We start from the raw sequence: 70,090 nt of genomic DNA on the forward strand, positions 1-70,090 counted from the left end.
TTTATTTTATTTTATTTTATTTTATTTTATTTTATTTCATTTTATTTCATTTTATTTTATGTTATGTTATTTACTTTATTTTACTTTATTTTATTTTATTATTTTTTACTCCCACCCCCCTTCTGGGAGACACCCAGATTTGCAGGGAAGCAGGGACATCTCGTGGCCACGCCATGAACACCTCCCCTTCCTCCGGGCTCTCGTCCTGCCCGTGCTGGGGGTCGCAGGATTGCACCCTGGGGACCCCCCCTGCACCCCGGTACCACCCCAAAAACCCCCAAACAGCCCAAGGGAACCCCACAGCCTCTTCTTTGGGTTGGGAGGAGGCACGGGAGGTGGAGGAGCACCTTCTTCTCCTGACGCCCGAATAATGAAAAGGGAAAGGGTCGTATCCAGTTCTTTATTACGGATTTGGGGTTGGCACCACATGGAGGGGTTGCTCCAGAGCCTGGGGGCCTGGCGTGGCCCATGGAGGTGCAGAGAGGACACATCTCACCCCTACCCGTGGCGTGAAGGGGGCTGTAGTAATGCCAGCGGTGGCATCAGCGTGGGGGGGACATTGTGCAGCCGCCTCGTACCGCACTCCCAGCTGTGTTCCCCTCTTTTTGGAGGCAGAGGGGTGGCAGCTAGGGGGGCTGAGAGCCCCCCATGTGGGTCAGGAAGGAGGCAGCAGAAGGTCACAGCAGAGTCCCTCAATGGGAGCAATCCTCCAAGGCCGAGGAGGAAGGAGCTGCACCAGCTCCTCTTCAGTCTCGGTGACAGCAACAGAGCTGGCAGCAGCCACCTCCCCTCACCTCCCTCTTCCTTCCCCATCTCCAAACGCATCGTGGCAGCACACGGGAGAAAGGGAAAGGCCTGACGAGAGCCACCGTGGGGCTGTGTGGGATGGTGGCTTTCCCCCAGCCCTGTCCCCAGGTGCTGGTGGGACCGTGGCCTACATCTGCGGCTCCGGCTCGTACTGCTTCTCCGTGGCCGTGTAAAAGTCCTCGAGGACCGACTGCAGGTACTCAAAGGTTGGGCGCTCCTCGGGCTTGTTTCTCCAGCACTTCAGGATGATGTTGTAGAGCTCGGCAGGACACATATCCGGGCAGGGCATGCGGTAGCCCCGCTCCAGGTTGCGAATCACCTCGGGGTTGGTCATCCCTAGAGGGGAATGCAATCCAGAAGGGGTTATTCAGCACCGTGGGGATGCAGGGGCAAGGGTAAACCACAATTCTGGGCACTATCCATGGTTGTATTCCCCCATCCATCCCTCTGAACCCTCCCCAACTCCCCTCTGTGGGTTTTGTTTTTTTTTGGGAATACCCCCTCTACATGTCTCTGGGCATGAAGCATCACTAGATGCTATGAAGCTGCTGCATGCTCCTCCCTTACTCACAGCGCACCGTACCTGGGTAAGGGATCCTGCCGTAGGTTATGATTTCGGTCAGGAGGATCCCAAAAGACCACACGTCAGATTTGATGGTGAAAACTCCAAAGTTAATGGCCTCCGGTGCCGTCCATTTGATCGGGAACTTGGCCCCTGTCCGGAGGAAGAAAAAAGAAAATCAGGAGGTGCTCATGGGCATTAGCAAGTGACTCCCCCAAATTTGAAGCCATTGTTTGCACCAGGGAGATGTCATGGGACTTATTGAAGGTGCTATGGAGTTAAGGAGAAATGGCCAGAGGAAGGTCATTGCTGCCTGTCTCCTGCTTTCACTAAAAGGTCATTTTTCCAGGCACCACTTTGCCTCTCTCAGTTCTATTTTCTAGTGCCATCAGAGCTATTTCACTTCTAAAGACTTTTTGATACACGTGTGCTTATAAACGTGCATAGGTACTGATACACAGAAGCCAAGTATTGAAAAAAAAAATAAATTAGGTAGCTGCCAACATGCATATTAAAAAAAATACAAAAAAAAACACCCTCTAGCTACACTATTATGTGTACCCTCTAGGTACACTATTGTGCTAACCTGCCGTGTGGAACCAGCGTGTTCCTGCAGCACAAGGGATGTGCCTGTGCTACCTGAAGTCAGTGCTTACCACAGCATGATTAGAGGCCAATGACAGCGGGATTTTTTTCTGTATTAAATTGCTCACTTCTAGGGGTCTATTTATAGCAAAAGTGCACAAATGATGCAGACATAGGCTCTCTGGTTTTCAAATCTGCGTATGTATTCTACAAACAGAAAACATCCTGTTTGGTTCTGTCCACCAAGACCTTTTTTCAGCAACTACAGCCAGCAACGACCACACGATTGCAATTTCAGTTTTGCCGAGGCTAAATAAAAAAAAAAAAAACAAACCAAACCAACCTTGAGGCATAGGAACTGAACGTGTTAAATACTGCAGGGAAAAACACATTTTTATTTGTATATACCCTCGCAGGGCTGAAAGCCCAAAGGCAGTGTGTGAAATAAGTGCCTTTGTTCTCGCATGTCATACTTTTGACAAGCAGACTGATGAGTTTAGGAAATGCAATCTATTAAGTGAAAATTGTTCAAAGAAGATAGAGGGGCAGTTGTTATTCAAGATTAAAGCTAGCTGGAAAAATGCTGATAAGAATTGTTTTCCACTGGAAATGTAGATCTTCTGAGTATGTTAACAGAATTATACTGATTTCACCAAAACTTCTGTTAAGGACAAAAACTCCCCTAAATAACTGCAACAATCTCAGTGTCCCTTCATGACATTTCACAAATTATGTTTGTGAGATGTTTCCATTTTGAAATAATTTTATATATTGAAATGGGCATAATTTGTATCATAAAGTATATTGAGAATAGCAAGTTGAATCAGAATTTTCCTATTGTAAAAGAAAAAAAAAATCTATTCAATTCCCTTTCCTCAAAATATTCCATATGGTTCCATATGGGGCACCTTAGTTTCATCCCAATTCTGGAAGAAGGTGGGTTTCCAGAATTTCATTTTTTTTCTGGTAAGTGCCACACCAGATTTAATTGTTTGGTTTTCACCATTTCTTCTATTTCCATCGTGCTCTGTAAGGCCCCTTTCCACTCTGAATGGCATTCTGTCATAACTGAACCTTGAAGTACGGGGAAAAAAAGCCACAACCAGAGGAATTTGACTTAACCCTGCTGCCAGAAGGCTGTAGACAGATTTCTGCACCAATCAAACCAGTTGCCACCTCTCATGGCCACGCTCTCCTGTCCACTGCCAGTTCAGACATCCAGCAGCCCCAGCAAGGGGTTTGGCTTTGCAGGTGGAGCCATAAGGACATTTCGTGTTAGTACAGGGAATATTGGGTTTCTCTGTTTGTTTTAGATGTTTTGGGTGTGCTGTTCCCTCGGGAAACACCTCCCAGGCTTCAAACCCCATCCCACACTTTGTAAGCTGTCATTGTTATTCAAGAGACGTGATCTGCTTTGGGCTCTGCTTGCCTGGGACGTCTGGAAATTTCCCCGAGGTCCAGATACATGGCTCCAGCTCCCCTCTGTGGTCCCGCGTGTGCAGTGACTGAATTACACTGCTATTTCCTTCCCTTCGGGCTGACTCACTGTTAACATGTAGGTACAGGCTGTGTTTCACTACTGGAGGTCAACATTTCTCTAGGAACACAACCTGAGATTCAGCAGGACTGCCCCAAACAGTGCCAAAAGACGTTTTTTCTTTTTTTTTTTTTTAATCCCTTTTCCCTCTGCAAACTTCACTTGCTGTTTAATGTCCCCAAGTGCTGCTGCCTCTTGTGGGAGCCCATTTTTGGCTCTCGTGCTTGCTCTGCCTGCTTCCTGGGTGCTGACAGCAGCAGAAAGGGGGCTCTGGTCTCACGCCAGTGACGGCAGTGCCCTGTGCCTGGTCCCAGCTCAGCCCTCGGGTGCCCCATGTCTTGGCAGATCTGCATGGCAGGAGGGCTGGAGATAAGGGAAATGTGTCGGTGAGGCAATGCTGGGAACACCACTCACCTTCTTGTGCCAAATATTCGTCCTCGATGATCCTGGCCAGGCCAAAATCAGCAATTTTGCAGCAGAGCGTCTCCGAGACGAGGATGTTGGCGGCTCTCAGGTCACGGTGGATGGAATTCATTCGCTCGATGTATGCCATCCCCTCTGCCACCTAGGAGAGGAGGAAAGAGCCCATCTTCATCAGCACCTTCCCATGACATCTTAGCCTGGCTGCATCTCAGCCCCGTTTATAAACACACAGCAAATTTGTAGGGTTGTCCACATGCCTCCATGTGCATGGACCTCCATCCATGGATGGACGGATGGACAGACAGATCAATAAACAAGTAGATAAAGAAGTCGACAGACCCATCCATCCATAAATAGATATCGCCCCTGCACATGTGTTTATATGCAGCTCTACCAGCACGCGGCTGGCATCCCAAAGCTTGAAGCAGCCAAGTCGAGCCGAGCAGAAGCGTCACTCTCTGTTTTGCTCAGAGGCTGTGGCTTTGAGCTGTGTCTGCAGCTAGGTGTGGAAAGTTGAAGCAAACCTGAAGCCACATCACTGGATTCCCAGTTTCTGCCACAAGACTCTCCCCACTTGTTATTCATAAATACTACATATTAAAAAAGTGAATTAAAAAACAAACAAAGAAACAAAGAAACAACGAAAAAAAAAACAACCAACAACTCAAAGAGCTTGCCTCTCCCTCTGTCACAGTACCAAAGTCCAGATAAGGGACAACCAGATAATCTTCAGTAACCTCTCTTTTCCCTAGCTGGTCTGCTTTAGTGTGGGGAAGAGACCCCTGGAGGTCCTTCCACAACACAGATGAGACTGATGTTTGCTTTCCCTGGGCTGGATCCAGACTAGGAGCCAGGGACACCACGTAGTATCCCTCTGATACCTACAGGATGCAGTAGAGCAGAAGACCCATATATATATATAGGAATATGAGTGAGATAAAGGGTAAGCCCCTGGGCAAATCCCTTGTCCTAGGCAAATCCTGTGTCCTGGGCACATGCTGCCTTCTTCAAGCACCTCCAAAATTTACTTTGGGAGGTTCCTGCTCCTGAGATCCTGAGCAGGGAGCACGTAGGGGAGGTGATGAGTACCTATAAGTGCTGGCAGCAATCTTTTATTGCTGGGTGATGTAGCACAGGGGGATTGCAAAACTGCAGAGCTGTTCTATTGGCCAGGTCCAGATTTGGGCGAGGTGTTTATCAGGAGGGTGAGTGGATGCACGCAACCCCTTCTAATAATGGTTAGCATCTATTTAAACCTCTAAACGCCTGTGGGTGAAGGCAGAGCGATTTTCCACTCCATACAGATTCACATCAGCATCTCTGCTTACATGTGGTTTCAAACAGGATACTAACACATACTTTCCAGTGCTGCATTTCTAACCTGTGTCAACACCCCTTCAGTGCAAGTGCTGTTTGCTGCAGTGGAAAATGGAAGAATTGATGTAATTTCCTGTCCTGATGTTAATGAGATAGCACCCGGCGATGGGCTGGTTCCAGCCCAGAGAGCTTTCGAGCTTTCACCCCTGAGACTGACCACAGGATCGAGTGCATCAGCCCAGAGCTTTCTAATTTTAGCTCCAACAGATGCAATTGGATCCAAAATCGCTCTCAGAAGGGCTGGGCGCCTGTTGGGTCGTGATGTCACCCCAACACTGCAGATGAACAGAGATTGCAAAATATCTCTGCCTCCTCCTCTTCCTCCCAGGGCTGCCGAGTGCGTGTCTGAATCCTGCTGGGATCCTCCTGCAGCCACCATGTTGTCAGACCTACACAACCCTGGTGCTTGGGATAAAACGAGGCCATTGCCCCAGCCCCAGATGCTGCCACCCTCCTGCCTGGAAACGCTTTGCTGTTCCATGTGCTAAACATTGCAAGTTATAAATGTTGTGTTAAAGAGCTGCATAAAGACTTGTAGCTTCTGCTGTTGGTGTCTCACACCAGCATATGGTGCCGGCTGGCAGCTTTGCTGTGGAGCTGTTTGGGTCACGTCTGCAAGAGCAGATTGCTCAGGTTGTGGTGCTTTCCTCTTCCATAGAAATGCATCGAGCCACGTTCTGTGGTGTAAATCTCCCATCAACCTAAGGGCTGTGTAGTACCAAGGCATTTGGACCATTCTCTTTATCACCAGGTATTTAAAATAAATCACTGGATGTATCTTTTGAGAGAAGGAATGAAAGAATGAAAAATTGAGGGAGGGAGGGAGGGTGGGAAAGACAGAAGGAAGGAAGGAGAGAGGGAAGGAAAGGAAAGGAAAGGAAAGGAAAGGAAAGGAAAGGAAAGGAAAGGAAAGGAAAGGAAAGGAAAGGAAAGGAAAGGAAAGGAAAGGAAAGGAAAGGAAAGGAAAGGAAAGGAAAGGAAAGGAAAGGAAAGGAAAGGAAAGGAAAGGAAAGGAAAGGAAAGGAAAGGAAAGGAAAGGAAAGGTACTAAATAATAATGCTGCAGTTGGGTCTATAACTAACTATTAACATTTACAGCCTGGAGATGCTTAGAAGGACACAATCCTATAAAGGCAAAGGTTTCTTCTTATAAATAACATTATTTCCTGATTTGAGGGACACAATATTCTTTATGCCTAATTGTCAAGAGGAAAGAACTGTTGAAAGCCAGTGTGTCTCTATATAGAAAGTCTCTTTGTTGAGCTTTCTCATCCTTTTGGTAAAAAGAGAAGCAGACTTTTTCCTGCTCAGTAAGCCAGAAAAACAAAACGAAACAAAACAAAACAAAATAACCCTCCAGCACTGTACTAAGTTCCCCAGAGGCTGCCCTAAGGAGAGCAGAGCATTGCAGAGCTGACTTGGACATGAACCCAAGTGCTGAGAGAGAAACCCTCAGACAGCACACCAGGAGGTGCTGTTTTTCTCCGTGACACTCGATGCTGACACAGACTTCAAACTTGCAAGAATTTCACCGAGAGAACAACAAATCGTGGCCTCGAGTCCGTTTCCAGAGGCTGTTCACTAACCTGAGCAGACATATCAATGAGTTTTGGGAGATTCAGCTGGCTTCCTTCCTCTGTCTTCAAGTAATCCAGCAAACACCCTGCAGAAAAGGAGAGACTGCTATGATGCTTCCAAATAAGCCTATACATTTGATTTTCTGCAACAAATCTGCCTGCATCTTAAAGAAAATCTGGGGGATGACAGTGGGTGTCCCCTGGAGCACTTTCTATTAGGAAAGTTCCCCAAAGCAGCCCAATTCCCCCCTCTATTAACGCACACGCCCTTTTGCAAAGTGCTGGACATTCTTCACCCCAAGCCTCATGGACAGAGGGGCAAAAGAAAGGAGAATTTCACCATGAAGAGAGTAAAAATTTGGAAAGGTCAAGATCAGAACTTTAAATGCTCTTCAAACGGAGCATCACCATCTTGTGAAGTGGCTTATGAGATTTGTGAGCACATATTTAACCACCCTGAAAGTCCCTTCTAGGAAAAGGATTCTGCATAGGAGTCCCACTCAGCTTATTGACCTGATTTTGCAGAAACCCAACAAAAATGTTACACGAGGCTCCTTACCATTGGCCATGTACTCTGTCACGATGTAGATTGGCTGCTTCGTGACTACCGCATATAGCCGGACCAGCTTGTTATGCTGGAGCCTCTTCATCAGGTTTGCCTCTGCCAAGAAGGCGTCAGGATCCATGCTGCCCTCCTTCATGGTCTTCACAGCCACCTTGATGTTGTTCTTGTAGTAGCCTGCAGGGAGATAATGATGCACTGAGGAATTTCGGCAGCCCTACGGGCTCTGTCAGGCCATGAAATAAGAAGCAGAAGAACTGGTGGATTCGGGAACAGAAAAGTGAGTGAGTTGTAAACCTCAGCACAGTGAGATCTGAGCAACCAGAAAGCATAAGAGGGGAAAGGAGAGGCATACATGTTCATAAATCGATGTGGTTCTGTCAAGAGTCATTCCTGCTCTAGGTGAAGGAGGCTCATGAGTTGACCCCATCCTCTCACAGCCCTCCCAGGGCCCTTCCTGGGTGAAATCCCCAGGGCCATCAACTGGTTAGGTTTTAAAATAATCCAAATACTCCAGAAAACCAGGACTCTGCAGCCAGGAGGTCAGCTCAGCCTGGTGCTGGCCACAATCTCAAGCACCACGGCAACAGGCAACCCCAAAAGGGACAGCAGAGGAAGCTGAGCTCGCCCCACTTCCTCTCCCACTGGTTAGAAATGGGCAGGGACATGTGAGGGATTTGGGTCTGGGTTAGAAAGTAGAAGAGAGAAGCAGAGAAAGTAGGGCAGCATCACCCGGGTAAATTATGATCTCAGACTGTTGTCTGGGGTTTCCAGAGAGAATGAGAGCATGTCCTGGGAAGTGAGTACAGAGTTAGCTGGAGACTCCTCACACACATCTAGCCTATAAAACCCATGCTGGACCACAGAACCATGCAAAAAAACTGTCTGGTGCTTCCAGGAGTACAGAACCTACTGCTACAGGTGTACCCATAAAGCATATGTTCATGCTTTAGGATCCCCATGCCCAAACCAGCCCTGTCTTATGGAATGAGGGTTTTCTGTCTCCTCTGTTTATTTATTTCCTTCATGGAACAGGGGGCACTGTACTTACCCATCCACACTTCCCCAAACTGCCCGCTGCCGAGCTTCTTCACAAGTTTCAGAGACTCCCGCGGGATCTCCCACTCATCCTGTGCCCAGGGCCTCTGGGGAACCAAGGATATGCAGGGAGCTGTGAGCCTCTGGCACAGGCCGTCTACCTTCTCTGTGGGAGGAGAAACCACAGGAGAGGTCAATGGGCAGTTTGACACAAAACTTTCAGCCCCAAATTAACTTGTTTTGCTGCAACAGGAAGAAGTCAGCTCATGGGACACCTCCACAACCACACCATGCTTCAGCCACGGGGGTTGAGACAGACCCCGGGCCCATTAGGGAAGGAAAAAACTCACGGCTGTAATGATGGATTAGCTCTGGCAGGCTGGCGAACGTCGTCCTGGGGGAGATGTAATAACCCCCGCCATCCAAGGAGCGGATCCTGTAGTGTTTGATGATGTCCCCGTGGGCAGAGTCGCTGTCTCTCACGGACAAGGAATAGGCACCTGGAAAGTGAGAAGAAGAGGGAACTATAAAGCCAAGCAGCACCTGACTCCAGGACCAGATACCTCCTCTTTTCTGAGCTCCAGACACTTCTCCCAGCCCTTGCTGGTGCCTCCTCAAGGCAGCTCTCATTAGGCTCTTGCCAAGGCAAGTGGAGAGGACAAAGGTTCACCAGAGCTTTACCGGGCTTGTTGAGGCTTGGTTGAGTAAGACCTGTTCTTGCAGTGTCCGACAGCCCCAAGAAAACCACTTCTAATCAAAAACACATCTCCAGCCAGAGCAACCAGAGTCTCCTTAGGTCATCGTAGTCTTGCCACAGCTCCACGTCTCCCATCTGAGCTTTTCTCACCTGGACAAACACGGAATTGCAGACCCACCGGTCTGTAGCACATCCAGAATTTCAGTTCATGGGAGACAGAAGGCCAAGACTGACAAGAAGGTCCCTTCTCAGTGTTACCCAAGATCCCTGTGTCCCTATTTTCTCCTATAGCCCCCATGCCAAAGGGTTCAGCTGGTAGGCACATCAGCATCGTGTGGTTCAGCCAAATTGTTTGGCCATAAGCTTGTGTCTGTGGCTAACCCACAGCTAGATTCATATCTCGTTGCAGGTGCTTTTTGACCTCTGGGGAGCTGCTCAGCCATCTCCCGCTCTGATCTGCTATTTTTTCCTTATAATGGGTTTATAATCCAAACCATGGATTTTTTATTATTTTCTATTTTTGTCGGTGCCAAAAAGAAAAGCACAGTATGTTGCTACAGTGCAGGAACTTCAAGCCTCTGTCAGGGTAAATTTCAGTAGATGTAAGTAATGTTGTTTTATTATTTTTTTTTGCCTTTGTCTGGATCATATTTCCGGAGTAAGTTGTTATAAGCCTGCTGGGCTGTTAAAAGTCCAATACGTCACCCGGGTTGATAGGCTGCCTTTTTTAATGTTTGAAAAGGCAAAGCTATATATGTTAAAAAGTACATATCTGTCATGCAGGATCATAAGCAGAAGTGGGGCATTCCACAGCGACTCCGAAACCCTAATCCTCCGTGCGAGGGGAAAGTTTACTAACACGTAATGCTCACTGACTGGTGTTTCTCCATTACCAGGCCAGTTCTCACTGCAGTTTCCTGCAGTGTGTCTGGAAAACATTCCTTGTACTGATAATTTGAAAAAAAAAAAAAGTAACAATAGAAAATCATCTCTGTGGACGTTTGGTGTATTGCAGTTGATTATGGATCTTGGCAAGCAGGATTTGGGACAGGCTAAAAGTTTTCCAAGTGCTAGCAGTTGTTTTGGGGTGAATCCCTTTCTGCAGAGACCAAACCATGAAATATGGTCGCACGATCTTCATGGAGGACCTGCTGGTTTAAATGCAGAGCAAGGGAACCCCGAGTCTGGAAGCACACGGCGTTGGCATGATGGGGTCCTGCAGTGTCCTCAATGAGGTGACAAAAAACGCCAGGGAAGGGCAAAATGGCTCATTTTTACAGTCTGTGCCTCATTGACCAAAGGTTACAATGACATAGCTAAGGGAGAGATCTTTGGATCCTGTTGGGTGCAGAGAAATGTCCACACTTCTGTAGGGTTTGTGTCCACAATGCTCAACACAAGTCCTGCTAGAGTGGATTAACTACATGTGTTATTATTATTATTATTATTATTATTTCTCATATTTCTATTATTATTTCTATTATTATTGTTGGTGATGATGAAGTTCTTTTAATTTCAAAGTGACTGAAGTAATATACAAGCTCTAGCTCCTCAAAGTGGTGCTTGCAGGGCATGAATCCAGATGAGCACATTGCAGAACCCAAATGAGCACATTGCACGCACCAACGTGGCTCAGGGTGCCTGTGGGTTTTTGGCAAGGGAAGGGCTGCTGGAGGACGGAGCCAGGCGTGGTGTGAACCCAGCTGCACTGCTGACAGAGCGCTGCAGAAGGCAGCTCAGGATTTAATGACAAACACATGTGAAGATAGGTGCCCTGGGGGCTGACAGTCATCAGAGGAGACCCAGTCTGTTTGGTGCTGAGATTGCACCCAAAATGTTCTGCTCTCCTGCAGGACCTGCTCCCCAGACCCCACCGACCCTTTAAACCCTCCTGCATCTTTCAGAGCAGCGATGTGCAGCATGCAGAAGTGACAGGGGCTCCAGGCATCCTCCAGGCCAATCCATCAGCTGCCTGCTACCAGTGTTAATCCTTATCCTGCCATTAAAGCTAATGACTGCATTTCACCCCAAGCCAGAGTTCGCTTTGCTGGAACGGGTGCCATGGAGCTTTCCCTGTCATTCACCCTGGTCGGTTACTGTTCTCCTGGGAGCAGCAGCGTAAAGGCACAGCACAAGGGCTGAAAAGCATCATTTCTCTCTTCTCTCAATGACAGCAGCAAATTTTAAGAATTAAATGGAGCTGGGTGGATGGCAGGATCCTAATCTCCACTGATGGCAATGAGGATGGCCAAAAGGAGTTCTTGCTGCTTAGCCACAAGGATATTCTTTGTCCTACAGTCCTGCATCACCTCCCAGGCCAAACCTGGGGTGGCACACAGATCAGTGTTCTGGTGTCTGGGTCCCACTTCCACATGCCGTGTGTGACATCTCCAGTTCCTACAGGTCTCCTAGGGCTCTGAGCCCTTCCCTGGGGAAGCCCAGGAGATCAGCTGGGTGCCACAGATGAATTCATCAAGGTCCCTCCTGCCGGGAGCAGATGCAGCAGCCTTGCTGCGAGCCTCAGCACAGCTGTGTGCCTGCCTTCCCACGGCTCTCAGAGCGATCACGATCCCCTTCAGGGGAAGGTTTGTTTATTTCCAGCAGCTTCAGCAAGGCTAACTATCCACTGAAGATTTCACCGCTGATCTGCTTCCCACACTTGACAAGGAGCTGTCATCCTGGGATGCAAAATGTTGACTGAAAGAGAAGCCCTTGGGCTTGCAGAATTTCTGTATGTTTATCCATAAGCAAAATGAGCCAGCGGCACTGTGAGGATGGGATGTGGATAGGTACTGCTCTAAGGCAGGGTGCAGGATGCATCCCTCTGAGGCTGAGTCCATAATGTGTATTATTATCCTTAGCTCGAGCCAGTGCTCAGCTCTGGAGGTCAAATGTTGCTCACGTTGTGTAAAGGGAATGAAAATGATTGAGGAAAATAAGGGAGAACCTGCGGGGTTTGAAAGGCTGGGTTCATTCCACATCATTGCTCTGGACATTTCGTGGTGGGTCACGGGGAGCTTTACTTCAGTGAACTGAGCATCAGAGCACATTTGGAGATGTGGGGCTTCTTCTTTTTCCCTTCTCCTCACAGAGGAGGAAACTGTGGTTGAGACTGATCAAGTGGTGTCACTGTGGCCTTTCAAGCAGCCTAGGGCATGGCAGGATTTTGTTAGAAGCTGGATGCATAGGGTGATTCAGAGAAGGATGGGGTGTTTGAAGGAATAACAGACATATTTTGAGACAGAATATCAAAAAAAGGCACATGTGAAACATTTCAGAGCAGAAGCTGACCTCTTGCGATTTGGGATCAAGAGGGGATTTCACGGGGCTGAAATACACTACATCTGCTAACGCAGATATCACACACCTCCAGCCAAGTTTGCTTCTTGCCAGCAGAAATGGGATGTTAAAGACCAGTCTAGCCTGGTTATTTCTCCTTGAGCCTCAGGACTCCACCAGCACTGTCCAAGCTCCGTGCAGCCTGGACCCACTCACACCCCGGAGAGTTTTTGGGGCACGATTTCATCCTGCGTTTGCAGATCATGGCAAGCAGAAACACCAAACAATTGTCCTGAGAAAATGCAGGGGAAAGTCCGATCCCAGCCACGTGTAACATTTCACAGGGGAGAAACCAAAGCACAGCGAGACTAAAGAGCGACCCTGAACTCCAAAAGGAGCCTTTTCAGAGCACAACCACGGGACCATCACGAGCATCATTTCCTCCATGCTCAAAGCACGCCTGCTGGCCCAGAGGATGCAAGGAGAGCAAAGAAGGGAAGAATCAATGTGAAATCCCCACGGCAGCACCTAAACCAGCTTCCAGTGTCTACAAATTTACAGCGCAGAACGAAGTTGCAATTACACGGTTAAGCATTAGTTAATAACTATATCCACTGCCTAAGAGAGGTTGCCACAATGCTCTGCCTTTTCCATCCTCACTGGGTCACGTCCTCAAAAGCCAGCCATGTCCACAGGGAAGGAAAGTGGATGATGTCCACCTCTCCTGCTCCAGCCAGTCTCCCTCCAAACAATTAGCCGTGGTGTGCATTGATTCCCTGTGCTTCAGGCTATCAGGAAAAAAAAAGTCTTTCTTCTGGAAAATGTTTCTCTCAAAAACCTCTCCAAAATTCCACTTTCTGCTGCAAATAGCAGAAATGCTTCCCCAAGGGTGTGCAGAAGAATCACTATTTACCAAAAAAAGCAACATTTCCTCGGGGAAAAAGGGAAAAGAAACCCCCTACACATTGTTTTGGAAACTATTTGCTGCTCATCTGTGTTCCTGTATCTCTGCCACGAGCTGCGGTGACAGGAGCCACCCTCACCACAGCCTGAACTACATGTACAGGCGGCATCATGAGAAAATCTTTGCTGTCAGAGTTCCCACCTCACTTCTACAGCCCTGCCGAGCCTGGCAAACATGATTTTGCCCAGCTGGGTCCAGGAAGCTGCACGCAAACACTGGCACAGCTGAACCCTGCAGCTCAGGTCTGAAAAGTTCTCCCAGCCGTGGCAATGCCCAGGAGCTCCACTTGCTCTGCAGATCTCACTCACCTTTGCTGGTCTCACTCTCTCTGACAAGGAACGAGCCAACTTTGTTACCAGAAGACAACAGCAGCCGTTCAGCATCTTTTCTGCTCAGAGTTTTAAAATACCACCTGGGAGACAGAGGAGGGAAAATTATGGTTGAACGGGAAAAGCTCTAGAAAAAAAAAATCTTTCCAGTTCTTTTTTTTTCCATTTTTTCTTTTTACCATCACACTCTGAAACTGAGGGTTATTTTTATCAGAAAACAGCTTTTTATCTGCTGGAAAGTGGTAGTAACAAGCTGTTTTTGATAGATTAACACCAGATTTCTATCACTTTGGGCTTATCAATTCAGGCAGAGAAGAGAGCAGAGTTTGCTCAGTTCCCCATATGAGTGATGCAAGCCCAGCCAGAGCATGGTCCCTGAGGCACTCTTGGACCCACAGCTCACCTGGTAAATGAGGAAGCCCAAGAAAATTATATTTGGAGCAGACACACGGGCTGGAGTCTGAGCATTGTGTGCCCACAGCCACTAAAAAAACACCTTTGGATACAAAGAACATTTATGTCTCGACCAAGTTCCTGCTTGCTGTGAAATACTTGCTGAATTCAGTGATGGTTGGGTTCCTGCAAAAGGAGATTGGAAAGAGGGATCCCAAGAGAAGTCAGCAGGTCTGCTCCTTTATAACTGAATGCCATCAAGGAGGATAAAACATGGGATAAAATCCTTCTTCTGCTTGTATAATAAGCATGAAACCCCCTTGGGACTCAAATCTTTCTTTGCAGGGTGCCAGATATGAGGCCTGCACCTCGGTTAACACAACAACCAGTGACAGGATGGTGTTTCAGAAAGGAAAGCTCTGCATCAGTGTTCACCCCTCATAAGCTTATGCACTTACTTTTCTTCTTCCAAGCTGTCCACTTGTGCGACGAAGTTGCTGGGGATGTAGCCTTTCTTCCCGGTGCTGAGGGATTTTGCTAGCCACCACTCCCCCTCGCTAAAAAAAAATAAAATATGAGTGTCCAGAGGAGGTTTCTCAACAAGCTAAGGGTGCAAGGTCAACATAGTTTCTGGGGTTTCATGCATTGCTAGGAGGACAGTGCTAATTAGATAAAACGTTAATTTTATTCTACAGGTCCCTCTCAATCTCCTAGGACCACCGCTCGGCTGAAGGTTGGTGAGAAAGACAACATTTGGTCTTTCGGGGATTTATGGAGGTGACAGCCTCTTTGTATTGATGCAGAAGAAGCACAGCCCCAAACCTCTGCTGAGAACCCCATGAGAGAAGGGGAATCTGGGTCTTTGTGGGTTTATTTTGCCTCTTGTTTCAGGGTATGGAGGCTCCACCATTCTGCTCCTTCCATTATCTGCCAGACACCGTGTCACCCGTGGAGGCCACCTCAGAGGGCAGCCAAGGATGGAGCAGCCCTCCAAGGCCAAGTGGGACCAAAGCTCACCCCTGCCCAGTTCTGGACTGGGCAGATGGACCGTCAGCCTCTTTTCTCGTGAGTTTTACAAGATGAAATGAAACCATTCACCTCTCTGGCTTGATTCTGTCCTTTCCCCAGAATACGCCCAACCCACATCCTTTGCAAAAGCACGATCAGCACAAAATATGAAACAGGCTAAGTTAAGCTGCTGCTTATGCTACTTCTGAGCCCATACACACTGACAATGAGGAAGGTCCCAGTAGCAGCCAGGTGTGGACACTACCTGACCCCAAATTATCTGTGACCCAAGGGAAGTGGGAAGTGTCACCTTCCCCGTCCCTAAATTTGTGTCTGACCCCAAGTTTCCCCCTCTTTCCCAGCCTGATCATGCTCCTTGAACCCCTTTCTTCTAGCAGCTCCCTTACTTGGAGAGGACTTGGAGTTTCTCCCCCTTGACCAGCTCCAGGTCCCGGTCACTTGAGGCAGCAAAGTCGTACAGCGCAATCACAATGACGTTTTCTAAAGAGAAAAAAAAAGAAGCAGCACATTGAATCCAGCTTGTTTCTGGGGGATAATGCACACTCAGGTGTATCGTGGGGCATTTCACCCCCCCCGGGTCTCCCAAAAGCCAAGCTTTCTGCCAACCCAGCTTTCCTGCCAACCACAGCTCCTGCTCGGGGACTAGCACTGATTCACCGAAGTGTTTCCTGTGTGTGTATTTTTAAAGCACTCCAGATCCCCATATCCACAAAACCCTGAGTGTCAACAATGAGAAAATGTTTGTGTGGAATAAGAAGGGTCATAAATCATCCATCGGTGTTTGGCCTCGGTTTTACAGGACGGGAAATGAAAACTGCTGTGGCAACGCTTCCCAGGGTGGCTCTGGGAGTTGGCTCAACAAGAGGAGGTTTTCTTGACTGAAGGAGGTACGGAGACATCTCAGTTCCTGTTAGAGGAGCCCACTGCTAGGGCCTAGCTCTGCCTCCAGATGCTCTGGGCTCAGCCTGTATCTTGCCATCCCTTTCACGTGCTGTTCCCTGCAGATGTGACACCACATGGAAGCTGTGCTGCTGTTTTCAACTTCAGCGCCCAGCTGCTTTTTGGCTCAGCTGTGATTCCCAGGGGAGCAGGATGCAGGATCTCCTTCCCCGACACAAATGCATTTTTGATTTCCTCTCTCCAGACCTCAGACCTGATGCTCTGTGTCTCCCATTTCTCCTGCAACCCAGCTGGACCGAGGCTGTGAGCAGATTTAAGTCCCCATCCCCTACCCTAACACCTTACTTTGACTCCATCCATGTCTGCCCAGCCTAAAATTTGGCACAGCAAAACAAATGTATGCACTGTATTACACACAAACCATGCTGTGCATGGCAAAAGCAGCCACTGGGTACACATGTGAAGGGCAGATCTCTGTGGCTGGAGGCTCGGGGAGCTGAATTGCTACGTTTGCATGCCTGGGTTGTGCCAGTGCTGCTCGCGGAGAGGTTGTGCAACCATCCACGTGTGCTCGGCGTGCTTGCAGCCGCTGAAGCGAAACGAGCAGATATTTTGGGGCAGATCAAAGCCTATGAAGAGGATTGGCACGCAAACACAAGCACTGAACTAACACACAGCAGAAAAGGAAAAAGGAAAAAGGAAAAAGGAAAAAGGAAAAAGGAAAAAGGAAAAAGGAAAAAGGAAAAAGGAAAAAGGAAAAAGGAAAAAGGAAAGGAAAGGAAAGGAAAGGAAAGGAAAGGAAAGGAAAGGAAAGGAAAGGAAAGGAAAGGAAAGGAAAGGAAAGGAAAGGAAAGGAAAGGAAAGGAAAGGAAAGGAAAGGAAAGGAAAGGAAAGGAAAGGAAAGGAAAAAAGGAAAGGAAAAGAAAAAAGGAAAGGAAAAAAAAGGAAAAAAAGAAAAAGAGAAAAAGGAAAAGAAAAAGGAAAAGGAAAAGGAAAAGGAAAAGGAGAAGGAAAAGGAAAAGGAAAAGGAAAAGGAAAAGGAAAAGGAAAAGGAAAAGGAAAAGGAAAAGGAAAAGGAAAAGAAAAAAAAAAAGAAAAAAAAAGAAAAAGAAAAAGAAAAAGAAAAAGAAAAAGAAAAAGAAAAAGAAAAAGAAAAAGAAAAAGAAAAAGAAAAAGAAAAAGAAAAAGAAAAAGAAAAAGAAAAAGAAAAAAAAAGAAAAAGAGGAGATCTGTGGAAAGCCTTTAGCTTGTATGCAGCCTAATTAATGCACCAAGAGCCATGGAGGGTCTATATATAGCATTTTTCAAAACAGACTGTCAAGCCACAGTCTCTGTGTGACCTTTTCAAATAATGCCACCAGCAAGAGAGCCAGACTGGCCCTTTGTCATCGCAAGATAACGTGTCTCTGGGGCAACTTGGGTTCTGTGTCCGTGCAGACTGGCTGCTGCTCTGCTGGTGATTTATTGGTGAGGAGGGATGAGAAGGGGTCAGCATGAGAGGGGAGAGGAGGAAAGGAACAGGGCTCTGTAAGCCAAAGCCACAAGCAGCTCACATCAGGCTTGCAAGGAGGAACTTGGGGATGCAAGAGAAGTTTCAGCAGAGCCTCACTCTGTGCTACGTGTGGGGAAAAGGATGGTTGGCCACAAGGGAGAATGCTTTGAAGTCTTAAAATAGCTTGCACGGATGGGGGCTTCCCCTTGAGGGATCTCAAGGCATGAGCAGTGCCTCCATCTCTCGCTGCCTCCTTGACAAGGCGGGTGTTATAGCACAGCTTCTCTGACACGAGAGGTTTCTGGGCATGTGCCTGCTGCTAGGTGTCCCCAGCCAGCGTGCTTGTGCATGCACACTGTCCAGCTCCTCTTGAAAGTGAAAAAAAACAGCAGCTTCACTTTTGCATTAAAAAATAGAAGCAAATGGGTAGACATGGTCAAGCATTGAGTGGCTGTGTGCTCAAAAAAAAAATAGAGAAAGAAAAAGAAACAGAAAAAAAAAAAAACACAGAAAGATAAAGAGAGAAAGAGAAAGAAACAGAGAAAGATAAAGAAATAGAGAAAGAAATAGAGAAAGAAAAAGAGAAAGAAAAAAAAAAACAGAAAGATAAAGAAATAGAGAAAGAAAAAGGAAATGAAAAAAAGGAAAAGGGAAAAGGGAAAAGGGAAAAGGGAAAAGGAAAAGGAAAAGGAAAAGGAAAAGGAAAAGGAAAAGGAAAAGGAAAAGGAAAAGGAAAAGGAAAAGGAAAAGGAAAAGGAAAAGGAAAAGGAAAAGGAAAAGGAAAAGGAAAAGGAAAAGAAATTTGGGTCTTGAAACAACTGCCATAAATACTAATAAACAGAACCAAAATGAACCAAAAAAAAATAAAAAAGAAGAAATGGAATAAAAAGAGTAAAATTTGCAAGGACAAAAAGGTTTTCTATGCCGAAAAAATAATATGACTCCTTCTTATCCCCCTCTCAACATTCATTTGAGAAACACTGCATGCTTAAGTGAGCCAGAAGAAAAGCGCTCCCTCTGCTTCAGCCAGCAGGACTTGCCGTCTCATGATGAAAGAGGCTCTCTCCCTCCCTCCCTCAGCCTGTCACCCCGCTGAGAAACAGCCTCGATAATACTTTTTTGGCCCATTTGGTCAGGTTAGGTCATGAGCGGCTCCGCGCGGCAGCAGGCTGCTGGGCGCGAGTGCTTTGGAGATAGAGCTAGCAGCCCGGGGACTTTGATGGCGAGCCAAAACACATCTTGGCTCAGAGCTGCTGTCAGGAAAGCGAGATACCAGCTCAGTTTGCGTAGGCTGAGTGCCAGTTTGATGGCTTAATGGAAAGGGTTCAAGCAGGCTTCCCACCACTGTCCCGTCATGAATGGAAAGACTTTGCAACCACCCCACAGTGATGGAGCCATGCGAAGGTTGTGCCAGCATCCCTCCGAGGGCCACGAATTGGTTTAGAGCCGTGCTAGGGTGGTTGTACGGTAAAAGACGACCTGCAGGACATGTGTTGCCCCACTGGCTGCACTCAGCTGTGAGTTAAAGCTGCCAGCAACGGGTCCAGCTTCCCGTTTCAGCAAGGGAAGGGCTGGTTCACCAAGGGAAATGCGTGCCAGGAAAGCGAGACTTCTAAACACGCAGCTGCTGGTGGCATACTAAGGGCAATGCCATTAAGTCCTGTTGGTGAGGATGCAGAAGACTGTGGGATGGGGATATTGCGTTGCCCAGCAGGTCCAGGTCTGATGGCAATGCCCCCTGAGACACCCAGGCTTGAAATGGAAGAGAGATTTCTGCCAGATGTGTTCCTGCCTTGTGCATCCATGTGCCTTGTGTTTTGACACAGTGAATTATTATTTTTTTTCAGATAATTTCTGTTTTCCACATAAGATCATATCTTATGATTGAAACTCAGAACTTTTTTTTTATCAGGAAATGTGAACATTTGGGGTAATTCACTCTCATCTTCCTTCTCTCCCTTGCTTTTGATTTGCAATGCCTATTTTTATATAAAAAATTCTCATTTCTCATTGAAAAGTCAGCCTTTTCAGCAGAAGCATCTCTTCCTTGTTCCAGCTAAATGCACAACCATGTTCCTGACAGCATCCCTTTCAAACTCAAATCCACATTCAGGGAACAACAATAAAAACGACTTAGAGCTTTGATGCTAATCTCGAGGTGCATGAAAAGACACCATTTCCAGAGCACGTTTGGCTCCCACCCTCTGAAAATCCGACCTGTTCACACCGTGGTTAGTCAAAGCAAGTGAGGAGGTTGCAGTTCCTCAATCAGAAGAAATGCCTTCACGTAGGGGCTGATCCTTCACAGAGTGGAGGAAGGATGCAGCACTGAGCTTAAAGGCATCACGAGTGCATAGGGACCCATGGAAAAATGAATGAGAGACTCGCACAGTGGAATAACTCACAAGTGAAGGGTGGATTGGCGATGCTGCCAACACCACGGTTGAGAAGAGAGTTATGCACATCTTGCCTGTTTTTGTGCTCCTTCCATTAAGCCAAGTAATGACAGGAGGAATTAAGCTTTTGTTAACAATAACTAAATAAATTATTTCTGAGACAGCAGCGTGAAAGCTTCAAACTGTGATACAAGTTGCCTAATGCCAAGACCAGAAGAAAAAAAAAAAATAAAAAAAAAAATAGACATAATGAAAGGAGTGCAAAAAAATGCAAAAAGAAAGGAAAGGGGGGAAAGAGGAAAAGGAAAAAGAAAAAAAAAAAAAAAAAGAGGAAAGGAATTTGAGTATTACATCTCAAGCATATATAATCAGTAATTTTGCCTTGAACTGGAAGTGCTCCCATAAGATATAATTTAGCTCTTTGCTTTTTTTTTTAATATGATTGAATAGTCTGGATTTTGTGCTTCTTTTATCAATTCACTTGAATTATCCTCTTTCACCAGAATATCTCAAATGCCTTGCATGGTTCCTATCAGCCCATGCTGCTATATAGAACAGAGGCAGACATAGCATCATTTCTAGAAACTTAGGCACTGGCTGAGAAAAACGAGAAGTTCCCAAACCATCAGTGTGAGTATTCCTCCAAAACTGGAACCAAACCCAACGGACCACGATATTTTTGAGATCTGCAAACGGCTAACGCGGTACTTAAAGCATTTATCATCTTTCCACTTCTGCCTTCTGGCATGAAGCAGAAGTAAAAGACGCCTCCAAAGACAGCTTCTGCTGTGTTTCCAGCCAGAGTGAAAACATTGACAAAAAAAAAAAAAAAGAAAAACTGGTGATGTCTGCTCGGTTGTGGAGGTATGAAAACAAACTAACTTGGCGACGTGCTATGAAAACGATTTTGCCAAAGAAAGCATGGCTTCTGGAAAAGTGGTCCTTGCACAGAGAGGCACACAGATTCATGTGGATAAAGAGCTAAGCCTCACCCAATGCCTGTGTCAGTGCAGGCATAAGGCTGAAAAACACCGAACTGGCTCAAAACAAAACATTTTAGGGTTCCCGTTTTCCCGTTCTGATTTCTGTAAGAAACGTCAAAAGCAGAGGTGTCCACAAGACCGTGAGGGCCAGGTCTGTTCTTCCACCCATCTTACCTGTTTGCCACCCCACTTTTTCCTTTCCTCATGCCCCATCTCCCTTTCTCCTACTCTTTCACCCACACGAGAAACATTTGTGTGTTGCCTACTGCTTTCTTCCAAGCTTCCTCTATTTTTTGCCCTCTCTGATCCTCTCTCTATCTTTAATCTGCAAAACTTCTTTGACACAAATAGCTACAACTGCTGTCAGAGGCCAGGCAGAGGTAGCAAAGGGCTTCCTGCTAAAAGGCAATCATCTACCAAACGCCATCTGTGATTTGCAGATAATTGCAGAGGTGGTTGAAGTCAATAACCGGTCTCCAGGCAGGGGCTCCAAGCATCCTTATTTTATACTTTTCTTTCTTCTCGTTCTCTTTGTAGTCTACCTAGGCTCTCTGATGCCTGCTATTTCCTCTGAAATATTCAGCTGGCTGGATATCGCATCCACAAGTTCCCATGCTGCAGACGGGGCAGCAGACAGAGAAATCTCATGCAGCTGATGCCTCAGATCTTGCTTTGCTCAGCCAGCAAAGGAGTGTATTTCTCTTAATTTCTTTGATGAGTAGGGGAAACTGGCAGCGACAAATATTTAGTGATTTAACTGAATGTTCCGAAACGTACTGATAAACTCCCTGCCTGGCGATGCTGAAAATACAGAAACCGCACGCCTGTGACATGACAGCTCATTCTCAAGACCTGCTGTTGGGGGACCACCACCTTGCAAAACCCCACGGGAAGACGAAAGAAGCTGTAATTGAGCTCAGCATCTTACCTTGTACAGAGGCTTGGTTTAGATGAGGGATGTTGATAAATTGTCTGCCCTTTGATGGAAACAGAAAAAGAAGTTTGTTAGCTTTGCTGTGTTTGCAGGAAGGCCTGCTCTCAGCTTCACAGATGAGTGGGAGTCTGATCCAGAGCCCACTGCAGTCAGTCAACAGGCCCTGCATCTGGCTCCCTGTATGTCGTGATTGTTTTAGCACATTTTGCTGTGATGTGTTCATAGCTGGCTTCACTGTCGGCTTGAATAAACCTTGGCTCCCCTCTGAATAAAAACGTAAATCTGCTACCCACTCATTTTGAGCCTGGTCTGTCTAACTCTGATTTCAGCTCTAGGATCAATGGGGGATGAGATCTGAATGGCCCCATTGAGAAACAACAGTCGCAATATTATTCAAAGCAGAAAAGCTGGGGCGTTCTTTGCCGTGGTTGCCCTATGGCTCGCAGAACACCCTTTCCTCAGGGACACGTTCATAAAAAGAGGCAGTGATTCAACTAGAAAATTAATCAGCAGCAAGGTACCCCACATTTGAAACGTTGACCTGGTCCCTAGTTTCTTTTTGGCCCAGCCCCTTGGAATGATTTAGGGTTAGTTTGGCCAGAGACCACTCCTAATCAGCAGCTGGGGTGCAACCACCTTGCTTTGGAGGCTGGGACTTTAGAAGTATGGAAATGCCCCGGTGGGCTCTGTTGGCCTTTACCCATCTTTAGACTTGTGATCAGTCCCAGGTACAGTGCCTAATGATTGAAGTGGGTCTGAGACCACTGCCAGGGATATTTATATGTGTGCAAAAGGGGTGAACTACACACACTGAATTAAAAAATATTTAGTGCTTCCTGTCCGCCTTACCCTTTGGATCCCACTTAGCAGCACTGTAGGGAGGGAGAGCTGCTCAGCCACTGCCCTTTATAATTTAACTGAAAGAAATATGGACTTTCCCTGACATGTGGGAGCTTAGTGCTCGTGGCAAAAAAACGAGTGTCAGAAGGTGATTGATGATCCTGCATTTGCACTGATAGCAGCTTCCCTCCAGTGAACTGGGAAGAAGGGAATTTAGGAAAAGAACATCCTCTTGGTCAAAGTGACATTTTCTGTCATGAAAACTGAACTTCATCATGATGGGAGAACTCAGAACTGAAACCAAAGGAGTAAAAAAACCCCACCATCTGTCATCAAAATCAATGATAGACATCCTCCCCCCTCACCCTCCCTTTCTCAGAGCTCAAGACCTGAGATGGTTTTCAGGCTTTCACATGCCCATTGCAGATAGAGTTTCTCTTGTGCTGGCTGCAGTGCTGACAAGGACAGGGAAAGAGAAAATATTTTCATGCCCTCTGTACAGCAACAAGCATCTAGATTATCTCTTTTCCCATGTTTATATACAGAGTTTATTATTTGAGATCCCCTAAATGCCTGTGTCCGTGCACGCACAGGCTGTATGAATCCAAAGGGAGCAGCAGGTGCTCAGCATTTCTGATTCTCACAGATTAGCTGTAGACCCTCTTTTTGAGCCTGTTGTCCGCCCTGATGGTAAAGTTTCCATTGTGGTTTGCAACTTTGAATCTTAGCGTGAATCTGACCCATCTTCGTGCCATTTGCAGATCAGCAAGACGAGCCTGGTTTGCAGAGTGCTGAAGGCAGCAGCCCTGTCTGAGATATGGGGCCAGCTTGGAGGATCACAGTGGCACACAGGGCTGATGAAGGCCCGTGGAGAGGTCCCTGGTGGAGCAGGCTGTCCCCCTGCACCCATGGGTTCCACATGGAGCAGATCTCCACGCTGCAGCCCCCCCATGGGTGGAGGAGCCCCCGGTGGAGCAGGTGGATGTGGCCTGGAGGAGGCTGCGGCCCATGGAGAACCCCCGCAAGAGCAGGCCTCGGGCCGGAGCTGCAGCCCGTGAAGAGGAGCCCACACAGGAGCAGGGGGTCTGGGGGTGCTGCCGCCCATGGGGGACCTGTGCTGGGGCAGTTTGGGACTGGGGGATGGACCTCAGTCCCCGTTCCCCCATTCCCCTGCGCCGCTCGGGGGGAGGAGGGAGAAGAATGTAGTTTTAGAGGGAAGGTGTTTTTAGTTTGCTTTCAGTTTCTCAGTGCCCTAGACTGTTAGTAATAGACAATAAATTACATTAATCTCCCTATGCTGTGTCTGTTTTGCCCGTCATGATAATTGCTAAGTGATCTCCCCATCCTTATCTCAACCCTTTTCATCATGTTTTCTCCCCTTTTTGCTTTGAGGAGGTAGAATGAGAGAGCGGTTGTGGTGGAGGTCAGCTGCCCAGCTGGGTAAAACCACCACACCAGCCCAAGCAAATAATAATAATAATAACCACCACACAGCTTTTCAGAGCACCATTGTCACAAACCCACGCAGAAATCTAATTTGTGGCTATAACAGATGTCCGGAAAGAAAATGGCATCCTTGAGGCCCCCAAAAGGTCACAAAACTGCAAACTTACCTTGGGTGGGGCAGGAGGAGGTTTACTCTTGTGTTTTGAATTGCTTCCAGAAGTGCATTTCTCGTTGGACGTCAGCTGGTTTTTGCTCCCAAGCAAGCCCATCCTGCAAGAAAGACCAATAATTATTTTATAATTAAATTGTTCTTGCGGAAAGATGCGGACAGCAAGGGAGAAAACAATCATCTAATCCATGAAGAACAAAGTGGAGAAGATGAAAATGTAGAGCAAAATGGGACAGTGGAAGGGTGAGTCTAATAACATCCCATCTAGAGACCTCCTACTAGCCCAGATCTTGTAAACCCTGTAATTTCTGTTCCCACACAAGCCTGGTCCTTCACACTTTGCAGATGAGTTTCAGATAAAACACAAAAAGGCACAAATGACTTTTCTAGCTGAGTCTCCTCTCCAACACACAGACCCCCAACTGACTTGCTCCACAGCCAGGTGATGCTCCATGAATGCTCTGCAGAAGGCGATGCTGGAGATCCTGGCGGATATCACTGTGCTGAGCTGTTCAGGTGTACCAGTGCCTGTTGAGTGCCACATAGTCCCCAGACCAAGACCAAGCCATAGCCATGCTGTTTAGTGTGGGCCTCCTGTACCTCCTGGATTATGTTTTCCAGGTACAGGTAGGTTGGAAAAAACATATCCCTGGCACCTTAAGGAACACTAGACAAAAATGAATCAAACCCTTTCCATAGACTACCCTCTGGTCCACACTAGGGTTTCTATACTCATTCTTGAGGGCTGGTTTAATTTGCAGCCCTAAAATATAATTTCAGGTCTGGTGAATAATCCAAGCATAATAGTGAGTCTGGGTAGCCAAAATAGCCAAACCACAACAACCTCAGCCTTCTCAGCCCCCTGAAAATGTAGGGAGCAGCTGAAGCCAGCATTACTGAAAAGCTATTGCCATGGATATGTAAGGTATCTACACCATCCAGCACCAAAATCTGCCCCAGCCTCAGCTTTGAACAAAAGGCATAGAAAGATATGGGCTAAATGTTAAAAAAAAAATCCCAAATTGTAAATACTTTTGTCTGATCAAAGACAATTTGGCTCCCGTTCTTTCTAAAACACCTCATGGTCTGCAATGAATATGGAGGACTGGAGGTCCTGGGAATAATGTGGATAGTCAATTCCCCCAAACGTCATGGTAGTCAGAATCCAACAGATTTGTTCAAAAAGACTTCTGGAAAGCAGATTTGTAGGAAAAAAAATAATCCATTTATTATTATTATTATTATTATTATTATTTTTACTTTCAAGCATGTTTCTTATTTCAAAATCTAAGTTTCTAACAGAGACATCCCAATATTTTAAGGTGTCATTTTTTCAAACTGCCTCCTCTCTTCTGCCTAGGCTGAAGTCAGCAAAATGGAAGGATTTATTAAAATGTTTCAGGATAACCCCATATACAAACTTTTCTCCAATGAAAAGCTTTTCAGCATCCATCCTTCTCTCATTTTTTCTCAGACCTGAGTTTTCAGATGGCCCATCCACCTGTACATAGGCCTCAGCATCGCTGTGGGCACGGACTCGGTGCGGTTGGAGGGGAGGTTTGGCCCACTGAGTCAGCCACAGCATTTCCTGCAGCGAGACACATAACTTCAGCAGCCTCTCCTCCTGGTTGTAACCAGATCTTGCTCTGCTTAGATCTGGTTGTCATGCAATGGCTCATGTGTTGTGAAGTGAGCTTTTCCTTCCCTTCCACTTTGCAAACCGCTGGAAGATGTCTGTGTGCATTTCTGCACACAGCATTTCTGATTCTGAATGGTGTTTTTTAGCAGGATAATAAATTAGGGTGGCTCAAGTTCCCTTTTCACCTAGGGAACTGCAAAGGATTGTTTCAAGTCAAGGATGGGTGTGAGGGAAAGGTTCTGCACCCAGAGGTGGTCGGGCACTGGGACAGGCTCCCCAGGGCAGTGGTCACAGCACTGAGCTGCTGGACTTAAAGAAGCATTTGGACAACACTCTCAGACACAGGGTCTGGTTTTGGGTGCTGCTGTGTGGAGCCAGGAGCTGGACACAATGGTCCTTGGGGGTTCATTTCAACTCAGGACCTTCTGTGATTCATGTGGTCCAAGATTCTGTTGGACATGGATCTGTGGTCCTTGTTACTATTTCTCCGGAGCATCTCAGGGTCCTTGGGATACTCTGGTCCCGAATGGGAAATGCAGACATGGCAATTGGCATCTTTTCTATGGACTTAGGGGATGTGAGATATAGCATAAGTCTGCAATAGGCTTCAAATGCCGGTCATGTTGACCCGATTATTTTATAAGAGAATTGATGGACCGTCTGCAGAATGGTGACTGCACATTTTGGGGTCTTGAGTCACTCTCAAGGATGACTCTATCATCCTTGGCATGTGAGGGCAAGGAGAAACATCAACTACAGCAGGTCCAACCAGGTGTTGAACGGGCTTATGGCCATCCCAGCTCCTCTGGCAGGGTTAGAGGGAAGCAGGGACCTCCAGATCTCCACACGATGTATCTGTGTCCAAGGGAGCACCAGGGACACCTTGGTGTCCCACCACACTAAGACTGGAAACACTTCTCTGCAAACACCTCTCTGCGTGTTCACATAAACCGAGCTTTCTCCACATATGCAAGTGCAAAGCGACTCCGGACATGTCAGTGCAAGGCAACAAAGCGAAGCAAACAACATGTCCCAGCTCAGGCGGGAAATGGAACCAGCAAGAACTCTCCTGCAAAGGTCACCTGCTCCCACCCACGCCTTCATCTCCACAGCACACAGGCTTTAGCACTGCTCTAGGTATTTATGATCCCTATGAAATCCAGCATTCATGCTCTCCACGCCTTCAGCAGCCAGTGCAACCGTCCTTCATGCCAGCAGGTCTTAGACAAAACCCTAAAATAATGCTGCAGACAAATGCTGAATGGTGCAGCACGCTTCTGGTAAGCTACCAACCCACTGCTGGCAATGTTTTCTTTTTTAAAAAAAATATTATTATTTTTTTTTTTTTAAAAAGATGGCTGAGATGAATGCGCATTGTTCACAGTGTTTCTGCTTTAGATTATTGGTTTTTAAATCAGAATCACAAAAATAGATTTGAGAAAAGTAACCGATAGGTCTCACAGTCTATTTTTTCCTCACAGTGGAAAAGAGCGCCGGTAAGAAAACAGTAACTCAGAAAAGCATAAAAATATCCTTTCATCAATTTACTACTTTGCCCATCTAAAAATGTTTATTTTTAATGACTGAAAGCGGGGAAACCCTTCTTTCGAATATAATCTGTGAGTATAGATAAGAAAAATGTGGTTTTGTTCATCACATCAATAATATTTAACCAAAATGTTCTCCATGTGTTCATTCCTTTTTAGACTCATTTTCTCAAGTTTACTCAAGTTCAAAATCAAGAAAATATATTTTAATAATGTATATTTTGAAGGCAACTAGAAATCGTAATGGAACAAAGACAGCTGAGGCAATGCAAAAATTTCCGGATGTTTGAAAAGTTTTAGCAAAAAAGAGTCTGGTTTGGATGCCAGTAAGTTTTGGGTAAAAATAATTTCTGCAGAAGTTTTTCTGAGAGAGTCTAAAGATTTTTGGCTGAGAAAGTCAGCAGAAATGAGGACGGTGAGCTCTGCGTAACGTACAGCTCCAAACATGTGTGGGGCACACACGCAGGTCACAGACACAGGGGTTACTTGTATAGGACCTCCAAAAACTTCTGTGTGCCCTGGAGAACCAAAGGCAATTTCGGTTGTCTTCAGAGGTGATATTTTCGTTAGTGAGAGCTGGATGAGATGGATGCAAGCACAGATGTTCCTGCAGCAATGGTCCAACGGAGGAGTCTTCTGAAGATCCCACCACATGGCCCTGCGCAAGCAATATTTCTACTGATATTTGGAGAAGGATGTAAGTTTTATCGTTCACCCATCTCTGAAAGGGGTTGGAGAAGTTGCACCAGAGGAGCAAACCACCAAGCTGTGCCTGCAACCCCCACGAGACCCAGGACACGAGTCTTTGCTGACCACAGCATTTGGTGGGCGGCCTTGTGTCAATGCTTGTCCCATTTTGAGTGCTCGGGGGAGCTAAAGCAAAGAGGATGGTGTCAGATTGGTGCTGCTGGACGCACTTAGGCTTTATGTTGTAGCAAATCAGAGAGCAGGATGGAGGTACCTGTGCTAAGCCAGGCGCTGCAAGCATGAGCTTATTTCCCCATCTCCTCTTTACGGTAAGCAACCCTGCATCACGGGCATGCCGTCGACTGCGGTTGGCTGCTTTTCACTGCCCAAGCAAGAGAGCTCCAAATTGCTGCTGATGTGAAGGCTGTAATGCCTTCTGCACCAGGGATGTGGATGACACACATGAACGGCCTTGGGATCGCATGGGTGGGCGTGGGGGAAAAACGAGGCAGAACCTAGCAGAAAAGCAGAAGTCGCGGCTCTTCATTTGCCTCACCCCCATGAAAGTGTGCCATGGAAAAAGAGCTTAAGGCTTGAGTAAGCCAATAGTGTTTCGCTGTGAGGGCAGCTCCAAAAACCCCCAAGACCAGAGGAAGCACAAAATCACCCCTTTTCCATTCAAATGCTAGGGTGGATCCAGCAGGGTTTTCATAGTTGACCAATATTAGATATTTCTCCTCATTTTAAAACTTACGAATATCTTTCTTAAGAAAAAGCATTTTAATAGAAATAGCATTAAAAACAAAACAAAACAAAACCAACCAAACAAAAAAACCCCACCATATTCTGAAAATGCAGACCGTTATGTTTTAAATGCTGAAGCTTTTTCATGTGTGTCTTCCCCTTACCCGAAAGAATTACTGAAATCAATTCACTTTGGATACAATAACCTAATAATGCCAGATTTGCAATTTTACATCAGTGAGGAGCAAAAAAAAGTCCAGTTGAAAGATTTCCCCCAGGTCTAGGCACATCCCAGATGCATTAAATTCTCCAGAAGCTTTCTTCTCCCTCAACAAAATATTTCATTACATTTCCAAGCCAGGCACCCTTGGGTTGTGTTGCAAGACAGAACCAGAGAATTACTGAAGAACTTGATTAGATCAGCAGTGAAGAAGACATCCCTACCTAAGCATTTTCTTCTGTTTTCCAGTTTTGCTGGGTTTTGGCCGAGTTCTTTTTAATTTCATTTTTAAGTCTGTGAATGATTAGCGGCTTCGTTGCTAGGAGGTGGTTAGAAGGCAGAAATGAACAAGAAATGTGCTGTGCTATAAACAGCAACAGCCCTGCAGAAGATCTGTCTCAGGCAGAAGGTGGAGAGTGAGGCCACTGTCCTCTAGAAGGGCACAGCAGGTAAAGTCCCCTTGGACAACCCTTCCTGCAAGAAGGAGGGCATGAAGACCTCCTGCAATGCACACAGTGCTGGTCTCCTGCTGACAGCACGGTGACCCTTATGGCCCAAAACTGCTGCTCACAAGAAGTGACCAGGCTGTGCATGGAGGAATTAGAGCAATGAAGTCCCTGTGAAGAGCTGGAGAGAATCACGGAATTATTAGGAATGGAGAAGCCCTCCAAGATCATCTGGTCCAACCATCCCCCTTCCACCAGTGTCACCCACTAAACCACGTCCCTGAGCACCACGTCCAACCTTTCCTTGAACACCCCCACCATGGAGCCAGAGGCATCATTGCTTTTGCTGGGAGGTGAAGCAGGTGGCTGTCTTATGTGTTTCATCCTAACAAAATTGCTGAAAAACTGGGAATTTCACAGAGCTGTAGGGGTTGGAAGGGACCTTAAGAGATGACGGGGTCCAACTTCCCTGCCAAAGCAGGTTCCCTGGAGCAGGTAAAAATTTCCTATTGGCAATGCTCAAACCCCATCCAGATCGTGGTCCTTGTTGGATAAAGATAACAGGCTGAATTTCTGCTTGCATTTGGCCCTGTTTCAATAAGCCCAGTGGCTGATTTGGGGATCTCTTCTTGCTGCAATCAACGCCTAGCCAGCTTGTTGTTTCCACCACAATTTAGGTCTGCCGTGCTTTCCAGCTGCAGCAGGTGAATCCTAAGCAAATAAACCCAGCAGAAAACCTGGCTATTTGGGGTCTGTCTGAGAAGCCGAGACCCTGTGGGAGAAGGCTGAGCGAGGCTGGGGGTGGTGTGTGACTGCGCTGATTTCCAGGCTCCTGAGCTTAAGCAGATGCAAAAAAAAAAGTTTCTTGACAGGGAAGAAAAAAAAAAAAAAAAAAAAAAAAAGATAATAAAAGCTTCTTGCTCTTGGTAGAAGTAGAACGCAGCTGCAGGCTGCCAAAGTGGTCATCTGCTAATCAAAACATCTGTCTGGAGGAAAAATTGCTGCTTACATTGAGCATCGCGCCCCGCTGGAGCTTGGCAGATGCTTGGCAGAGCTGCGAGAGGCTGAGGGCCAGGACACGGAGCCAGGGCTGGGGGTCCCGGGGGTGTGGGAGCAGGCTGCTGGGTCAGGAGGACAGAATTCCTGCCCCAGCTCCTCCGAAGGTGCTGCTCCACAAGCTGTGCCCCAAACTTGTTAATGAGCTATGGGCAAGATGGAGCACAGGAAAGGGAGATCCACTCCACAAACCACCCCTAGGTGAGCTCTGAGCCCTGTGGGAGTGGGCACAGGCTGTGCTCGCTTGGCCAAATTCTGAAATGCTCTGTTTTAAAGAGTTTTGTAGCCACATCATGTCGGCCTGGCCCTCACAGCCGTGGGGACATGGGCAGGTGGATGGGGTGTCCCTCCACACCTCCACGTTTGGTCAGCCACGTTCCTGCCCCTGGAAAGGCCCTTCCTGGGGGTTATTCCCCTGGGGACAAGGGGAATAATTGAGATTAGTTCCCTGCAGAAAGGGAAGCTGCCTTTTCCTAGCAAGAGGGCTTTGCAGGATCCATCAGCCCCCTGGGTCAGGTCTCAGCACCCTCCTGCCACCCTCAGATAAGGCAAAGGGACAGAGGGAAGGGGGCACATCTCCAGCTCCCCACCTGAGCTGCTTGGAAAGCCGTGTTGGAGCTGGCTGCTGGGCACAGAGCCCTTCCCCTACACACCCCGGCAGCACCCAGCTCCAACCAGCCTTCCCCATGCACACACCTCGCTCTTTTCCCCCTCAGGTGGGCAAGGGAGGATGGAAAAAACAGGGCATGCACATCTGGCACGCATTTCTCCTCTCTTTTTGCAGCAAACCAAGGGATCAGCATCCCTACAAACCATCCCCTGGGGCTCGGTCTCATCAGCCTCTCGGGACTGCTCCCATCTTCTCTTTACCCCACAGATCTCAGGGGAGGGAAGCAGAGCAGGGGGCACCACATGAGGAGGGGATGGGGAAGAGGAAGGAGGTAGAGAAAAGCCTGCTGGGCTTCTCCCCACACTCAGGGGGATGCGCACAGGGGTGGGGTGACCCCTACTTGCCTGCTTGCCACGCAGCCGCTCCTGGAGGCGCGATCCAAGGAGGGACGAAGCACGGGTCCGACCCATGGCAGATGCTCCATGGGGCTGGGAGCGGTGGCAGAACTTCTCTGTGAGAGACCCCCGGCTCACACCACGTCCACACCATCCATGGGACCGGTGGTTTCGAGTCTTACGCCCCCCCAGGATGCCAGAGCAGCCTGGTTTTGTAGATGGTTTTTAATGGGCTTTCTTTTTTTAATCGCGCCTCTGTGTCAGAACCGGCTCCTCGCTTCCCCCCAAGGATTCCTTGCTCTATTTTGAATATCGGCATGATCCATCGGGGAGGGGGGGGGGGCAAGCTGCACTTCCCAGACAACCTGGCCAATGAAAACAGCACTGAGAGAGGCGAGAAACCCAGAGAGAACCCAGACACAAAACCCAGCAAAACCCACAGGCTATTAGCAGCTGTCATTAAAATCAGCTGCGATGGCTGTGGATGGGTTGTTTCCACTAGGCAAACCACCAAATTCGGAGAAACGGCTGAACAAACTGGCTTTGCAGCGATCTTTTCTTGTTGTGATGAGAAGAAAAATACTAATAAAGGTCTTTTCAGATGAAATGTGTTTTGTTCCAGAGAGCCCTGACCCCCTACGAACCTACTGAGTCATGTCACCAAGGATGCGGTGTGCTCTGATGAACGAAGACCTGGACAGGGAGACTCTGAGGAAGTTACTTTCTCATTCTGCCTCAGCATGTTCAGTAGGGAGACTAAAACGTGTCTGCCTTAGGAGGTAAATGATGTATCAGAAGCAAGATTTGTTTCTACACACTCCCGAGGCTTCCCGTAGGGAGCATTTTCCATGCATTTTGTGGAGCAGACCTGCTGGGTCGCCATTTATTGTCCTCCAGCCGTCGCAAGGACCCCCCCAAAACCTCTGTGGGTAATACCACGAGGTGGTTTCTGCAGCAGGGAGGGAAGGGACACTGGGTCTCAGCACCCCTGAGGCTTTCAGTCCGTGCCTCGGCTGCGCTCGCTGGGACAGATGAAGGCAAGGAGACATCCGCCGAGTGCGGCGCACGGCCCAGAGGCCGCCCACGTGCTGGTGGTGTTGTTTACAAAGAAAAGGCTTCGTGGGGCTGCTTGAAGCCCAGGTCAAGGCAGAGGATGTTTAATAGCTTTCAAACCAGGGTGGCTGAAGACACGATGCTGTGTGAGCAGGGAAGGTGCCCCGCAATGCGGGTGCCGATGCTCGTGGGCATCGCCAAGGCTCCTGGCAGAGGGAGAAAGCCCTGTGGAGGGCTGTGAGTCTGTGGGACAACAATCTGGGCCCTAAGTAGGACTCTGCAAGTGCCTTGTTGGCCTTGGGGTCATGCCATGCCTCTTATCCTACAGCTGGCAGAGCCCAGGGCCATCCTGGGGGCTCCCTGAGGACAACCAGGACAGACACCCACCCCTCTGCCCCTCCGGCAGGTGTGCTGCAGAATCAGGCCTGCTCTTTGCATACCAAGGACATACAGAAATGAGGAAGCCCTTGCAGATTTGTTAAACCTCTTCCTCCCCAGCTTGCATTTTGCTGTCTCCGCTCTCCTCCAGCTAAGGGCCGGGGAGGGAGGACAGAGCTGGAGGAGGTCAGGTTGGGGCTGGGGAGGGAGAGGGCAGATTTAGGGTTAGCTGGAGCGCTTTGAGCTGTAGGGCAGGGCTTCATCCTCCGGCAGAGAGTGCATCTGAAATACCTGAGTGCTCTCTGCTAAGTGAGCTTCACTTCCTATTCCTACAAAAAAGGGAAGTTGCTTTTTTAGAAAGCTGCTTGCCATCCACCGCAGAGGTAGGAAGGAGGAGCCACCACGAGGTGCAGCAAAGGCTTAGAAATAAGGCTGCCGAGTCATCTTGGGAAACAGGGCGCCAGCACGGCAGCTCCAGACAGAAACCTGCTTCTGATTTGAGACACGTTCCCGGTTCTGACAGTGGGGAAACCCAGCAGCTGCAGCCAGGCTGCTGCACAGACCCTTCCAGGGAGGGCAGCAGTTAGAGCAGCTCAGAAGTGAGGAGTTTATTTAAACAGGTTAGATAATGTGCAATCTACCTACTGCATCCCAGGGAGGTTTTTAGGACCTAGCCCTTCATCCCTGTGCCTCCTCTTTTGCCTCCAGACTGGGAATCTCCCAGCCATGAGACCAGACCCAGAGCGGAGAAGCCCAGGCAGTGAATGCCCTCCTGCAATCAGTCTGCTCAGAAATCATGAAGCACCAGCCCACGGGTGTCCTTTAAAAGAAGCCAGAGGGAAGTCACCGCAAAAGCAGGAGAAAAAAGGGCACTGAAAAGAGAGGAAGTCTCGTACGCAGCTCCCGGGTCACTCCAGATGGGCTCCACCTGCCCCCAGCTTCCCCTGCCCGGAGGTGCAAGCTGTCATCAACCCTGCTCCAGCAGGGGCTGGCTGGCAGTGGTCCCACCTCGCTGCCACGTGTCGGTCTCCAGATGTTCTCCAGGAGCTTTGCAGGGTGCAATCCCACAGCTGGCTCATCTCTGCTACCTGCTACAAATCCCCCGTAAGCTGTGCACCGAGCCCAAAAGTCCAGCCCATGGGGAAAACGCCCAAAGAAAGATCTCTAGGAGCAACCACACCTCTGGACGTGGAGAGGGTCCAAAAAATGCTGCCAGCTCCCTCTGGATGACCCAAAACCCAATGGATTGGCCACCTGGCCATATCCCCACACCAGTGGCCCACTGCACAGCCTCCTTCTGCAGCAGAGCCCACTCCCACCACATTTACACTCCCTTTACACTGAACCCAATAAAAGTGTTCCCGTTAAGGCGACTACTGCAGAAAGGACTTTGGCTTCGATCTGAAGCCACCCAGAGGGATGAAGGCACCTCCACTTTCCACTTGGCCCCAGGGGCTGCTTCTTACACCCCTACAGTGCAAACTGGGTGGCTCATTCCCTCCAGACCTTGCTCTCATGGCCTGCTCATGATTTTTCCCCTCCCATTAACAATGAGCATCCTAATTTACCATCTGAACCTCCCAGCTGCCATTCCTCTGGCAGATTAAAAGCTAATTTAGAGCACTGGAGTGCTGCTGGAGGAGGATGCTGACACATGGTAACCAACCCTCCAGCCTCCATTTTGACCACTGGGGCTTTCTGAGCTCCAAGGCAGCATCTCTGCGAGTAAAATAGTGTCAGGTCTCCATCTCTCCCCCCTTGAAATAAGGTGGCTGCATCCAAACTCCTAGCTAGGGCTTTGCAGGGCTCTCCCTTGTTCAGCTACTGGTGTTTATTGCTGAATCTGGTGGGTTAGCCCAAGGGATGGGGAAGAAAATGCAGCAGTGGCTTTGTTTGAGGTTTACTGTGTGGTATTCTACTGATAGGAACGTGCTCTCCTCCACAATCCTCCCTGCCAAGCTTCCTCCACACCATGCCTCTTCTTGCTACTTGCAGCAGTTAAAGCCCTGCCTTGCTGGTATTTTCATCAAATGCTGGAAAAAGAGTATTTTCTGACGCAAGCTTACTCTAGTAATGTCTCAAACAGCTGTGGTCTTCCTCCTGTGAGTCTCAAGTGCTGAAGGCTGAATACGTAAGAGGCAACTGGGAAAAAACTCTGTGATAAAAGTCAAGGTAAAGATTTTATATCAATTTTTCTATTTGCTTAGTATGACCTTGTTTCTCATTCCTTCCATCGCATGTTGCTGATGACGCTGTGATTTTTCCATAGACCACTTAACCTGCATTCGAAGCCCATTTGTCGAGAATCACGCACCCGTTTTGAGATGTTCTGCCCCTAATTTTCTCGTTTCCAAGCCATTCACTGTGAGCAGTTAAACACGTAAACACGGATGCCATTGTGGCTTGCATCTTGGGCAGGCACCAAGCTGATCTCAGCTAAGTCCTGCAACACCTCGGTTCCTCTGCCCGTGGCATTTTGTCAGGATTTTCCTTTTTCCCACCACAGGCTACACTGAGAAGAGGGACACCCTCCTGTGAGGCCACCTGGTGTAATCTGATGGTCCTTCACCACTTGCCACCTTAGCCTGGGGAAGAACAGAGCTCTGAGAAAAGAGGAGGCTTTGACCTTCTGCGGACGAGGAGATATTTGCAATGTGGTAAATGAGGACCTCGGTGACTCGGATGCAGGGTCAATTGCCTCATTTGCCTCTTGGCCATAATGCAAATGGCACCAAGAGTTTGTTCACCCCAGCTTCCTCCACCCAGAGTTGCGTTTCAACCATCGGTAAGGCAACCCAGATGTCCCAGACAAATTAATAATTTTTCACTCTTCTCCTCTTACTGGGTAGCAAAGGACTCATTTGTAAACCCCATGTGTTTTCTATTTCTGCTCTGTCTCCTACGTGCCTGACATGCAGGACACAAGGAGTCCTGCACGCTGCTTTTTGATCAGCAACAGATTTCCCACTTCCCAGACGAGCAGAAGTCATCTGTGAGATCCAGTCAAGTTCAACGAATTATTTCATAAGTAAATAAAAGCTTGTCGGGGAGGAAATCATCAGAGAGGTTTTTAAGAGCACATTTCACTTTGGAAAAAAAGCAAGTTTTACAGAGTCACAGAAATGTGGGGCTGACCCTCAGAAGGTCATCTATCTGCTTGGTGGACCTACATTTTTCTGGGAGACAACCTAACTGGTGCTTGCTGATGGAAATTCCCACTGTTCCCCAGTCTGCCCCAGCTCTTCAAGATCTATAGCCTTAAAACGACTTCTTAATGACTGGCACTTTTTAATGATCAGCACGAATTTCCTTACTGAAAGACCTACAACTCCTTGTCCTGCCGATGGTGAACACAAAGTTTATCCCCTCCTTTTTGTTTGCAGGGGCACCAGCAAATCAAGCAGCGCTACTTCTTGCAAAAATTCCCCATTGACCACGCTGTCCGCACCTTTGCTCAGCTGTGTCCTTCTTCTTTAGGCCCTTTGAAATGGGGTTTGGGAGCTTGAATAGGCAAACCCGCAATGTTTTCCGAGTTAAAACTGACCGACATTAACAAAGGCAAAATTACTCTGTAAAACCCCAGAAACATTGTTCTCCAGCTCAGTTGCAACATTTTCTTGGAAGCAATTATAATTATAAGTCTATTTTTTATTTCAACACAAGGAGCTGCTCTCTTTGGGGGTTGGTTTTTTTTTTAGAGGGGAGAGGGGGAATTTTTTTGGCTGGACAGTGAAATGAGTTCAAGTGGCGTTAGCAGTGATGTGGAAGACAGAGAGACCTCTGAGAAGCACAGGGCTTGTTGAATATGAAATGCTAGAGGCCTGGTTTATGTTCCTGGTTTATAAGTTGCACTTTAACATTTATTTTTAAACCAAAACCATGACCTGTATATCCTGTTTCATATAGGGATGTACTTTCTTTTGAGTTTCATGGTGACATCTGATGGTGCAGCCAATTCTTCCACAAGCAGTGGGACTCTGAGGCTGTAATCTGTTGCCAAGACCTCTGAAAAGGGAGAATTGCATCCAATTTTATCCCCTCTGCTACCTCTAATCTCTGCTGCTTGCAGTGCGGTACGGATCTAACGAGAAAGCTGAATTGCAGCACATTAAATGAATCAGTGAGTGGAAACTTTGGGGTTGCCCATGGCTCCAGCAGGATTTAGCCCCGGGGCTCTTGCAAAATTGTTGCCCATGATTGAACCCCGTGGGTCTGCAGGAAACGATTGACTACAGGGGAGCTCACCCACATGGAGTCAACGCTTGGTTGCCTCCTTGAGTCTCATCAAGCATGAAAAAGCAGCGAGGAAACTCCCTTTTTACCATAGAATGGAAAGACTGATAGTAAGGAAGGAAGACAAATAATGATGAAGTAACAGTATGCCCAAAAGCTCCTACTCTGCCCAACATGGTGCCATCACTCCTGTGAAATCCACAGGGACATGTTTCCAGATGACAACGGGGTATCGCTGGTGAAAAATGCCTCATTTCCAAAAGTCCCCTCTGCACTTGAAGGCAGCCTCAATACCTGCTTGGACTTTGATGTGCCCATAAAGGTTTCAAGGAGAATTACAGGCTGAAAAGTCAGTCAAGAGGAAAATCACAAAGCAAAAATAAGAGGGCTGATCTCCTTGTCTGAACTGGATGTATGGCCCAAATTCTGTAGAAGTAGGATGCCTTTATTATTATTATTTAATGCTCAGCTTGAGATATCATGGGCTTACTTAGCAGGGGCTGAAGAGCATCCCACCTCAACTGAGAGCACTAGAGCCCAGGGTAGGAATGCATACAACAGCACCCCATGTTCTATTAGGAGAATATGGAAAGTCATTATAAAAACAGAAAGAAAAAAAAAAAAAAAAGTAATAGTAACACCGCAGAATTTTCACTTAAATATGTCTTGTGTCTTTTCTCCTCCATCAGAAAATTCGGCTTTTTGCCTGTAACACCCAAGGTGTAGCAATAGCTCTATTTTTGCAGAACAAAACAAGAACAGGCTGATTTTTATTTATTTTTTAACAGATTCTTGTGCATCGGCATAATGATAGTGCTGCAGGAGGTCTAGGAGAAAATACAAACTGTGGTCAAAAGATAACAAGTTCAGCAGCCCTCAAAAGTTACTTAAAACTTGAGATAATGACTACTGGAGTATATTAATGAGGATGCCTTCACTGTCCTGTAGCTGTCCTTTTTTCTCTTTAATTTCTAGCCAGCTTCTCTTCTCCATCTCACACTAGATCTGGGACCACGTGTGAGTGCCATGTGTAGCACTGTCAGCAATATCGCTGTGGACCATGTACGCACAATGTCCTGACCCTACATTTTCAGGGATCTGTAATAAATTCAATTTCACGGCAGCCTTACGAGATAGGAAACAAAAGCCCCCGTTTCACCAGGGAGGCAACTAAAGTGCCACAAAAAGCATCGACTTGACAGGCATCACTGGCCACGATGCCCTGATGCAAAACGCCCCATGACACTGCAACTGCTCTTCCCCCCCAGAGATCACACAGCCAGCAAGGTGGCTTCTGAAAGATCCAGGCTCCAAATCATGGCACTAGGGAAAAATTTGAGCCTGGCCTAGATTATAACTGAGAGTGAAAGTTATGGAGGTTTGAGTAAGTTCTGCCTTTGTGGGGATGGAAAGTGACCAGGGGGAGAAGCATTGAGCCTGTCCTTCCTATAACCCCTTTTGGGGTTCTCCAGCTTGCCAGAAGCTTTGTCCACATTAGGCTTCTGTTGGTTTTCCCAGCTTAACTGGAGGAGCTTGTGAAAGCAGAATTATTATCTCCGAGGAGAAAAATATCTCCAAAATGATCCAACCCATCTGTGGGGCAAAACAAAGCAAAGATCTGCAGTCCCAAATGTGCTTCTTGGCAGAAGGCAAATTAAAGGCTCAACCCTTCTCTGCACCGTACGCAGCACCCAGCGGTTCAATTCAGCAGCCACCGCCTGGAGCCTGAACATCCAAACTTCCACCTCCCTTTGCTGTTTAGAGGGCTTTGATCCACTTTTATGTTTTTGGTTTCTTTTGAAGAGAAGGAGTTTGATCAGTGCCCAAGAGAGAACATGCCAGGTCAGCTTCTCACTTAGAGCAGCAGTCCCACTTCAGAGGGTGCCCAGATTTCAGAAGATACACCCTGCCAGCAAGAAAGAAAGAAATGCACCCTGTCCTGATCCATGGCAGCAGCACGGCCAATTCCCTTCAATATCTTTGAGGGATTAATCACCACTGATGGCTAGACAATAACCAGATGCCTAGACAATAACCAGAGATGGACCCAATCTTGGGTGCTCTAAGTTCATTCACTCAGTGAAGAGGAAGGCGATAAAAAAAGCAGCAGGAATGAAGTAAAGTTTTTGAATTTGAAAAAAAAAAAAAAGTGTTTTCTCTTACCTGGTGATTCCTTTGTTCGGATTAAACCATAGCCCACTCGATCCTAGTTGTCCACCAGAGTTAAAGAATCCCTTGCAGGGTGCGTACTTAAGAACATAAGCTCCCCTTGATAAGTTTTAATCCTTAAAGCACATAGAAAGAGAAACCCTAATTCTTCATGGCGTTGTCAGTTGACTGCTGTTAGTGGTTTCCTGTCGACAACAGCTGAATGACAAATCGAACTAGTTTGTTACACTTATAGCAATTAAAGGGCTGGTAGTGTAACCACACGGCTCCTTTAGTGCTGACGTTGGAACAGTGGCTACCTTAGAAGAACTGTTATCCACAAAGGCTCGGCAGGCTGTAAAAAGCACTGTCCTTCTTCAGCTGATGCTCCGGACCACTCTCTTTCAGGCTGGTGTGAAGGCACCCATGAAGCCTCAGGGTACAAACGCTGGTTTGCAAAGGGGAGGAGAAATACGGGTCCTGAGTTTTCTAGATTGGCCCGTTCACAGCTAAGAGTGCGCTGGGCCAATGGCAGGGATGGAGATATTTATTGCATGCGCTTAACCTTTGGGAGAGTTTATCTCCAGTCAGGTTCTAGTCTGAGCAGTTTCCCCTTTTGTAATCATCTAGGTTACGGTGCCGTAATCTTACTCACTTTCCATTTGAGGTTCTGCTTCTGCTTACAATCTCATCTGAAAGAGAGTGGTCGTGTTTGTCCTCAGAGCTGTTTGCGTCTCAGCCAGCTGATGTCATTAGGGCATGGAAGAAGAGATGCAGGAGACAGATGACAGCACATCCTGTTATCTCTTTATCGCTTCTATGTAAGATCTCGTACGATCTGCCTTCCCTGTATTTTTTGCTGTTAGCAGCTTGCTATATTGCAAAAAGTTTTTGCCCATCCAGTGCTGATCTGGAGCTGCGGTGGGCAGGGATCTGCTCAGGTCACACCACGCTGGGGTGTTTCACTGCCTGCTGCCTAATGCCGTGAAACGTGATTGTTCTCATTTCCACCCTCACCAGCGGGGTTTCAGGCCTTCCAACCTGCCTGGCGGCAAGGAAGCTGATGTGCATCGCCTCGTGATTCTGTGGGATTTTGGACAGAGCCTCTGCTGAGTCACGGCAAGGCAGCCCAAGCATTTCCCAGACAGCAGGGACCCTGCCTGGAGCAGGATCTTCAGTGGGCTGTTTATCAACCCCTTCTGTGTTGGGGAATTACAAATTTATGCAAGAGAAGGTTAAACCCTGGGTCTCGGTCCTGCAGTTTCAGGTAATATCACTGGCCGAGATAACATCCTCTTGCTGATGGCTATCTGGGGGTTGGAGACAGCCTCCAGAGTCTGGGTTTGTCTAAGTATGGTTCATTCACTAGAATCACAGAAGTACCCAGGTTGGAAGGGACCTTAAAGATCACCCAGATCCAACCTCCTGCCATGGACAGGGATGCCACCCACCAAATCAGGTTGCCCAAGGCCTCACCTAACCTGGCCTTGAACACCTCCAGGGATGGGGCATCCACAGCTTCTCTGGGAAATCTGTGCCAGGGCCCTCCGAGTGAAGAATTTCCTCCTAATATAAACCTCCCCTCTTTTAGTTTAAAGCCATTCCTATCATAATCTGCCTGAGCAAAAAGTTGTTCTCTCTCTTTTTTATAAGCCCCCTTTAAGTATTGAAAAGCCGCAATGAAGCTGGAAAAAAAACCCTACAAAGTATAAGAATCTAACAAGAAGCAACGTTTCACTCCTTTTCATTTTATTTTAGTTCCTCCAAAATGGGTCAGTTTGGTCCAGAAACTAGAAAAATCAAACCGCTGGGCTGAAAAAAAAAAAATTGTCTTTCATTTTTGCCCTGAGCTGAAGCTATTGGCTGGATTCAGTTTGTTGTGACACCAAAGGTTGAAGTGAAACTGTGCTATCTGGCCATCAGCTACAAATCCAGGAAATTTCACCCAGTTCTTGCAGGCACTGACTCATACATGGGGGGTGCCAAAGACGAGGATGCTGCTGCGCATCTCCTTGGTGGACACCTCCGTGCCCCATGACACATCTTGCAGCTCCCGTTGGTCCCTGCAGAGGCTGTTGAGGAGATCCTTGGGGAATTAGGCTGTCTACACCACCTTTCCGTGCAGCCCATCATCATCTGTGGCTGTTGTTTCACAGAGAAATTACCTTGGGCAGGAACTGGGAAAGGGCTGAATCCTAAGGAGCTCCCCTACCTTCTCCATGTGGGCCCTGTCTACATGGGGCCTCCCTGATCTTTCTTAAGGGCCATGAGGCCCTGAGGATGGTGCCTTCAGGCCCACTGCTGTGTTGGTGTTGGTTTGTGAGTGCTGTGGTAGTCATATTTAAATATGTGCCCCTAAAATCAGACCCTGTAACCTCACCGCTTTGGGTGTCTGACCCTCACCAGCTGGCCCATGGTGGTGCTGGGTCAACATCCCTCCTGTCCAGCAGTGTTTTGGGGGGCTGCTGGGCAGTGGATGTCCCAAATATGTGGGACACACAGCTCTGCACCTCTGCTAGTGACCAAAACACATCACAGATACATGCAGGAACATGTGGACACCAGGAAATACCTCACATCTCCACGTCAAAGACAGCAGGCCTAGGACTCACCACAGTGTCTGAAGCTCAGCATTTAACCCAAGATGGGCATGAGTGATTCTGGAAGGTATCTAATCAGGAGTGATTCATCTCACCCTAAAACAGTATCTGAGATAGGCTTTCTTCACCTTTCCCTTCCTTGGCTCAGGAAGCCCTGGTGACAAATTTAGGGTGGACGCAGAACGCTTGAATTGAAGTGTGGGGAGGTTGTGTTCACCCCAAATCCCTCCACTCCCATATTTTCCAGTGAAGATGCCCAGAGGGCATATTACAAAGTAGCCTTACTGGGAATCCCGGTAAGACTGGAAGGGGAATTTTTTATTCCCTAACAGTTCTGGAAATTAATTTACAACAATTAGTTGGGGTGAAAGTAGAACGCACATCCGCCATCCCCTCCCCACCCCCCCACCCCTTTTTCTTTCCCCCAGTAAAATAGAAAGATGGAAAAAAAATGCATCTTGGTCCTGAGATTTTAAATGCTTTTTGCTTCTCCGGGTTGCTGCAGTGAACTGGGGTTAGCAGATTCTCAAAGGAAAGCCATTACAAATGAGCCACTTCAAATCTTTGGGAAAGGTTATGATTTTCTTTGCAAATGATTTTCAGCTCTTCAGGGCTTAGGGACTTTTTTTGGAGTCGAGGAGAAGAATAATTTGCGAACTTAATGCATACATTTACAAAGCCAGTGCTGCAGTTTCCACATCGATTTATTTTTTTTTTTTAAGTGATAGAAAACAGCCGGGCTCCAGCCCTTCCATGACAGTGGTAAAATGCAGTTGGAAGGGGCAAACAGCAAACATCTGGGGGTGAAACCCAAATTAGACTGACCCTTTTGTGCGGAGGTCCCCAGTTAAGCTCTCGTGGTGTGCATTGGTTCCCCTGCAGTGACCAGGGGACAGCATTAACTGGAGACCTGCTGCCCTCTGTAGGTGCCTCTGTCACATTTTCAGGTTGACGAGCACCCAGATGGCCCTCCAGCCATCTCAGGGGGCTGCCCTGGTACAAGCACCCATGTGGGGAGTGGAGACTTCTTGCTGGGTTGGGGGTGGTTGGAGCACCACAGCCTCCTCTCCCCATCCCAGTGCTGGCACGTTGAGTCCTTCGCCTTGGGGAAAAGGCATTTATTTGGTGACCAACCAAGAAGCAACCATCGATGCTCCCAGCATGTGGTCCTACAAAATGGCCATGCTCCCCTGCTGGCATGTCCAGCTCCTCCATGCTTTGTTAGCAGGATGCCTACAAGAAAAACGACCCCAAACCTAAAAGTCAGGGCAAGAAGTAGATGGTTCGAATCCTATCCGCCCTGAACTGCTCCTGTTATGGAAGAGGAATGGCCATTTCTGCCTGCTGGTGACACAGTAGAAGCTTACAGGGTCCAGGTGAGATTTGGCTGGCTATAGGGCACATCTACCTTATGGGACCATGGTGAGCACAGGAGATTCGGGTTCCCCAAAAAAGCCTGCAGGGAATTGTTCTTGCAGCAGCCAATTGCCAGCTTGGACTTGGCAAAACCACATCCCAGAAAGGATCCAGGCCTGTATCAAAATGTTTCCAGGGGTCCAAGTGTCCTCCAGAAAAAGTGCTGTGCCCAGGGATGCTGAAGGACGTAGCTCTGGAGGCTGGCTGCTTTTGCAGCTCCGAGTGCAACAGAGGGCTCTCTGTATCTGAGCAAAATAATAAAAATAAAATAAAATAAAATAAAATAAAATAAAATAAAATAAAATAAAATAAAATAAAATAAAATAAAATACTTAACTATACATACAGACAGCATTAGTGTTCTACAGATTTGAGTTATTACACCTAATTTCAGGTGCTTGTGCAGGCGGTTGGAGTTAGAGCCTCATCATGGACAGTGCTTTGGTGGAAGGAGAGGAGCAGCTCCCACCACACGTCCTTTTGGTGAAGACAACTTAAATGAGAGAAATTCAGGCCAAAAACATTCATAACCCAAAAGGCGACTTCAGAGGGACCTCGCTCCAGCCTTTCACTGGTGTCTTATGGCAGCTCATTCAAAATCCATTACACAACTAAATTAAAAATAAACATTTACAGAAGAGGGAGCAGGGGCTGTGTGTGGTCTGTTATGGCGACGACAGAGACGTCCAGCCTTGGTGGCAACACCTCCGCTGGTAAACTAACCCTCTGCAGACCTGGTCCCTGGTCTTGAGGCCAGCTGACCTTGTCTGGCCACGTCGTGCAATTAAATGCTCTTGGCTATCAAAACTGGGTGTCTGCATCCAAATTGCCTGCCAGGAAGGGGCCCTGGGCTTGCTAATTCCTGGTCAAAACCGCATGTCCATGCCCGTGCCCTGATATCGTTTGGTTCGTGGTTAGAGCCACAGTTTTGTTTTGATGAGATGTTGCAGGAAATGTGGAGCCACCCGTTTGCTGCTAAGCGTTTAAACGCAGCTGCAGGGCTGCATCAGCAGGTTTGAGCAGCGAGGGAACAGCTCTCACATCTCCCTGGTCCCTCCTCACCACCAGCAGCCCCAGGAAGGGTGGGTGCAAGCCGTCAGCACGGCTTTGAGGGCTGATCACCAGGCAGCTTGCGTACGCACATCTGAAAATTGACAAAAAGGGTGCTGTCCAAGCAAAAAATAAATTAAAAATATATATATTAAATTTGCATCAGAAATGTGAAAATGCTGCTCTTCGCTCTTTGAAGTCTGCAGTGCTGCATCTCGCAGGGTGCCTTGCGCTTGGTGCTGTACAAACACAGCCTCTGAACTGGGAGGGGGGGTTGTGGGGCACCCCAGGTTTGGTTCTTCAATGGGATCATTGGGATGCAGGGCTCAGGAAAAGGGCTGTAAATCAGCCCCTGAAGCCCCGGGGGAGGGGGTGAAGAAAAAAAGGAGGAGGCTGGATGTGGGAAGAGGCCTGGGTGATTAGGTGTCTGTGGCCAGTGCTTAACCCTTTGCACCACCAGATTCACAATCCCGGCCCGCGGACTTGAGACACCAAACGTGCCACAGCTGCACCTGGGGACAGCTCGGGGGCTACTTTCCACAGCCACCCCCTGGTTTTGTGGGGTTAATCCTTAACCCCCGGGGAAAGAAGGAAAGCCTGGGTCCCCACATCACCCAGCAGCTGGGCTCCTGCCTCTCTCGGAGGCAATTAAGAGGTTTCCAGCCCTGGTGGGGTAGACGTGGGAGCCACAGGCTCTTTTCCAGTACAGCAGACAGGCAACGACCAGTTTAAGTGCTGCTTTCTGCATGGTGCCAGCCACGGTGCCCCAAGATACCCACCCCAGGGCTTCCCGGAGATGCTTCCCAGCCTTGCCAAACCGTCCCTGTCCCTCTTTGCCTTCCACATGCCTGCTGACCTCTGGGCAAGCCGTGGCATCTGGAAAATGTTATCCCCAGACGAGTGCCGGAGGTCCCCGGGCTCCATGGAGAAGCGCTCACTTCTCTCCATGGTGCATAACGGGAACAGCCACGGGGACAGTAGCCACAGGCTCTCCAGGCATCCCCTGTGAATTTTTGGGGTCCCTTCATCCCCCGTAGCATCCCTATCCCTCCTCCCTCATCTGGGTGCCGTTGTCGGAGGATGTCTAGGACCCGGGCTGCGCGGCTCCTCCCTTTCAGGTCTCTCCAGGGTTATTGCTTGGTGGGAGGTAGGTTCAGGGCTTGGTGGTATGAATGAAAGAGAGACAGGAAATCTGGACTGAAAAGCTCAAACTGGAATAGCTCGCCTGTCTCCAGGCAACAGGCCTGACGCAACCGCTGGGGAGAAAAAAAAAAAAAAAAAAAAAGTCCCTTAAATAAGGAAAAAAAAAAAACAACAGAGAGATTTCTGAAGCGAGACAGGGAGGAGGATGAGACAGTCTGCTGAAGGCACTGGTGACACCGCTCTGCAAATACCAAGTTGGAGACCCGAGGCGGAAGGAGGGAGCCAAGATGTCCGTGCAGCATTCCCGCTGAGTGCCTCCCCGGTGAGTTGGGTGCTGGCGTTGGGGCTGGGGAGGACCCCACGGACCCCCCTCTGCACCCAGGGCTGCACCCAGGGCAGGAGACCCCTGGGTTTGGTCGCCCTGTGGAAAGGGGAGCAGCAAGGACCAGGTGCTTGGGGAGGGAGCGGTGGGGTGGGGACCCCAAAGCACTGCCAAGTTCAGCGTGCATGCTCCTACATGGGGGATTTGGGGTTTGCTTTTCCCCCCCGCCACCAAAAATCCACGGAGATGGCCAGGCTGGCAGCACCCTGATGGTTGGGAGCAGCTGGAAATCAGGGCAGGGTCTGCGTTGCCCCCCTTTGCAGCGAGGTTTGTGGATGTTGCTTTCAGCTGGGAGAGCTGTGGGGGCACTCACCACCTCCTGTGGCGGGATTTTTCGGGGTGTAACAGGAAAAATTGTGGCTCTGGTTTGGGATGATCACCTGTTGCTCCCTCTGCCCCCTCCCCCAGATTTGTGAGAGCCCCGGGGAGGTCTGTGCAGGGCAGGCACCGTGGGATAAAGCCTGGTGGCCTCGCAGGGTGTAGCTGCCTCTGGGTTTTGAAGCAGGCACTGCGTCGAGCAGAGCAGGTTTCCACCTGCTCAGGTCTGGCCCTTGCAGCTCATCTTAATGATAAAGAAAACAACAAAAAAAATCATCCAGAACTTCTCCAGAGCCCTTTGTAACAGCTTGGGGCTAATTACTAAAAGAACGGGGTCATCCTGCACCCCTCCCAGCACGGGTGCAGCCCTGCACGAGCCGGGCACCCCCGGCACAAAAGCGCACGGTGCAGCTGATCCGTTCCCCAAATTGGCACCCGTGCAGGGCTGGGGGATCCTCCCTATTTCCCTGGGATGATCCCTGGATTATTCACCCCTGCTTCGCCCCCGGGAGCTTTTCTACATTAGGAAGCTTGCTTAAAAGGGATGGAAATGAAGGAAAACCCGGTGCCTTGTTTCCAGTGAGGAGCTGTGTCCAGCTGGTACCGCGTTGCCGCGGCTTTGTCCGCCCGTTGCCGCTATCCTATGGGTTCCCCCACTTTTCCGTGGGAACAAGCTGTGGGTTTGCCCTCCACCAGCCATCCTTTCAGCACGCTGGTGCCATCGCTGTCATCTGCATCTCAGGTCTCCTCTCCTTTCCTGTGTGCACCTCTTGGGAGGGATGAGAACGACACAAAAATGAAGCAGAGAGGGAAGGAAGGAGCCTGCAACAGCTCCGCGGCCATTCGGGGTTTGCAAAACCTAGCAGAGACACTGCAGGAAAAAAAAAAAAAGGAAAATAAATAAATAAAAACCAGCCAGGGAGTAATTCAGCCTTTCTGGGAGGAGGGAGTGGGGGTCTGTGAGCAGCTCACCTTAAATAATATTAAATAGCAAAGTGGGGATCTGCTCAGCGCTGCAAGCGCCGGGGAGGAGGCAGGTCTGAGCACAGTGCTTGGTGCTCGGCAGCTGCTAAGGCGAGTAATTGGATGGGACAGGGAGCACGAAAAAGGGATTAGGGGGTCGCCATGGGGGCGATCCTGCCCCCTGATCGCTTTAATTTGGAGTCAAACGGGAGCTGGTCCTGGCACTGCATCTGCAGGGGGTGAGCTCGGTGCTGGGCAGAATGAAGAAAATCTCTCCCCAGAAAGAATTTTATTTTATTTTATTTTATTTCCTCTGAAATCATACCCTTCTGCCTGCTGCCTTCCATGCTGCATTGAGGGAAAAATACCTCTGTGTGCCAGTCTCCTGAGAAGGGAGCATTTCCCAGCTTGATCCAGCTCCTTCCCAAGGAGTTGCAGCCCTTTGCCTCTCCCCTGCTGCACTGGCACAGAGGTCCCTGCCCTCTCCAGCTGCTCTTTCCCTTGGTGAAACACAGCTGGGTTTGGGGGTGGACAGCGGTGAAAATTAAGGAAAGAGGCTCTGCCAAGACACAGGTCCTTTGAGAACGTATTTGGGAGCCAGGATTAGGTCCCAAGATAAAAAAAAAGTTGCCTTAGCTGCTGCTGCTCAATCCCTTTCCCTCTAAGAACGATTTTACCTTGCTTTGGGTGATGGGCTGGCAGTCAGCGTCGCCCCCCCTGCTTTCCATGAAGGCTTCCCAGTCTGCAAATGCTTCCCACTCGTCACCAGCAGACTGGTTTGCAGGAATGCCAAACATCTGGCACAGCCCGGGCCATCTTCGTGCTGGGTTGTCACCCGACCGCTGGAAATCTGCTGATGGAGGGGAACTGGGCTGCTCTGGAGATGGAGCTGCCAGGGCCCATCTAAAGCAGGCAGCAATCTCCATCCTCCTGCCTCGAAAGCAGCCTGCTGGGTTTTGTCGGAGGGTGCAGGAGGGGCACGGTGCAGCAGGGATCCAGGGGATGGATGTGTTTGTTGGGGCAGGTTCTGAAACTACTGCTGGCACTGGAGGGAAATGTCCTAGAGCGAGCGAGTCTCCTCTTTTCTTCCCATTTTTAATCCTCTTGCCAGGCTGAGGGATCGGCTGCAGCCCCCCACTGCTCCCCCTTACTCCTTCCTTGCATTTGGGGCTACTTCTGGGGGGTCGTTAGGGTGGAAGGATGAACCCTCAGGGAGATTCCTCACCCCGCTGCAGGTTGTGCATGAGTGGAAACCCCACGTCTTGCCTCTTGCCCCCATTTATCTGCCAATGCCAAACCCACACCTGAAGGGCCGAAGCAGCAGGATGGGCTGCCTCTCTGCTGTTGACCAGAACATCTGAGCTGCCTGGGAGGTCTTTTGGGGTTTGTTCATGGTGGTAAATGCATAGAAATACCCAGGAGCACCCAGGATCCCATTAAACTCTATCAGTGTCTCAACCCATTATATGGGATAGCTCTGGAACCCCCTCTCCAAACCCTGCATCAGCCCAAGGACATGGATGTGGTCTTCTCCCTAGGTTGGAGGTGGGTCTCTGCGTGAGAAGGGATGAGGCTAACGTGGGCATCAGAGCCACTAGACCCGTGCCCGTACTCGGTGTCCCCGTCTCGCTGCTGGAAGAGGGGCCGAGCCCCCAGGTTTGTGGCCAGGGGGTCTCCACGTGCAGCCCATCCTCACCCCAGCCATGCCAGGCAGGTGCTGAGCACCTGATAACGGCACTGATAACACCGATTCCAGCGGGGGCTCACACCCAGAGGGAGTCCTGGCTTCGGGATCAGGCTGATCTCCAGGCTGCTGGCATCTCCTCCTGCTTGGGGGAAGGAGGCTGGAGGTCGCCTCAGGACAGGCAGGAAAGGGAACCAGATTTTTTTCCTGCAGGAGCAGATTTCAGGTGCTGCAGCGACCCATGGGGCTGCCAAATCCTGGATAACACAACCTGGGGAGAGAATTTCTCCCCTCCCAGCCCGTGGGGCAGCCAGGGAGAGGTTTGCTGCCTGCAGCGGCCTCGCTGCTGGATCCTCGGTGCCTGTGCTGCCCGGAGGATGCTCGGAGCCTCCATCCAGCACCGAGCAGCAGCCAGGGTCCTCCTGCCTCCATTGCTATGGCAACCCCGCTGCACAGGCGTCTCCTCCTCGCTCCCAACCTGCTGCAGACTGACGGGGGGGCTGCCACCCCCACCCCATCCCCAGATTTTTGGGGGACGCAAGCGCCACTCTCTCGCCCCATGGGGCACGGGCGGCTGGCTCTCACCCCCTCTTTTCTTCCTGATGTTGCACCTGCAGGCTCCTCATCACCCAAACAGACCCGCAGGGATGGGGGATGGCGTTGGTAGGTGGAATTTGTATCAGGGTTTTCTTTTGTAGGGTTATGAGGCGGCTGCATGGCCCCGCTGGAGTGACTGCCTGCAAACTGAACTGCGTCCCAAGCTCCACGGGTCCTGTAGGGCATCCCTGCATCGATCACAGTCAGGGCATGGGAACCCAGATGGGATGGAGACAGCTGAAAATACAGGAGGTGAAACCCTGTACATCTCTGAAGACCCCCAGAGCTTTTTTCCCAGCTGCACAAACTGCCTAGTTGGTGAGAGGGAAACTGAGGCATAAATGGCACTGATAGGCATTTTGAAGGTCATTAACATCCAAGCCCCGTCTGACACATGGCACAGGTGTTATCCATGGGCCATGCGGGCACCCCTGCATCCCACCAAAAGACTTCTCCCAGCCTGGGCTCTGTCCCACACCGAGGGTTTTTGTTTTCTTCTCAAGAACCAGAAGAGCAGATTAATGTAGACTCCTAAAATCACTGCTGCTCCTCTGCAATAAAAGCTGCTATCACTGCAAGCTGATGTCCACCAGGGACAGTGAAGAGAACTGAATAATTTTTTCTCTATACCTGTCTTGGCTGATTGCTTTATTTATTCTGTGGATTTTTTTTTCCCTCCAATTTTCAACCTCAGTGTTTCTCCCCCACTCTCTTTTTTATTCTCCTAGACCTTTTGCTCTCCAGCATGTGACCTTCCAAAGCACTGAGGGCCCTTCTTTACAGCCCTGAATTTAACAGCCTGTGAATTCCTGCTGCATGAAAACCTCATATTCAAAGCAGACCAAGGCATCATTTCATGTGATCTCCCTTTTGACCATGAACAGCATCTGAGTCGTGGTGTTACCCACCGCTAGTGGTGATAGAGCAAAGCTTCTCTCCCACCCCACTCCACCTGCCCCTGCCTCCTGTTGCCTACACCATCTCACCTGCTTGCTCAGGAGGCGTTCATGTGGTTCTCCTGCTATTTATTCATGGATTAATCCACAAGCAGGGATGTCTGAGGGTGTGTGATGGGGACAGGCCTGCTGCTTCTGCTCTGGGGATGGAGGAATTTCTGCAGTGGGAAGCTGCAGTGGCCAGTTGTGCCGCTGGACCTGGTTCCTTAGAGCACAGGATTCCCCACGAGCTTTACAAGGTGTGTCTGGTGTGTCAGGGTTTGCTTTGCTGGCTTGCAAACGTGCAAAAGCCAAGCCTCAGGGCATGCCAGCTCAGTGAGCCTTGGCTTGGCAGGACTTCACACCCAAGGCAGTTGGGTAGTCCTGTGATTTCTCCATCCGTTCGCGTGCTCCTGCTAATCCCTTTGGATGACAGCTTTCAGGGTGGGTCAATTAAGCTGTTTTTTCCATGGAAGCCTAACCCAATGAAGAAATTAAAGGTGTTGTGTTGACTCGGTGACCTGATGTGTCCTGTACCTTCAGAACTGATAGCTTTCCTGCAAGGAAAGGGGGAAACCCTTTGGGTTTTGGTCACCATTTTGGTGCCAACCTCCTGTTACCCCTCATTCCGCATGGCATGAACCCATCGAGACTGCCAAGTGTCATCAGGAAGACAAATCAAGGATTAAGCACATCAATTCCAGGCCAGCCTAGAGGAAAATTGTCCCTGCCTGGGACAGGGAGGCTGGGAGAAGAAGGCTGAGAGGGATGCCCATGGGATGAACGAGGGGCTTGGTGTTGCAGCTGGGAGGTGAAGGGTGGGCTGGAACGGTGCCACTTCCAGGGCAGAAAAATCCCTCAGCAGGTGCTGGGAGGTGGAGATCTGTGCTGGAGACATGAGACAAAAGAATTTGCGGGGGCTCTGCTTTGTAGGTGCAATGTTTGGCAATGTCAGCCTTACAATAAAGGTGTTTTCTCTGTTAGGGGATACCAAATCCAGCAGCACAGTGCGTTCAACTCTATCAGACAGCTGGATTCTGCCACCTCTAGCTATCCCCACCTCAGTGGAGGCAAAAAACACTCAGACAAGGTCTTCAAAGTCGTTAGTGTTTCCCATTATTGATGTCAGTGGGCTAGAATATGCTGCTGGAGCAAAATTCATTAACGTGCCCTCAGCTCTGCAGAGCATCAGTGCAAGAGCTGGTGCATGGCCTGACTCTCCAAACAGGCAGCCCTCGGCTCTCCCCTCCATACAATCTATTTTTTCAGCAGAAGAAGGAAAACTGTTGTTGCTCCAGGCACAAGAGCGCTTGGCTTCAACCTGATGTAGTATCTGGGCTTGCTCCCGCTCACCGTAAAACTCTCATTAACATAAATAGGAGCAGGAACAAGACCGCAACATGACTAATTCTCCACCCCCGGACTGTCTGTGTGTATATTATCAGCTACTCATTCAGCCCATGTGCCTCCATGCAATTGTAGGATAAATCTTGCTCTCTGTTGGTGTTTATTTTAAATTGAATCTTCTTACTGAAAAGGTTTGAGAGGCATAATTATGGTCTGGATTTCAGAGCTGCACACGTCTTTGTGGGCACAAATAGCAGGGAGAAGAATGGCTGAGTAACTCATATTGCTGTGTTTCAGTGCATCCAGCTAGAAAGCTGCATACGTCCCGGCTGGTCTTTCTGGGCATGTTACCAGGCAGGCAAAAAGTATTTTGTTTTGCGTTCGACGTGTAAACGAGAGCTCTGGATCTATTCCTAGCTCAGCCACAGATGAGCATATGACCTTGAGAAAGTCTCTTATCTGATCCTACCTCAAATGAATGCAGAAGCTGCCTGAGCTTAACTCTTGCAGAATTTTTCGAGCTCTCTGTCCCACGGAGGAAAGTTTGGTTGGCCAAGCTGTGGTCCACCGGTGGTGTAAGGAGGAGAAGCTGGGAAGAAAGCTCCTGGCTCCTCGGTGCTGGTGCTCATTGTCCTGGACACCATCCAGACACAGCTCAGGAGCCAGCAAGGGTGAGGGACTTCTGCCATGAGGCAAACTGGAGCTGGTCAGTGATGGAAACCACCAGCCCAGATCTCTCTTAGTGCAGGCATCCAAACCCAAGCTGTGACAGTGCTCCGGTTACTCCCCAAACTGGCCAGGGGCTTTGCTCCTGCCTCAAGCTCACTGGATGGGTGGAAGCTGAATCTTACAGCTGGAGATTGGCATCTTTAGCAAGCCTAGATCTAAGTGCAACCCCCTAAAACTGGGCAAGAAAACAAACGAACAATACATATATATATATATTTCTATCTCTCCTTTGGGCTCAAAAGTTTGGGAGAAGGTTACATTGTCCTTTATCATCTGTCCCTTTTTCACTTAAGTGGAGAGATGTAGGATTGCCAGCTGGGGAGGCAGCAGGATGGTGCCAAGTCACCCTGACCCCCAGCAATAGACAGAGGACATCGGGTTGTGTGACACAGCCTCAGAAGGGTCTGTCAGTGTTTCCTGGCCTCATCGGCAACCTTATCATGGCCCCTTAAAATCGAAGGTGCACGTAACCAGAGCTTCCCAAAAAACCTGTCTGTTCCTGCCCCAAAAGCAAGGCAGAGAGCTGGGATGAGGTAACACTCCCCGGGAGCACCTTGGCACCCTGCCTTTCCCAAAGCCCACGCGCTGCAAGAGCTGCCTCTCCCTCCTTGCTCCCTTTTCCTTCTCAAAGTGGAAACTAACCCTCTGCTTCTCTTCTAGGTGTCCGTCCAGCCTTGGCGTGGTGCCTGAGCAGGATTTATCCTCGGAGGAGGCACGTTGGGCTCATTGCAGTGAACTGGTCCGGTCTTGAGGGCTTCCCACCCTTGTCCCTGACCCGTGGGAGCCCAACCCTATGCCGTTGGACTCTCGGAGAGGATGTCTCTGCCTAAAATCCAAATAGAAGAGGTGGTGGACAGCACAGATGGTGGCTCTGGAGGTGCCGTTCCTCCTGATGATCACCTGAGGAGCCTCAAGGCTTTGACGGAGAAGCTGAGGCTGGAAACCAGGCGCCCGTCCTACTTGGAGTGGAAGGCGAAGCTGGAGGAGCAAGCATGGAAGAGCCCCCAGCCAGCCGACGAGGAGGACGGGAATGAGGCCAAAAAGGGCCTGGAGGAGACTGTCCCTCTGAGAAAGGTGCAGCTGCACCTCAATGGGAACCCTGCCCAGGACAAGGTGACTCTTACCTCAGGGAAAATAGGCGGCTTTGAGAGCATCGACGAGGCTTTGACGTGGCTCCGGAAGGAACTGGTAAGTGGTTTCCTGCCCCTAGTAGATAGCAGTCTTTATTTTCAAGGGAAAAGAAGGAGGGGGAAACAAGAAGCTCTTTGTTCCCAGCTGCCTTCAGCCCCGGGTGAAAAAGCAACCCACAGTCGTTGCATGGCTGGCAGGAGCAACCTGGGAAAGGGAAAGGTGAACGACAGAGAGCCCATGGCCTTGGAGAAGGAGCCGGGTCCATCTCAGAGTCCTTGCTGGGCTCCAGCAGGCCAAAGAAATACAGCAAGTCGAGTTTTAGCAGTTTGTTCCATCTCCTGCTTCTTTAATTGTGTCTCAGGTGAATACAGCATGAATACATTGCCCTTGCTGGATTTACCCATTCTGGATTTATCCTTGCTGCCTGTGGCCATCAGTGGTTTAGGAGCTCCCTCAGTGGGACATTGCATACTGATCACCATTTAACAAGCATTAGCAGATCTAACTTCCAAGTGATTGCCCAATTCCCCCTTTTTATTTCCTTTTATTTATTTAATTAATTAAAATATTATGTAAGTCTTGTGGGAACCATCTTTCCCCAAATCATTTCCGCACTGCGGGACAATGGCAGAGCCTGACCGCAGACCCTTCCTCAGCCAGCTCTCACAGGTTCATCACCTGTTGAGTCCTCCTTCATTACACACTGGCCCACTTTTCTGTCATCCTCCTGCCTCAGACACGCACCCCATCTAACACATATCTTTATTTCTCATTGATACAAGCCACCAGGAGGAAGGACTGGAGACCTTCTGCTTTCCCAAAGCAAGGGGAGGACATGACAGGCGGGCCAGGCCTATGTCAGTCTTCACTGACCTGCTCTGTGCAGTTCAGCAGGAAGGAAAAATTCTGCTAACCATGTTTCACAGAGAAAAAGACAAGATATAAACTCTACACATAAGTTAGGAAAATAACCAGAGCCAGGGCAAGGGCACTGGAAGCTCAGCTTTCATGTGCTGTGCTGCTGTCGTGGTCCTAGGCCCAGCCTGCCAGCACTGACCCAAGCAGCTTCCAGCCCAGCTCAGGAATCAGCATGTCCTGGGGATAATTCCCTTCAGGAAACATAGGTGTATCCTTTATGGAGCCAGGGAATGCCAAGAGGATGGATGGTGGGACTGGGACAGCCGTTTTGGGGGTTGGAGAGTGGGCCCTGCTCTGCACAAGAGTAGGAGCAAGCAGAGGCAGATGGCGCTTCCCAGCAATCCTTCCCTTCTGGACTGAAAATGAAAATGGAAGGAAAAAAATCCTTATTATTTGGCCCACGTGGCTGGAAACTGGATACAACTGATGTCACGGGACTCTGTTTCTGTTGCCAAATTGGGTGTTTGCCTTGTGATTGCCAACAGCATTTGCAACTGTTTGGACGGCAGCGCTATTTGCAATGGGGTCCCTGAGGGCTGCGAAAGCACGTGTGGTTCAGACACGATCGTGAAAATGTTCCTGGGCAAATCCTTTGCTTTTGATAAGCACCAAAAGTCTTTGAGGAAAGCTGCTCATGCAGAACAGTGAATAATATATATATATTTTAAGTCCCTGCGACTTCTGTGCCAAAGAATATTTATTCAACAACTTTTTTGTTGTTCTTGCTGCACTTGCCATCTGGATTGATCTCTGAAGGAGTTATTTACACAAGTGGTCTTGAAAATCAGTTTTGGTGGCTGAGATGTGTCTCAGGACCATAGCTCTTGGAAAACAAGAGCAGCACTTTCAGAAATCCAGGACTATTACAAAGAGTTTTGAGTTGATCTCCTAAAATCACTCGGTGCTCTGGAGAATATCAGCTCCTGATCTCAGAGCTGAACCTGGGTCCATGCTTGCATCTGTGATGAATTCTCATAGTCACAGAGGGCTTGATGTAAAACCCAAGTCTCAAGATGCTCAAAGACAGTAAGGAACAATTTCTTCTTTCTTAAAGACCCAGATTTTAACGGGTTTGGTTTGTTCTTGGTCTCCTGCCCAAAGTATAAATTGTCTTAGAGTCTACCCTTTAGACTAGGGTGTGGTATATAAACCCTCATCTGATGAAAATTAAAAGTTTAAATTAAGGAAGAAAAAGGGCAAAGCAAACCCTAATTGTTCCTCACTTTCCATTTTCCTGTCTCTTAATTATACCAGTCTTTACTGGATCTGGACGTGACTCATGTAATTTAGAACAATTTCCCCAAAAGACAGAGCATGCATTTGACTGACCACACAGCTTAATAGCTATGTTGGAGGCACTATTGCTGGGTTAGAGCTGCCAGCGAACAGTGAGAACACAGCAAGGCCATCGCTTCACAGGGTGCTGGAACAAAAAGATGCATTTCACATTGCATTTCAAGGATGAAGCCCAGTTTCTTTTGAAATAAACGAACCAGCTTCCTTTTATCCCAACACAGCCAGGATTTTTCCTTGTTTACCAGCATTTAATGATGGCAAAGTGAACAGGGGGATTTAAGAACAGGGTATGGCTCTGGTTTTGTAGAGTTTCTACATCTGCTTAAGGCAGGATCCAAGGCCAGAAAGTGCAGCATCCTTCAGACAACAGCCTGCTCAGGGCAGACAGGCAGGGCTCCAGCACCCATCCCTCGGTTATGGTTGCCCTCAGTGGGCGATAAATCTTTCTGGTCTGGTTTAACGTCAGAGACCACAGACCTGGGCACAGCACCAGCCCTGCCACAAGCAGCCTGGTGCAGACGCAGCCACAGAGCATAGCAGGAGCGAGCACATCTGCATCAGCACCAACTCTGCCAGGGCTCTTTCCTGAGCTGTGGCTCCCTGGTAACTCACAAACCAAGCCTAGAGCTGCTTGGGGCACTGCTGGTTTTTGGAATCAAAGCTGTGCCAGGAGGCACGCTGATAATGTATGAGATGATGACCAAGGCTCTGGCCCTGCTTGCTCTACCATTACAATCAGAATCAACATGAGCATCTGGGCAGCTTTCTGAACAGCATCCAAAAGTGATCCATGTCATAACTCGGGGGAAATCTGCTTCTGCCATGCCATCCTCCATCGCAGGCTGAATTCTCCCTCACTCTGTGCAGTCCAAGAGGAGTCAATTTAGATTATTCTAAATTAGTTCCCCAATGAAAGGGCAGAAGCAGTGTGTGCCCAGGACACAGGTACACCACTGCTTGTGCCTTTACAGAACAAAATGAAGCAAAGCGAAGCATAGCTGCATCTCTCACACTGTTCAAACCTCACCACAGCTCCCAGCATGTTTAGGCGGGGCTGTTTCATTAGCACAGCCTAGCAAGGTTTTGGCTTGTACCATGAGCACCCTGCCAAACCGTTAGAGCTTCAGGAGCTTGCACATGCAGCAGACCATCCCCAGCAAGCGGTTTGTGTTGTAACACCCAGTTCTGGAAACAAAGTGAGTTTAGTTGCACGTGCATGCCCAGATTTCCTCTTAGCCATGGTGTTACAAGTAAAGCTGCCTGCTAAACCTGAAGCATTACTTCCAGTTCCCAAAATAGAGGTCATCCAACGCTGCAGGGAATTTGTCCCCGTGTGTCCAGAATCTGCTCTGGTTCGGGTTCAGCCGGGTCCAGGCTTCTCACGGTCAGAAGGGAAGCCAAGGACAAGTCCAAGGTCTCACTGTGCATCTGCTGCTCGTGGTCTTTCCCCCCAGGTGACCAGTCCTGGGACCTGATTCTGCACCTTGCACGTGAAGACCTGGCCCTGTTTTTTAGGTCTGCATATGCCCACTGAGCTCCAGCCAGCCACGTCAGCTGGGACCTGCTGAGAATCTGGCCTTGGGAAGCTGATTTATTCAGACATGCAAATTCCTGCTCTTGTTTTTGTGCTGTGAGGCTCTGTGTAGGTGTACCAGCAAATTGCAGCACTCAGCATGTGTTGAACCGCCCGGGGGCTGGAACATTTCCCTTCCTAACTCCTCCTGTCTCCTCTTTGCCTCTGTGCTGTCAAATGTGTCTGCTTATCATCAACACTGAAAGTAAGACTGCCACCAGCCAGGGTATGGTGAAAGACCCAGGGATCGGAGTGGTCAGGCTCTATTTTCTGCTTTGTTTTTGGCCTGTCAAGACAAATTTTTACAAGTTCTAAAACTGAGCCTTCAAAGTGCTTTTTTTTCCCCCTAAATGTGTGGCAAGTAATTAAAGGACAAAACTCCACCACAAGCTGGGATGCCTTCGGACAGTAATGACAGTGGTGCGGTAGGAAAGTGTGATTTCCTTCTCAAATTCACCAACATTTTTGCACTGAAATCAGAGGTGTGTGAACCAGTATGCAGGAAAGGTTTTTGAAAAGGGACCTGAAAGTCAGGTGCTCTCTCTGTTGGTGTCTCCACTTCAGATCAATTTGTCTTCCTCATCAAGAGCAATAGGACTCAGCAACATGCTTTACAAAGCTCCTGCTATTATTTCTATTTTTGACACTGATATTGGTTGAGCAAGTACTTAGGTTATTTTAAATGTCGATGTGGCACCAAAACACTGTTGTCATGAGCACCATTCCAGATTGCTGTGTGATTTTTGGGAGGTGGGGGAGAAAGAGGAGGAATCTAGAGGATGGATATAGTGATGGAGTGACTTGTGTTGGAAATCTGCTATATAACAGGTCCAGGAAGGTCCAGGAAGGATTTGTCCATATTTGTAATTCAAGCAGTGAAAGGACTTGTGCACATGCACAGAAGCAGTGCCATCGTTACTTCTAAATTGCTGGAATTTGGGCAGTTTGAGGTGTTTAGACAGAGCAAAACCATCCCCAGGGGGCAGTTTGGGTGCAACCATCCTTTTTAGAGAGTAGTGGGTTTTCATGGGGTGGATATGGGTTTGTGCACGTGGCAGAGATGGAACTGTAGCTCTGAAAAACACTACTCCTCTCTAAGTCCTCTCTTGGCCTCATTTGGATGCTGAGCTGCCAGGCTTTTCCTCTGGCTGTGGGCTTTCTCCCAGACATACCATTACCAGTCCTGGATACATTTTAGTGCCACTTAATTCAACAAAAAGCAGAGGTAACTACGTCCCTCAGGAAAGGTAAGATGAAGTTTCTGAGGGACTCTACACAGTCTAAACCCAATACTGAAGAAAGGTGAGATTTGCGACCCATGCCAGGTCCTGCATGTGTTAGCTAAAGCATCTGGGCTTGATTTGGGGTTGTGTAACCCACAGGCATCGCAAAAACACCTTGTTTGGGGCTGTGGGTTGCACCACAAGGGCGTGAGCATCTAAAATTAGCCGCAGCAGGGTGGCATCTGAGCACCTTTGAAGATGAAGCCTCAAACCTAAACACAGACGTACCCGAATTCTCTGAAGTGTTTGGCAAGGGTCTGGTGGCTGGGCTGCGCTTGGATCCAAGTGGCTGCACCCAGTTTCACTTTCTTTTGATCTTTTAGAAATAAAAAGTGTGAACCCTGGGGAAGCAACCACTTCTCCGCAGATCACCACCCCGAGCTTCATGGAGCACAGGTTGGGACCCTGACCGTGCTCCTTTCCAAAAGAGATCCTTAATCACTTCTCCTGTGCCATCTCCCCACGGTGCACATAGTCCTTCAGCCAGCCACTACCAGGCTTTGTCCCCCGTCCATCCGTTTTGCTGGCCTGGAGGGCAGAAGAGGACTTTATGTCCCTGGGAAAACGTGCACATTGACAGCTCATCCCTGCTTCCCTGCAGAGCCCCAGAGCACAGCCTGCAAGGGCTGGGTCTAGGACAATAATTTCTGCCCAGCCGGGCTGGTTCAGCAAATGCCAGGGGTGCCAGGTATGGTGTAAGAAAGGAACGGAGACCAGAGGTTGAGCACCTGAAGGACAAAGCTGGGAATCTGCTCCCCACGACCCAGACAGCTTTGTCTGTGAACTTGCACAAAAGCAAAATGGTTTCTTAGAAAAGCATCGAAAGCAAGAATGGGTCAAAAAGAGGGAAATTGGCTTGCAGGAGGGAAATGGCAATCTCCAAGTCCATTCCCTCTCCACAAAGGTCTCCTAATTCATTTTCTAAACTTTTTTTTTTTTTTTTTTTTTTTTAATCCCACATTCCTCAAAACCTCTGGTGAAAGCATTTGTTGACTTTTCTCATGTAGCTTGATTAACCGACAAGAAATACTGACCAAGGGTCAGTCCAACAACATCTGCGATCGCCTTCCTGATAAAATGTCAAGCCACGGCATTCATTGTGAAACAGGGAAAGATATAATTAATATATTTATTTATTTATTTATTTATTTATAATTCAACTCATGTAGGAGAAGAAAAGCCTACCAAGTGGCATTGCTCTGCTGTGGGCAAGGAAATATTGGGTTGAGGTTTTTTTTTTTGAAGAGGGTAAATTGCCACAACCCCACCAACAATTCAAGAAGGAAGTTCAGGCTGGGGTTTATAGGAAGGTGAATGAATCCTCTGCAAACAACGGACCCCAAATGCTGTCTGAGAGTACCAAGGAAGGTCCTCCACGGTGCCTCTGTGGGACAGGAGTGAGAAGAGCCTTGCTTGGCTCGGATTAATTTACATTATATTAACGTCAGCCCTTGCCTTGGGCTCTGAGCATCAGAAAGGTCTTGTGCAGAAACACCAGGGCCACCTGTGGAGCATCCTGAGCTGAATTTTGCCTCCGCCCTTCACCTCTGCAGCTTGGTGCTCCAGCCACTACCCCAGGAATAAATTTACTCGTCGCTCGTCATCTGTACTCATAAACCAAGCAGCTGGTTTTCAGGCCTGGAGGCAAACTGGTACGGTCTGGCCGTGTCCAGGCTGTTAAAATCCAGGCACGGTGGCTGTATCCCAAATGCCTGCTGAGGACGAATCCCCCCAAGTTACCTCCTGAGGGGTGCCTGTGGGGAGTTGCTCAGGGCTGTGTGCCTTGGCCTCTGCTCAAAGGATGCCAGGACTGCGCTTGCAGCTGAGCAAAGAGAAAAGTTTTGTGGCCATGCACAATTTAACATATTAATGTACTTGTAGCCTGGGTCTGCTTCTGAACTTCTCGCTCAGACCACAGGGAGCTAAGAAGAACAAAAAGAAAACCAAAAACATACCCAGAAATAAACTCACAGTCAGGAATCCTTGGTACCAGCGGGCTCCTTCTCATGCTGGTTCATGTCCTGGGATGGAGGAGACATCAAGAAAAGGGTCAGGGCATCACACGGGGCCAGCTAGAGGATGGTTTTCCAGCCTGTGCTGCTCCCTCCTTGTCTCCAGGAGAGATTCAAGCCTCAAGGTTCACCTGCTTGGCTTCTCTCCCACCACTCCCTTCTCTTTGTGGCTTTTGAGGTTTGCTGCTTTTCTGCAGGGAGGGAGGTGGGGTGAGAAGTGGGGCTTGGCGTCTGCCGGCTTCTGTTCCCCAGGTAAAGGCTGATGCTCACTGTGAATCCCGCCAAGCGATCACCTCCTTCCTTCACCACTCCCAATATCCTGTGGCAAGGAGTTTTCTGCTTAATTATGAGTCGGAATTAAAAAAAAAAAATGATAGTAATAATAACAAAAAAATCAATTTCCTTTCATCACTTCTGAATCTTCCACCTTTCAAAGTTGGGTGCCAGGGGAGGAAAAACCCTCTGAAATATTCAGCTTGTTAACCCGCGGGGTGCTTGTTCCCTGTCCCATGGGGACCGTGGGGGCCCCATCCTGAGATCTGCTGCCAGCCCGCGAGATAAGCCCCGGGGGATGTGGGGAGCCACGCTCCCCGCTGTCATGAACCAGCCCTGATTTATGCAGGCTGGAAACCCGTGCCAGGTAGTTGGGGATCGGTTCTCTGGGGTTCTTTTAATTGCTCCTTTCCACCTCTAATTGCTGCTTCTCACTGTGGCTGCTCCCTTACGAGCGAGATTAATTTGGGCTTTGCTTAGGGCTGAGAGGGAGGCTCTAAAGACTGCGCTGGCTGATACCCGAACCATCAGCCTCGGTGTGGCTGGATTTAATTCCATTTTCCCAGTTCTTCCAGAGAGCTGACCAGGCACAGAACCAGCAATTCAGCATCCTGAGCTCCTATTTGACTGGGATGCATTGCAGGGAAGACTTTTGCCTCCATCCCAGTCCTTCGCAGCGGGGTAGCACCCCTGGCCGCGTTAATTTCCCAATGATTTGGTGCAAGCAGCACCCTGAGCAATGCGTGCAGTGCCCATGCTGATACCTTCTCCCCTCCGCTCCCTCCGTCTTGCGTTTCAGGCAGAAATGCGCCTGCAGGACCAGCAGCTGGCCAGGCAGCTCATGCGCCTCCGCAGCGACATCAACAAGCTGAAGATCGAGCAGACCTGCCACCTCCACCAGCGCATGCTCAACGACGCCACGTACGAGCTGGAGGAGCGGGACGAGCTCTCCGACCTCTTCTGCGACTTCCCCCTCATCAGCTCCTTCAGCCTCTCCACGCCGCTCAAGCTCATCGGGGTCACCAAGATGAACATCAACTCGCGCCGGTTCTCGCTGTGCTGAAAGGCAGGGCAGAAGAGGGAAGGATGGGGGAGAAGGAGGAAGGATTGGGCAGTGCCAGGGCGCTCCCTGCCTGATGGCTGGGCACAAAGAGGTCTCGGAGGGGCAGAGGGAACAGGAGCAAGCGGGGAACCCACGGCTGGTCTCGGTGGCATAAGGAGAAGCAGAGCCCGGTGCTGGGATGGCTCAGAGATGAGAAGGCAGGACCTGCAGGAAGCACGGAGCATCTGAACCCAGCTTGGGCACTTAGCCTGCTCTTTTGCAAAGTCCCTTCTCCTCCTTCTCCTCTCCCTGCAGTAGCAAAGAGGTGGACACATCCCCAGTATTCAGAAGTCAGAGGGGAGGTTCAGCCAGAAATCAGGGCAAAAATCCCCTTTCCCCTCCCTTTTACCTCCTCCCAGGCTAGAGCTGTCTTCAGAAAATGTCACTCTCCTCCCTGGATGTCTCCTGAGACATCAATCCTCTGCCTCTGACGGCCCAGGCATGGGGTCTTTGGGGCTGTTTCAGATGAAAAGATGGTTTCCAGTGGAAAGGAGCCCTCCCAGAAGCTGAGGGATGGTGAGTTAAATGGTTTGCAGCCCCAAAAAGTGGTGAGATGTGCTTGTTGACGTGCTCCATTGAGTCCAGTGTACTCTATCGTATTTTTTTCTGTGGTACGGATTATGGATGAATCGTGGACATATTTATACAGAGGCTGCATCTGGCCAGAAGTCACCTGTGTGCCCTAGAATTTATACCCAGAGCAATATTTGTTCCTGATCCCACTGTCAGCCGTGGCCACAAGACTCCCGTGGCTAGCTCCAGAAGCAGTAAGGCAACGGAGGGAGTTTACACCCGGGACATCCCACGACAGAGAAACCACCCGGGGCTGACATTCCCCTCCCAGCAGCAGCACCAGCAAATCCTGGATCCTCTGTAGCAACACGCATCCGTCAGAGAAAGGACCTCCAAGAGGAGAGAATGGACATTTGGGTGATGAGGGTGAAGTGCGACCACAAATTAAAGGGACAAACATTGCTGCGACGAGCTGCCCTCACTGTGCTTTGGACCTGCAGCCATCGCAGGGGGATTCCTTCCTGTCCTGGCAGTGTGTAGGGTGGATGCTGTGTTTTTCTGCCTTCCAGGGCATGAGGGACACAAGGGGTTTAGCCACAGATTCCTTGGGGCTCCTGGCACCCAAAACAGGGGATTGTGGCTGCCTCGAGGCTCTCCCTCCTGTTCCAACACTTCTGACTATGCCAGGGCCCAGCTCTGCTCTTCTCAGCATGCCAGAGCAGCTCGGTGGTGCCTCCCCCTCCAGTGTATGGCTCTCTGGGAGGTATTTGGGGGCAGCAGAGCTGTAGCTGTACTAATAGTTTAATCAGTGTTGTGCCTAAACTTGGAGACTTTTACTGCCCAGGTACTGAAGGTTTAATAGGGTTGTGGCCAGACTGCCAGTTGGCCTCTGGATTGTGATGCCATTTAGTTTACTAGTAGAGAAATAGCCTTATTTCCCCATGGACATTTTGGGAAAAAAAAAAAATCATTAAAATTCTTCTTTGTTTACTTTTTTAATAAAAAGAAAATATCTATTCATGTCCCATGTTGGTTTTCGGAGGCATTTTCGATCAAAAGATGGCAACGACAGCATTTCAGTGAAAATAATGCCTTGGAAGAGAGGGACTGGTTCTCTCTAGGATAATCTAGAGTCAGATACAGAGGGGTCATGCCTTTGGGCTCTTATCTGGCAGCTGAATGCCAGGGGTTAGTACAAGCACAGTCTTAGGAGGTCATTGTACGTGGCATTAGAGATATCAGACGTCTGGGTTCCAGACATGTATTTTCTGCATTAAGTGGGATGAGGATGGTTATAAACTGCCAGCTGTTCATCGAAATGCACAATTTTTTTAATTATAAAACGATGTCTGTACTGATTCCTGCCTCTGGTCTCTCCTTTTGTTCAGCGGTTCCAATCCTGCTGGAGAGCAGGCAGGGACTCGAGACCTCACATGAAGCACCAGGTGGGTCCAGCACCTCCACGCTGCTAAGCACCAGCATGGAGTTTGCAAGGTTTGTGGGTGTAAAAGGTTTTCCATCAGGTTTTTCTGTCCTTGCACATCATTAGGACATCCCCTATGGCTACAGCAGCAGATTCTCTGCCTTGCAGTCTGGAGGAGATGGAAAGAAATAAAGGTGGGAGGACATGTTATGTGTTTGGACAAAAATGTACAGGAAACAGAGCCAAAAAAAAAGTCACTCTTCACTCTTTTATGCTAGGTGTTGTTTTGTTACTCAGCCACTGAGCCAAAGGTGATTTCAGGCACTTAAAAATATATCCAGCTAAGGAAGAAAAATAAATAAAAAAGTATCTGATTTGCCATGGCTCTGCTGAATGTGGTCCCAAGCTCTCTCAAGTTGTCTGCAGCTGCTTGGCCATGAGACATGTTCCTTGCTGAAACTAAAGAGCAATTCTGAGGCTGGTCCATGTGAATAATGAACATTTTTAATTCGGGTGGCCAGACTGGAAGATCACAGATTTCCCAAGGTTTAACTAGAAAACCAAATTTCAGCAGGTTGCCCCAAAATCTCACATGTATGCACATTTTAGATTGTCTAGTATTTTAATTGGTTATATTTTTATTGTACTCAGAGTCCTAAAAAATATTAATTTAACACTAAAGCCATTGAGAACAGCTCGTTTGCTTTCAGACATTGTTCTGTAATGAATAGTCAAAACGTTTTTCCTGAAATAGCCTTAATGAAACTTTTCTGTCAGTGGGGAACAGCCATTCATCCAGCTAGACCCAATCCCTGAAGTTTTGGTCAACCCAAAACTCTGTATATTTTACAGCATGAAGAAATCATTTAAAAACAATTTGCCCAGCTTGATTATTTTTTTTCTACTCTTTCTGAGTTGATTAAGAAGCAATTTTACGTATTTCATCTTAGTCAACTGGCCATGCTCCCTGGCATGGTCCATCACGATACATTAATGGGCAAGAGACCTTGCTTCTCTTTCACAGCCCCTGTACAGTGATGATAAAAAGGGTCATTATTCCTGAGGGAACTGCCTCATTCCTTACTCTTCTGGCACTGTGAAGTGCTATCAAATAATCAGTGAGTGATTTGTATTTTGATGTCTCCCACAATTGCCTCCACACAGCCCTTAATGAAATTAAACAGAGAGATCATCACAGAAGTGCTCTGATAAATCACATTTATACCAGGAAGGCCAGGGAATGACTTATTTATAGAGTCACATGCTGAATTTTCAGATTGCTGCTGCTCTGTGGTATTTCAGATCATAGAATCAGAGAACCTTTGAATAATTATTAAGGCTGGAACAGGCCTCCAAGATCATCTGGTCCAACCATCCCCCTACCACCAATGTCACCCACATGTCCCCAAGCACCACGTCCAACCTCTCCTTGAACACCCCCAGGGACGGTGACTCCACCACCTCCCTGGGCAACCCGTCCCAATGAACAGATTGTCATGGTCTAACACGGTCTGTGAAGAGATATCATGGTCCAACTATTTTTATATATATATGTGTGTGTGTATATATATGAATACAACTCCAGCTGGAGTACTCCAAGCAGCTTGTTTTTTTCTCAGACTGAAGCTGACTGCTAAGTGGGTTTTATTTTAGAAGACAGAAGGGACTGAAAGAAAAAACAAAGGACAGCAAGGAGGAGGTGGCAGGCTACACACCAAAACCAAACCAGGCTCTCTTCCCTCGCTGTGTGTTCTGTAACCAAGTGCATGTCTGAAGAAACACACACAAGGGAGCAAGGCACCCCGAATCATTTGAACAGATACGGGGCAATCCCTTGATTTCTCAGGCTTTCATCCCTCATTTTTTCATCTTACTGTACCCAGAGGGACCAGCTCTGCACACACTTCATTCAGGGTAAAAGAGACCTGAATTTGCCCAGCCATTAGCAACAAGAGGGCAGCGTGGAGTCCCTGTGGTTCAAACCCTGGGGCAGCCAAGCCATCCTGGTTGCCTTCAGCAGCTTGGTGTACCCTAGGTCGGCTACCAGGAGAGGTCTGGGCAGAAGATGCCCAATGCTTCACCAAACCCTTCCCCAAAATCTCTTCTCCTCAGTGGAGGGCTCCCCGACATGCTCCTGCCTGCCTCTCAGAGGGGGAAGAGGAGGAAGGAGGAATTGCACAATGTTTTTGTTCCACTGACGAATTCCCCCTGCCAGTTGGAACAGGCTGCTCGTAAATCACAGCTTTCTGGAGGGGTTTCAAGAGCGCTGCCGTCTGAGATCATTGTCTCTGCGCCGTGGGAACAATGGGGGCAGGAAGGAGCTGCTCCAAAAACGCAGGGTGCCACAAGGAGATTTCTTTGGGATGGGGAATGCTCCAGGAGGCAGGGAGAATTTCCCCAAGCTGCTTGAGATTGAGGATAGCTGCTGGATGGGAAATGGGAGCGCTGTTCACAGCGAGAGATCCGCCCAGGTCAGCATCTTCCAGCCACCCCAGAAAGGTAGAACATTTATCCTCCAGTTATGCCTTGAAAAATGAGATGTGGGATGGCCGACTGCTTGCCCCAGAGGTATAGCCAGGGACCTTCTGGCCTTGGGTTTCAGATGGGATCGCCTTGGCACGCTCAGCCTGCCCTGCACGACAGTCAGGATGGGGTTAGGTAAAACTTCCTCGTCATTCAGCAATCACTAATGACTCACAAGTCTTCCAAAGGGACAATTTCCTAATGCAATTCCAAGCCAAGGCTTGGAGAAGAAGTCTTCATGATATATACACCTCCCATGAAAACGCAGGATCAGAGGGGACCTCCAAGGGCTGCTTCTCCACCAGGAACCAGGACTCGATCAGGCCAAGTGGTCAATCTTGTTATATCCATGCTATTAACCACAAAACAGGGCAACCACAGCCAGACCACATCTTGGGAGCAATCCCTGACCCACACAAAACCCCACACCTTGCCTGGGGATCATTGTCCCATGTCTAAACCATGCTGTAGTCCATGAGGACCACCAAAGAGTCGGCTCCCAGCAAACACTTTGCCTGTTTGGTTTGCTAGCACAAGCAGTGCCACAGCACAAAAACAAAGAAAAAAAGTCCCAAATAAGTTATTCTTCCTGACTTGGGTGCTCTTCTAAGCCCACCCATCACAGAGACCCCCAGTCCTCTAAGATCCCCATGGGGAGGGTTGGCCAGCTCATTAGGAAAGGTGACTATAAAATGGTAATTATCTGGGTTGGATGGTTGGACCAGATGAAGTTGGAGGTCTGGAGGTCTTTTCCAACCTTAATGATTCTAGGATTCATTAGCTGCCAAACAGCCTGCTCTGAATGGTGATCCCAGAGATGCCAGGATGCTCCCTAGACATCTCGGTAGCAAGATGCAAATGGAATAAAAAAAAATGTTCTATGCAGAAGCTTGGAGAAATGAAAACTGAGGCAAAAAAAAAACAAGGTATCCAACCTTTTCCACAACCACCCAGTGCTAAGCTATCCCCCCATCCGGCACCAAGCCCCCAGTTTCCCTGAAGTGTGCCATTAAAATCTCGTAAAGCCCTTCTTGTTGCCCTTAGCATCCCTGGCCAGCCTGTGCCCCAGCTGGGTGCCAGCCCCGCTGCTTTTATCCCTCAGTACCCGAGCACTGCCTTGGCACTCCTCTTTTATTTGCTCTCCTTATTTCCATTTCTTGTATGCTCCCTTTTAGCAGCTCCGTTCACCAAGAAGTGTCTTAATTAACCGAGCGGGCTTTGTGCTGAAATTCCTCATTTTCATGTGCAAAGGCAGGGCTTGTTCCCAAGCTCTGAATAAGTTTTCTTTAAAAAAAAAAAAATAAAAAATCAACCAGCTGTCTCAGACACCTTCCCCACACCCCTCCCCAACAACTTCTCAGCTCCCTGAATGAGCTGAAATCATCTCTCCTGAGGTCCAGAGTCCTAAATACAGTGTTTTTTTTTTCCCTCTGGCACTGTCTGGGGACATCGGATGGGTTTGGGTGCAGGAAGGGAGGAGATGATGCTGGCACGTAGCCACCCCGAGCCCCTGATGGTGCCTGGTTTTCTTCCCTAGAAAACTGGGCTAGGAACAGGGCCAGCCCTGCTCTTGCTGGAACTGGCCTGGATCCCTTCCAGGTGCCAACCTGCTGCCTGCTGACCCCTTCCCACCTCTTTTTTTTCTCTCCCAATGACCCCAAACCCTTGTGGTAACGCACAGGAGGGGGGTGAATGGGGATAGGGAGGAGAGTTCAGGGGCAGGAGTCCTCCTCTCTTCCAGCAGGGCTACATGAGTCTACCCGGCCATCCTGGCCGAGGATTTTGGTCCTGTTAAGAGCACAGGAGGATGCTTTTCCCCTCTGATCATGCTGCCTTCCCTTGCTGTAAGCGGTGGGGAAGAGCCAAGCCTGGCCATCAGCATTGCAACCTGTAGGATGTGAAGCTGCTGTCGAGCTCGTGGCCAGCCTCCAGCCCCCCGAGCTCAGCTCTTCTGCTTTTCAGAGCCCTGCCCTGCAGGGAGAGTTTGCTCCTACCCCTTTGTTCTCCCCCCTTCTCCTCCTCGCTTCCCTTTAGGGGCTGCGGGACTTTGATCACCTGCAGCCCGTTAATTATGACGCGCCGCTCTCCGCCTGGAAAGAGAGAAAGAGAAGGGAGAAAGGTCTCCTTTTAGCTTCCCCCCCAAGGGACCCGCTTTGTGGACGGGCCTCCGGTCCCCTCGCCGAGCAGCTCTGCCCTGTGGCTTTGTGCATCCCCTTCACAAAGCCCTCTTTGTGCTCGTGCTGGGCTGGAGCCAGCCTGGGCTGCAAGCAGATGCTTATCCTCCAGCAGGAGCAGCACCAGCAGCTCCAGCAGGAGCTGAGGATAAGGCGAGCATCGCTCCAGGTGCCTGGGCTCCTCCTCTGGGTGCTGGAGAAACGCCCTGCCCTGATGGGCTGCACCCATGGGTGCATTTTGCATGGGTATCTCGTGAAAATCAGAGCCAGAGATGGGGAGAAAATGGTGCTGGAGGAGAAGGGGAGAAAACGATGCTGGAGGAGAAGGGGAGGAATCCCAGGAGGCAGGCAGCTGAGCCCTGGGGAGCTGGGACTCGCTTGCAACCTGCTTGTACAGTGCAAAATCCGTGCAAGGCGCTGCTCCTTCCTGTGCATTTCCAGCCTGGGATTCCTTGGGGCTCGCCCCAGTCTCCCAGGGAGATTGCTAAGGGGGCAGGGGAGAAGCCAGCAGTGTCTGGCAACAGCACGACGCCAGCATCGCTGCTGGGGTGAGAAAGCTCAGCCCATCTCATACAGGTCCCCCGAGGGGTTTCATGCACTGGAGGAGGTTTTTTTTTTTTTTTTGCTGGGGGAAGCTGCCAGAGCAGTGAGGGGTGGATTCAAGGTTTGGGGCTGCCCTAAAAGCAAGGATTTCACACCTGGAGCAGGCTCAGCAAGAAGGGATTTAGGCTCTGGGGGGGTTCCTTTTGGTCTGGTTTGCTTAGAAAGGGAACAAAATTCCCCCGTGGCTGCTGGTTTGTTTGTTTGCACTTGCAGACCTCGACCCCCATGTGCAAATCACAGACTGTGGGTTCGTTTCGGCAGGGCTGCTCGCAAGCAACAGGCATTTTCTGAGTCCAAGTCATGGATCCCAGAGGGGACAAACTGCTTCACCTCCAGGTTTGTTATCATAGGGTCTTTTTCAAAGGGGAACACCCAGATTTGCAGCCACAGGTTGTTTTGCTGGCTACTTGTCAGAGGCTGCTGTGCCAGCTCCCAGCGAGAGAAATCCAGGAGGGGAACAACAAAAAAAAAAAAGCACAAAAAAACAAACCCATGGGGACTGCAGGGATGCGCCAGCGGCAGACAAAGGCGCGCCGGGAGGGGAGGCAGCGAGGCGGTGGCTGCGAGGCTGCTGACCGGGTTGCCATGGATTTCGTGCCATGGATTTCGTGCTCGTCGGCCCCTTCAT

The 70,090-nt window shown here is 48.9% G+C and overlaps 2 protein-coding genes across 4 annotated transcripts; one reads left to right on the top strand and one right to left on the bottom strand.

The window, feature by feature from the left end:
* Positions 1-386: 386 nt before the first annotated feature.
* BLK (BLK proto-oncogene, Src family tyrosine kinase) lies at positions 387-40,063 on the bottom strand. 3 transcript variants are annotated; one of them, XM_084513285.1, is made up of 13 exons: positions 39,490-40,063; positions 24,317-24,419; positions 21,858-21,906; positions 15,545-15,638; positions 14,588-14,686; positions 13,716-13,819; positions 8,818-8,967; positions 8,481-8,633; positions 7,427-7,606; positions 6,877-6,953; positions 3,906-4,056; positions 1,391-1,522; positions 387-1,143 (listed from the first exon to the last, which is right to left on the bottom strand). In XM_084513285.1, exons 2-13 carry the CDS (start codon positions 24,416-24,418, stop codon positions 935-937), a joined length of 1,500 nt encoding a protein of 499 aa, XP_084369411.1. In that variant the 5' UTR covers position 24,419; positions 39,490-40,063; the 3' UTR covers positions 387-934. The 3 variants fall into 3 exon arrangements, with proteins under 3 accessions (XP_084369411.1, XP_084369412.1, XP_084369413.1); XM_084513286.1 differs by having other exon boundaries at positions 3,906-4,049; positions 6,873-6,953; XM_084513287.1 differs by lacking the exon at positions 39,490-40,063 and adding an exon at positions 31,672-31,799.
* Positions 40,064-45,681: 5,618 nt separating this feature from the next.
* Positions 45,682-64,097, top strand: FAM167A (family with sequence similarity 167 member A). Its single transcript, XM_084514260.1, has 3 exons — positions 45,682-46,005; positions 53,299-53,826; positions 61,924-64,097. The coding sequence occupies exons 2-3, from the start codon at positions 53,455-53,457 to the stop codon at positions 62,185-62,187; spliced, it is 636 nt and encodes a 211-aa protein (XP_084370386.1). The 5' UTR covers positions 45,682-46,005; positions 53,299-53,454; the 3' UTR covers positions 62,188-64,097.
* Positions 64,098-70,090: the final 5,993 nt, after the last annotated feature.

Source organism: Aythya ferina, assembly GCF_964211825.1.
Source record: "Aythya ferina genome assembly, chromosome: 3".
NCBI lineage: Eukaryota > Metazoa > Chordata > Aves > Anseriformes > Anatidae > Aythya > Aythya ferina.

What these genes read in the sequence shown, in the direction of transcription:
- BLK (XM_084513287.1), bottom strand. Translation starts at nt 31,751, where the DNA reads ATGGAGCATCTGCCATGGGTCGGACCCGTGCTTCGTCCCTCCTTGGAT. An exon ending in GCTAATCCATCATTACAGCC is followed by an intron (nt 8,634 to 8,817) that starts GTGAGTTTTTTC and finishes CTCCTCCCACAG; the next exon opens with AGAAGGTAGACGGCCTGTGC. An exon ending in TCATTGATATGTCTGCTCAG is followed by an intron (nt 4,057 to 6,876) that starts GTTAGTGAACAG and finishes CTCCTCTCCTAG; the next exon opens with GTGGCAGAGGGGATGGCATA.
- FAM167A (XM_084514260.1), top strand. Translation starts at nt 53,455, where the DNA reads ATGTCTCTGCCTAAAATCCAAATAGAAGAGGTGGTGGACAGCACAGAT. An exon ending in CGTGGCTCCGGAAGGAACTG is followed by an intron (nt 53,827 to 61,923) that starts GTAAGTGGTTTC and finishes CTTGCGTTTCAG; the next exon opens with GCAGAAATGCGCCTGCAGGA.